Source organism: Ursus americanus, chromosome 21, assembly GCF_024610735.1.
Source record: "Ursus americanus isolate L20-20 chromosome 21, mUrsAme1.1.p, whole genome shotgun sequence".
NCBI lineage: Eukaryota > Metazoa > Chordata > Mammalia > Carnivora > Ursidae > Ursus > Ursus americanus.
The window spans coordinates 19,751,745-19,823,833 of NC_142147.1; positions in this window are offsets into that span (position 1 = coordinate 19,751,745).

Sequence of the window (72,089 nt, forward strand, 5' to 3'; positions counted from 1 at the left end):
TGCTACAGTCTCAGGTAAAATGGCCTTTCACTGAGACTTTGGTAATTCTGAATCTGCAGGAGGAGAAGCTCTACAGAAACATTCTATTTGGTCTATCTTTTTAATTCTGTTGCAGTCTTTCTCCTCATGTGAGAATCTCAAAGGTTAATACAAGGGCTGGCTAAAGATCAATTCCAGATATTTGCAAAAAACTATTGCATGATCTATCTTACATCAACCATGTTTCAAAACAAATGATTCAAGTAAATGCAGATTTTCACCTTTGCCATGTGTTCTTCTTCTTTTTTTTTTTTTTTTTTTTTTTTTTTTCCTTTTAAAGAGACAGAGAGGGAGCAGGGAGGGGAAAGGAAAGAAGGAGGGGGAGAGAGAGAATCTCAAGCAGTGAGAGCTCTACCCCTGGGTTGGATCTCAGGACCCTGAGATCATGACTTGAGCCAAAATCAAGAGTTGGAGGCTTAACCAAATGAGCCAGCCAGGTACCCTGAGTACTTGTAAATATTTTTAAATGCAAACTACAATGTGGGAAAATTAAAAAAAAAAAAAAAATGTTATGTTTTCTGTTGTTCAATTCTTATAGTCAAATAAAATAATAAGAAAAACATAAATATTTGTTGAATTTATTTATTTTTTTTAAAAGGCTATCTGACTTCGATCCATCTGGTATTATTTATACAGAAGAAACTAAATGACAACATTTCCACTACAGCAACTAAAAAAACATCTACATGATTCTTCTAATTACAGCTCTAAATTTTCACAGGTCTACTTCTAATAGATAGATATTAATGTGACTGACCTAACATCAATTTTAGTTTATCTAGCTTTCTTTTTAGAATGACCTACATTTTTTTTTTTCCTCTGTCAAATCCACACACTGAGTTGCCAAAAGAACAATGAGTTAATTTGAAAGCTAAGCATTCATCAAGATTTTTGTTGTTGTTGTTACTGTGTGGTCACTGGGGATCACATAATTCTTTTTTGATGCCCATTACTTACCAAGTATAAAATTAATGCATTAACCAAACATTATAAGGAAGCTTTCCTAAATCAAACACTTAACAGTACGGTTTCTTCCTCTGATTATTAGCCCTTAAACAATGTCTTCCTGTTCACATTGACCTTGCTTTGTGTTCTAAAGCAGGATAGCAATCATAGAAATATTCAGAGGAGGGGCACCTGGGTGGCACAGAGGTTAAGCGTCTGCCTTCGGCTCAGGGCGTGATCCCGGTGTTATGGGATCGAGCCCCGCATCAGGCTCCTCCGCTATGAGCCTGCTTCTTCCTCTCCCACTCCCCCTGCTTGTGTTCCCTCTCTCGCTGGCTGTCTCTATCTCTGTCAAATAAATAAATAAAATCTTAAAAAAAAGAAAAAAAGAAAAAAAGAAATATTCAGAGGAAGTGACTAGATGATATTGCCCTAAAGAAATTTCTTAAAATGTACTTATTTACTTATAATAAGTAAATAAATAATGTACTGATTTACTTACAATAACCAAAATAAGACGTTCATCCTAATGCTATTTCAGAAAGAAAAGAAACCAAAAACCTAAACCCTTACAAAAAGTAAATAAAATTGTAAAGTATATATGCCTGATGAAATATGAGGAAATATGCAAATAGTGGTTTACAAACTTTGTAATAAGGTACAAAGAATAATACTAAAGAAATCCTAACGTACAGGAATCTTGGAAAAACAGTAGGTATTCATTAAAAAAAAAAAAAAAAAAAAAAGGAAAGGAAAGGAAAGTATAAAGACAAAGAAGAAAAGCAGAGCCTAATAGTCATCTCTGTTCTACCATGCCAGTATTTTGGGAAAACTTAGTTTCATGGATTTGTTTTGGCTCCATACACCTAACTGTGAAAATAAAGGCTAACCTGTATCAAGCTTCTTTTGTGATGTACTTATCCTGGGTGAATCACCGAGTTTTTCTCATTTAATATTATGTATTAGTAATTTATGGGTCAGAAAAGTGAAGTTAAGAAATCTCATAACTTGTAAAGGACAACCCTTTAGTAATTAGTGGTGGATGATATAGTAATCCAGTTTATTTTTTCCTCCTGACTGTGTCGCATTCCTAGATATATGAAAAGCTAGAGGTATATATTTCCATCTGTTTTTAACCTGGTCAGATATAAACAAACACATTGCTCCTCATTTGGTCTTCGATGAAAATTCATTATGCACTTTGCATTAATCAGAATTCTGTGATTAGCACATAAAGAAATATACCACAACAGGGACAAAATATAAATAAGTATTAAGGTCCATTAGGTGTAAGGACTCTGAAATTGTTTTTTTGCTTCTCCTAATAGCTGTGTAATATCTTTACCATCTGATTTCAAGATGAGAAAACCGGAAAGGAGCTGTTCATCTAAAATATAAAGCTAGAATTCAGCCTTAGCTTTTGTGATTCCAAGATTTATGAGGACTTCCCACTGTCTTACCATGTTCAAAACATTCACTAATTGAAAAAATATCACTGAAAAATGCCTTTGAAAATGGAAGCCCTAAGTTTGAGGGTCATTCTGGAAAAGGATGGAAAAGAAACTACTTTCTATTAAATTACTACATGCATTTGAACATATCTTTATGAGGCAGTGTTTTCTAAACAGCAAAAGGGTGTTGATACTACTTTCTTGCAAGTTAGATAGATATAGACAGATGATAAAACAGTAGTTGGCCAGCAACCCTTTGACAGTTTTTAAGGCTAGAGTGTGTACTACAATGTGCCACCTGTTTTTGGAATACAATAAAGAAAATACAGATATTGTCTGATCCCTTAGAGAGCTTACACACAATAAATAATATCTATTGTTCCTTGTATCATCTTTAGTTTACTTGTGTTCTAAAAGCAGTTACCATAAATAAATATACAGAAGGAGAATAAAATCTTGTGCTGAAAATGGCTGGTTAAAAGGGCACCATTTCTTCTCTAATTGTTACCCTTCCAACTTTTAACGTAGATTTGTATACTGTAAGCAGATTTAAATGACAGCAAAATGCTAGTAACAAGGGAAGACTCCCATCTAAAGCCTTACAAGTTTGGAGGAATAAACACAATATGCTGTCTTGACTACTGTTGCCAGGAGTATATTGTTCTCATGTTAAATTTCTTTTAGAATACATTGCCTTGCACCTGGGAATATATTTGCCAAGTAATGTAAGCACTCCAACCCAAAGATTGTGCTGTAGAACAAGAACAGCCCTTATTTCTGGCAGATGCAAATGACTGTAAACAAAATGTCCCTGACGTATTATTAGTTGATGTGAAAATGATTCCTGACATGGAAGACTGAGAATGGGAAAAAGTGTTCAGTATATGTGTAGCAGATTTGGGAAAAAAAAAAAAAAGGAAAAATAAACACCTACAACATAGGTCTCCCACATCACAATGAGAAGAGATAACTGTTTTCTTTTAACTCTCTGTTCTGGACAGGGTTAGGACAGAGTGTGGATGGATGAGCATTGTTAATTACTAGATTTGGTCAATTTTGTATGGACACTTTTTGATATTCAGTAAGTTATAGCATCATGGCTAAGACAATAGACTTTTGAATCCATCAAACTTAGGCTGGAATCCCAGCTCCTTGACTGAGAGGAATCCAATTACCTCTCCAAGCCTCAGTTTCCCCAAACTTATCTGGGCAATAAAAATGCCTTTCTCATTAGCATAATCATGAATCAAAAAACACAAAGAACAATATACATAGATTATTAAACTCCATGCCTGACATATAATGAATGATTCATACTTTAATGTTACTAGAGTCAGGTGTTATCTACATCTATGACAATAACTAGAGATGTTCTTTAACCAGGACATAGAGAAGGAACCAAAATCTGACAACAGTCATTTAACTACGTCTTGTCTGGATTTTCAGTTGCATCCCACTTATTTATTTCCAGCATGTTTTACTATGTGAGGGCCTATCTGCTTTGCTCTTTAGTGGTATGTGAGTTAATAAACAGTATAGTGGGTGTCTAGGTGTCTCAGTCAGTTAAGTGTCTACCTTTGGCTCGGGTCATGATCCCAGGATCCTGGGATCGAGTCCCACATCAGGTTCCCTGCTCAGTGAAGAGCCTGCTTCTCCCTCTCCCTTTGCCTGCCCCTCCACCTGCTTGTGCTCTCTCTCTTAAATAAAATCTTTATAGTAAAATAAACAATATAGTATATCTAGATATATATATTAGGTGTATATGGGTATATGTAGTTTTACATGTGTTAATATGCAGTATCTAAAAATCAATATTAAAATTTAATATTTATACTAAAATCTTATAATGTGAATGTCTTCAAGCTCTTTCTTCCACTGATCTTAATTACAAAGTCCTCGAGCTTTTTTCCCCTCTGTACGCTCTAGTCAGTCAGACTAGTGTTTTTCATTGGTCTTTGTGTGTTTTTTTTTTTTTTTAAAGATTTTATTTATTTATTCGACAGAGATAGAGACAGCCAGCGAGAGAGGGAACACAAGCAGGGGGAGTGGGAGAGGAAGAAGCAGGCTCATAGTGGAAGAGCCTGATGTGGGGCTCGATCCCATAACGCCGGGATCACACCCTGAGCCAAAGGCAGATGCTTAACCGCTGTGCCACCCAGGCGCCCCCATTGGTCTTTGTTTTGCTTCATTTTTAGATTGAGTGGTAATCAAGATCATGTTTTTCATCTCAAGGAACTTATATGCTAGGAGGAATGAGGGGGTACAGACAGCACTCATGTAATTGGTAATTGAATAAAATAAAATCAGGGATTCATAGGTTTAACTGGTAATTTAATAAAATAAAATCAGGGATTCATAGGTTTAAGGGATGTCATGGGTTAGAGGATGAGAGGGAGATGTTTTAGTTTGGTTAGTTGGGCATAACTTTAAGAAAGTAATATTTGAAGTGAGGAGGAATCTGTCTTTCTTGGTTGTTCCTTTGGACTTTGGTCATAGGAACTGTGAGATGGAAAAGAAGTGAGAGTAGGAAAAGACATGTATTGGCTGGGGGTTGGGGAGTGTTTACAGAGCCCAAGAACAAACACAGGAAATTGAAGAGTAGCTTTGCTATGCTAGAATAGCTATGATATTATGAGAAAAGAAGGGAAACAAGAAAAAAGAAAATTATTTCAGACCTGTGCCCTTTCATGGCATTTGAGAACTACAAGTAAAATGCATGAACTACGTTGAAATTATGAGTTTTGGTGTTGTTTTTTTTTTTTCTTTCCACAATAGTGACATTGAGTTAGAGGTATGAGACTTGGAGTTGGTTTACTTGATTTAGATAGTAGTAGAGATATTTCCTACCAGGACAGCTCATTTTTCTCAGCTATAAAGTGGGGGAAATGTAGACATGGAACAGTGTTGTCCTGAGCACTGAGTGATTTAATATTTGTGAACTGCTTTAAAAAGCCTTTGACATGTAATAATTACTAATTGTTACCTGTTATTTTCTTACTAGTGTTAAAATATTTTGTATTGATGAATTCTTTCTATAAAATTAATTACTTTCAGTAGATAATGTTTGTAGGAAAAAGCTCTTTCTTGAGTGGAATTCTCCAAAAAATTGTGCCCCAGTTTCACAAAGCTGTTGTAATACCATGCGATATATTGACCCACCAGTTGTACATAATTTGATTACATAAGAATCAACATTTGGTTTATAAGCACAAGCAACCAATAGCTAGTTATTAAGTTAAAGGGAGAAGAGCTAACGTCATAAATGCAAAGCACATAAGGATATCAAGGTAAAACTAAGGATCTGATGGTCGGTATTTTAAAGGAGATTTTTTCCCTTTTAAATAATATAGATTTAAAAAATTATTTATACTTTATAAATCCAAATTACACTTCCTGTAAGTGCTATGGATTGTATTCCTTATAAATTTTTTTAATACTTAGTGTTTTTTAGGCTCCATAAAGAGAAAAGTGGTAAATTCATCGTCCCTATCCTATATGGGTCATAACTTGCCCAGGAAAGGGGGAAAAAAAAACATAATACATGCATAATTAATGGTGTTACCATGTGATGAATGCATTGTAAAGATATGAATAAGGAGTCCTGAGAACACAGAGATAAAAACAATTAATAAAATTTCTCAGAGGGGAAAACATGTGAGTATGGCCTTGAAAGATGAGCCAGGTGAAATTACCCACTGGAGAAGGAAAGGTGTAATCATTCCAGGTAGAAGGTTGAATATGAGCAAAGGCCTGAAAGGATACAGAATTGGGGGGAAGTATTAATGTGGGGAAATGAAAGGAATGACCAAATCTTTAAAGGTCTGTATGGAGCCAGAGTCATTGAAATGTATTCTCTTTGTTTAGGAGCACCATTTTAAGGAAGGGCAGGTTATGAATGTAATCATCTACAATAACAATCATTCTGGACATTCCTGTCTAGGACAGACCAAGCACCCAGACTTCTCCTGGTCAACAATATAATTTTTTGGGGAGAGGGGAGTGAACTCTCCATGGGTATCTACAATATAGACAGCACTCATTTTCAAACATGGATTCTGAACAACCTGAAAATAGAACAAAGAATACATATGGAAACAGTGATATATCCTTGGTTATTATTAGGGAAGGATAAGATCAGAGGATGCAGCATTAGATCTATTAGCTAGATGACCTTGCTACTATATTAACCCAGAATTTGATATGGGGTTACCCGGTCCCAAAGAAGTCTGGGCCAGGGCCACAGGCCTAATCACTAAGAACATGTTTGCCTAAGTAAGATGGCTTGTAGGACTATTAGACACATGTAGGCTTGAACTCAAGAGGAAGAAATGCAACTCAGAGCTGAGGATTCCTATTCTTCACAAATTTACCTGTATGATTGTCACACCAGATTCTCCAAGATAAAGAGTATGAAGGAATGGAGAGCACTTCAGTAGTATCCCAACACTGGAGTTCCCTATACCTGAAAGAAAATAAGATGCAAGGGACAAAACACTCTCCCCACTCCAGGGAGTCTTTGAACCTAGTTAGTTGCTCCAATCCATGTTGTTATTATTACGCTGCACTGATCTTAACTCTGGGTCACTGATCCTCATTTTTCCTCTCCCTCACTTCCAAACAGCACCTCTGTGATAAAAAGCAAGCCAAAGACATTTGGCTGGAGGAGAGCTGAGTTTTGGAAAGAGAATAGTTAGTTTTTGAGTTGCTGCACTTATGAATTAAGACTCCTGGAATGCTGTTCCAATGCAGGCATCAGGCTAAACATGCTGGGTAAAGAAGAATGCACTGTGGTCTTTCTGCAGAAACTCTTTCTGAGTGAAAGCTGCCAGCGAGCATTAGTGGCATCCAAGAGGGAGAGCAACTATGCAACCCGCTGTGCCTTTCACAGAGGGAGATTTTGATGATTCTATTTAAAAAAAAAAAAAAAAAGACTTTCCAACATCATTGACTATGTATTGTTAAAATTTAAAATCTGGTACTATGTTTCTATGTGGACTTTACCATTTCGATGGGCCAGGAGGGTCAAATTATATCATCAATGATGTCTTCATTACATCACCTGGGGAGTGAATCAAATGAAGAACTACTCTTCTTCCTAAATAATTATACCTCTATGTATATCTCATGCTGCCTTTGCAGAGAAAATGGTGTTCTTTTTTAACTTAGCTGCACAATGAACTTGGTGAAATGTGCACAACAAAGAGGTTCCTATTTTGAGCTGCTTTTTAACTAAGAATATTTTATACTACTGCACCTCCATAGTCTTTAACACACTGACATTATGTAAATTAAATATGTTAATCCCTAACTCTATGCAATCTTCTCCCATTTAAACTTTTTTCCCCTTTTGTTACCAGAGAGGCGAAACAAAAAGAAAAAAAAAAAGAAAAAAAAAAAAAAAGATGTAAGAAAAGACTCCTGCCAAAAATAATAGCTATGTTCAATGTTTTCCCTGGTTTCTTATTGTTTAAAATGTACTTTTCCTGCCAAGGTCCCGTTAAAGTGCATTACCTCCACATGGTAATAGACTAATTAAAATATGAATAAATAAAAAAAATATTTCCTATAAACTTTTTTTCACCTTTTCTGGTGAACTTGGAGTTGGAGTTTTTCTGAACTTGGAGTAATCAAGAAGATGTCTCTTACTTTATTGCTTTTTTGCTAGGAAAACTTCTACTCCTACCCCTTCTTCAATATGAACCTAGGACCGGATGGTTCTTCATGGAGTTAAAAAAAATGTCATTCAGGATTAAGAAGACTACATTAGAGTCTTCTCTGTGCAACCTTGTTCTTAGTATCTTTTAACTTCTCTGTGCCATGGTTTTCTTATTTATAAAATGGGTGTAAATTTACTTCATCTCAAAAGGGAATTGTAAAGATAAGATGGCAGTATAGGTCTATCCCTGGTCTACAGGAATTACATCTAGTTTATTTTTATCCTAATCATTTAGCCCAGGTCTGGAGCATAAAGGACTTGAGAAAATGTGCATTACATAGATACAGTTTTGAGGCTTATGGAGTAAGTTAAACATGGAGGCCTGTGACAGCTGATCTGAAATACGGCTTAGAGGAGCTTGGCCAAACTATCCATGTCCTTGAAGTCCTAGGTAAATAAGGGAGAGCAAACAGTAGCCAAGATGTGAGGCAATAAATTGGATTCATGAAAGATAAGCTCATTGCCTAAATGTTGCTAATTGAATTTCATAACTGTTGGGTATTTAATGAGCACCCAAGAGCACACTATAGGCTACACTTAAAAGTAATGCTTAAAATGTCATTACAAATGGGACAGATTACACACTAACTCAAACTTAATGCATCATTAGGGATGTAGAGATTTTGCATTTATCAGTTATCTATAATATCAGCCACTGTGATAGACCCTCTCTTGGAGCATTTTGTTTAACCCTTGTGACTACCAATGGAGGCTAAGTTATACTGTCTTCATTCAACACCTAAGGAAAATGAAAGAGCGGTATTTAAAAGTCAGTTCATGGGGCGCCTGGGTGGCACAGCGGTTAAGCGTCTGCCTTCGGCTAAGGGCGTGATCCCGGTGTTATGGGATCGAGCCCCACATCAGGCTCCTACGCTATGAGCCTGCTTCTTACTCTCCCACTCCCCCTGCTTGTGTTCCCTCTCTCACTGGCTGTCTCTATCTGTGTTAAATAAATAAATAAAAAAATCTTTAAAATAAATAAATAAATAAAAGTCAGTTCATGTACAATGATTTAATTTATGAGTTGTGCCAGTTTTTATGTGTCTAAATATATCAGAGTGTCATTAGTAGGATGGGCAGATAAAGTCATTGATACAAGTGTTATAATAGGTAGGTGATATAATGAAGACAGAGAAGAGTGAAGTGAGCATTGTTTATCAGGATTTCCCTTGGAGGGAAAGACATAGGTCCACAAGCATATGAGGAATTCATATCATGGGGTTTTATAGCTCAGAATGTCTTCAGCAAGCATCTAGAATCTCCTAAATATGGACTAGGCCAGAAAGATAATCTGTTCTTTGGGCCATCTAGCATATCTAATGCCTTTTAGAAAGACAGCACTGACTGACTTTATTCTACAAAGTCTGACCTTTCTTACATGTAGTGTCATTTAGGAACTGAGTTTAATGTCACAAGATCGCAGCTGCATAATTTCACTAAAAAGAACAACTCCCCTTCCAGCAATAAGTATTCCATATCCATTGATACTGTTTGGTGCTTAGGATCCTTTTCTCATCCAAGAAGGGATCTATGGTGCAATTGTAGGATTAAAACAAATGTTTTTCCCAAGGTTACAGGCTTTACTTATGGATTCCTGGAAGAGAAGGGGGAGGAAATAAAGAATGTCAAATCTGGGGTCAGAAATCAAATTTGGCAGCCTTAATCTCAGGACAGCTCTTGGTACCCAAGAAACAAGACCAATCCTTACACCATGCTCCAAATTGGGTTAGGCCTATTTAATGGTCCATATGCCCAATATTCACTCACACATTCACCCAATATTTGAGTGACTACTCTCTTTAGCCACCCTGCCACATAACTGAGATGTATTAATGAATTAAGTACTTGTGGCTCATGCTCTCAAGAAGCTTGCAATCTGTTAGAAGAGATAAGACAATGCTCAAGTAAAGAAATAATTCACTATATAATTACTCATTTTGGTAATTCTATGGTGAAATCAAAAAAGGAGCAGTGACAGAGTAAGAGGGATCTACTTATTTATAGATAACATTTAAAACTCTAAGCTGGGAAAAAAAAAAAAAAAATAACATTTTTGTGAAGGGAACAGGCAGAGTTTCCAGACAGAGAAACTGTAATGTGTAAAAGCCCTATGGTGGGAATTCTACATATTCAGCAAGAAGAAAATCTCTTCTACATGGAAGTTGTTGAGCTTTTTTGCACCAGCCTATTGCCCTTTGTTCTTCTTGTTCTTTTCCTTCTGGGAGGCTATGTTTTTCATCCCTTTCTATCTATTGCTGATATCTATGTCTTTGTCTCTAGCCAAGAGTTCTCCCATGAGTTTCAGACTTTTCCACTGAGCATCTCAAACTAGGTATCTCACAGGTGCCTCAAAGTGGCCATGACCAGAATTAAACTATTTATTTTCTCCTTCAGTCCTCCACCTTGGCCTGCTCCATTTTCCCTGACTGTACCTTCTTTATCATCCTTATGTCTAAATAGCAACCAAAACCCATCAGTTCATTCTCATTTCCCCCCCTATATATTTCCCACCTCCCTATCCTATTGTTCTTTTTTCCCTTAGTCTTCTCTTCCTATCAGCTGTTTCCTCTCTACTTAAGCTTTTCTCATCTTATTCCTCATCTATTATGCTGGCTTTTTATCTGGCGTTCCTTTTAACATCCTCAGAATGATTTTTATAAACCCTAGATCTATCATCTCATACCCATGCTTAAAACTCTAGTGATTTCTCATTGCCACAAAAGAAACTGTGTGTTCTCCTTGAAATAGAAAACCCGTATCTATCTGAAACCAGAATATTTTTCTTGACTGCCCTGCTAATATTCCTCTATTCTTCAATTTATCATTACATTATTATGTTCATTATTTTATACTAAATATCTTCTAGCCATTCAAATAAAGAAGAATGTGCTAACACTCTCTGCCTTTGCACATGATGTGTGGTCAGCATAGAATATAACCTACTTCTCTGTGTGCCAGACATATTTCAGGTCTCTCTTGTCATATGTTGCATTCAGCACTTAGTGGCTACATCTACCATAACAGTTGTCACAGTGGACTCTAATTATGTCTGTTTTCCTTTCTTGGCCATGACTCTTTTGAGTTCAGCCATGACCCCTTCATTATTATATTATTATATCTTCTAATCACCTGAACACATAGCAGGACACTCAGTACAGAGTAAATTCTTCAGTGAATGGGTGCATGAGTTGTCAGTGGACGAAAGTATTTGACAGGAACCACTTGCTTTCATGATTCTGAAGACTTTAAAATGAATGACACATTTGTCTTCACAACAGAGGAATTACAACCTCAAGGTAAACATCAGGTCATCATTAGAACTAGTTGAATTGAGAAGAATGTATCTGAAATCAACAAGCAGAATGCTTTATGCTCAAAGGGCTATTTTGTGGGGGATTTTTTTCCCCAGTCATTTTGATGAGAACAGGGATTGACATTCCCTACCTATTTGAAAAACAGGCGTTGGAGTATCAGACTTCATCGATTATTCAGTAAACTGTCATAGCAACACGGTCACTACCAGAGAGTTCTGGAGGGATACAGAAGCAGAGGAATCTCTGGTCTCTGACTGACTTAATCTTATCATTTAGGCAAAATCATCAGAAGTGCATTATATGTTGAACACACACACACAATTTGCAGCCATCTTTAATCTACCATACTCTGACTTCTATGAAAAGAAAAGCATGTTCTAATTTGTCCCTGTTGGAGGCATACTAATTCCAAGCTGGGTTGGTGACAGGGAGTGAGGGGATTGGGCAAAATGAAAAGAAAGAGAAATTCATATACTAGACCCTCAAGAGCAGTGATTCTCACCCAGGGGTGATTTTGCTCCCCAGGGTATATTTGGTAAAGTCAAGAACACTTGCATGTATCACCAGGTGAGTGCTACTGTCATCTAGTGGGTAGAGGCCAGAGTTCCTGATAAACACACATATTTATATTCATACAATGTACAGGTTGTCCCCCTCAACAAAGAATAATCCAGGCCCAAATGTCAATAGTGCCAAAGTTTAGAAATCCTGCCCTACTGTCAGTGGTATTAATTGATTCTGTGATCTTAAGGCAGTCACTTATAATCTTAGGACCTCATTTAACTCATCTGTGAAAGCAAGAGTTTGGACTAGAAGGTTACTGAATTTTCTTTGTTGTTTGGTCTTATATAAGTCCAGATCCTATTATGGGATAGAAACATGAAGACAATATAAAATAGAGAGCAAAAATTAGAATGAGTAAGGAGATACCAGGGCAGCTCAGTTGGTTAAGTGTCTGACTTTGATTTCAGCTCAGGTCATGATCTCAGCATCATGAAATTAAGTCCCTACTCATGCTCCCTCCCTCCCTCTCTGTCTTTCTCTCTCTCAAAATAAAATAAAATAAAATAAAATAAAATAAAATAAAATAAAAAATAAAATAAAAGTACTCACTCACAGAAAGATAACATCAGAAGACTTTTATACCTAGAAAGGAAGGGAGACTCGGATGATTTGTTGTTTCCAAACTGTCCCTCTCTGGAAACTCAGAGATCCACAAAGGCAGTTATGGCTCTAGGGACTATTTTATAGTTTTCAAAGATTTATTTTTTAAAATATCATTTTAAGTATCATTAAGGGGCAAAACTGAGAAATCACATTTTTCTTCTCTTGTCTTAAATTATATCAATAATTACACAGAGTTTTTCATGCTGAGTAAAAACTTTAGTTGACTATAATATATATGTATATATATGTGCATATATAGGTATATATATGTGTATATATTTATAATGTATATATGCATAATATCACAAACAAAGCATTAAAGCATTAATAAACTTGTTCTGGGCCTACTAACAGGAGTTCAGAATACAGCATTGAATAAGATATAGATAGTCCTGGCTCTCAGATTGAGGGATACAAATAAACAATTACACTTAAAAGGTACATTGGGTGATAAATACATACATAGACAATAAAGAGCAAATGAAAAGATTGGGACACAGAGGGTACTATATGATACATGGTACTATGTGATACATGCATGATGTTTCTAACCAAGTCTTGACTTTAGACAGGAAGATATATCCAAGTTAAAAATGAAAATACAGTACAAGCTAAATAGGCAAAAGTGAACAGAGTATTTTCCAAGCAGAGCTAATAGAAGTACTGAAAGATTAAAAAGAAAAAAAAAAAGGAAGAAGAAAAGGAAAATAAGAGGAACAATATCTTCATAAAAACATTGATGTTAGCTAACTGACACGTGTAAATACAGATGAAGGCTAAAGAGTAAATGCAAGAGGTCCTTGGTGATGCACTCAGACAACACTGACATTGCCTTATTACAGAATAGTAAATCCTAGCATGAGATTTATGCTGCAGTCTGGAGGACCTACTCTAAAAACACTGACTTTCTGGCTCCTCTCCTGATATTTTGATTCAGTAGTATAGGACAGGTCCAGAAAATCTCTTTTTAGCTTCTTTGTTTATAGACCCACATTTGTGAAGGAGGAAAATCCAACCCACTCATTGAAGAGTTTAATTCAAGGACACTGAATGAAATATATTTGTTTAGTATCTCTCAAACAGAATTGCAGAATTAGTGCTAGGATACAGGTGTCCCTCCTTGTAGACTGCTCTACTTTTGACAAGAGTGACCTGAGAACCATTGTGGTACTAGGTATGGGGTGTCCAATACCAAGTTCATCAACAGAAAGTAGAATTTTCAGCTGACTATGAAATGAACTGTCAACCTGACAGTACATCTCTCACTCCACAGTATCGCAATCATCATCCTACCCAACCCTCTGTTCAACATTTAACCCCAGATGCTTGATGGCCCCTCCAGGGCAGGGGTCATTTTAGACTCTATATCATCCAGGGCTTAGTCAAAATGTCAGTTTTTAAAAATATATATATTCCTTCAAGAAAAATGTTTATAATAATTTCTTCTGAATCCTATCTTGTATGTGTGTGTGTGTGTGTGTGTGTGTGTGTGTGTGAGAGAGAGCGAGAGAGAATGTGTTTGTGTATATACATACACACATGTATACATAAACATATGTGCATATACATAAGAAATTTTTATCTCTCTATGGTACAGGGTTAGAGTAGTCTAATAAGCTAGTCAGAGAGAGGCAGGAATTAGAATAGGGCCATTTACATGTAGACTTAAAGAGTTCAGTCACAAATCTCACTGGAAGTACAATGTGGATCACAAGGGAAAAGGGAGAATGTTAAGAATGAAGTGAAACCAGCACAGTCATAAACTATATCCAATAAAGCATGCTGCTTGGGATTCCACTCTGGCCAATGTGAATATCCAAAAGAATCTCACATGTTGAATGCCCCTCCCCCCACAAAAGAGATTCCAAGCAGTGCTGATGGAGGGTTATATTATAATCCAGAGTTGACTGTGTGATGTTAGGCCAAAGATCCTTACATAACCTAGGCCTGTGACAAATGGTCCATTTCCAGGAAATGGAGAGGCCAGGGAAAGCTGGGCATGCTTTCAGAACCTTTGCTAGAACCCTAAGTTTCATCAAGAAACTATATCCTACAGAGCACTGTGGAGTTTTTCCATAAATAGAATCAAAGTGTCTCAACAAATTTTAGAACAATTTTTTTTTAGTTGTGGCAAGTTAAACACGTGGGTTGATAGGTAACTCCCGGGTGCACTAGATGACAGGCTTAAAGGTACCGTGGTAAACTCCAGAGTAAGTCTGACTGAGGAGAGACTTGAAGGTAGGAGAGTTGTATGTGTACAGAGTTCAAATTTGACCTAAACAAAAAGACTATTTTAACGTCTCATTTTCTATGATTGTGTTACACCGTGGGGGTACTAGAATAGGGCTTATTAGTTTCAATTGAAGAGACATATGAAAACATCTGAGATTATAGCAGGCTGTGTTACTTAGGAACACAAAATGTGTTTAGCTCACTAGTGTTCTTAGAACATGTTAAGCATTTTATAATATTCTTAACGAATGCCTTAATCAATAATTAATTGTATTATTGGATAATATTCTTATGCATAATTGAGTGTATATTTGTTTCTGACCCAGTATGAAGGAATTAGGGATTTTTTTTTTCTTTGTATCACCTTCTCATGGTTTTAATTCCATGAGATGTTATGATTTGATCCAATTATAAATTGCCTCTATTCTACACTGAGTACAAGCAAGGCTGGTACATGTTTTTGGCTGTGATTCTCCATTTTCTGTGTCCATTTAAGCATATTCATCCAGTACCAACTTCTCAATCTTCAAGTCTTAGGTGACATCCTCTATCTAGGATTCAAGGTCATTTTTCCTTCTAGGTTCCTCCAGTCCCGCTTCGTATTTCCCAATGTTCTTCACTCTTTCTTGTATTCAATGTATTTGGGACAAAGTTTACATCCAGAGATCCCAGGTTCCTTTTAATCCATTAGATCCTATCCTAAATGTCCCAAACCAATAGGACAGAACTTTTCAGTTTAGCACTGAATGGTGGTGCCTTTAAGTGAGCTAGAAGTTTGGACTGAAATTATTCCCATGGATTAATTACTAAAAATAGAGAGATAAAACTGATAAGGTCACTCAATCCTGTCCCCATCTAAAACACTTTAAAGACTACCCATTACCTTTGGTATATTCTCTTTTTATATGGCCCACAGTGTCCTATAAAGTCTTATCCTTCTCTAGCTCCCCAACTCAGTTTATCTTTTGTCAGCTCTCTCTCTGTATATAGAATATATGAATATTGAATAATACATAAAATTATATTGAATATACAAATATGAATATATTCAATATGTATTCCATTCAATATCTGTGTTTATGTATATGTTGTATATACAATATGTATATATTATTGTATATTCAATATATACACATGTACACATGTGTACATGTATATATACACAATTGTGAATATACAATAACATACATTATATGTATGTACATTACGTATGTGTATATACATGCATATATGTGTATAAACGTACATACATACATGTAATTTATGTTATATAATTTCCTTAGATCTTGGAAACACTGGCCCTCTCTTATTTCCTTGAACTCAGCACAATTCTTGACCTGCAGAACCCCTACACCAACCTCTCCGCTAATTAACTTCCTTCATTCCCAGAGCAGAACTGAAGCAGGAATTCCTTAGGTAGGCCATTCCAGGTCAAATTCACTCAACACAAATTCACTAAGGGTCCACTATGTGCCAGCCACTGTCCTAGCCTTATGGCAGGAAATGAATTGTCCTAATATATAGTTTCATCATTCCTTGTAACTCTCCTAATATCACTTATCACTGGTATAATGTAACTTCTATTAATGTAATACTTTAATACTTATTACCTTACTTGTTATTACTCTCCCTAGAGCCAGGAAGTATGGCTGCTTTTGCTCACTTTTTGAATCAAAGCTCACAGCAATTTGGTACCCAATATTTGTAGAATAAGACAATAAATAAAATTATGACTCCATATCATAAGAGTAAAAGAATAAAAAGGATCTTTGATTTGGACAAGTAAGAAGTATTGTCTCTCCTGATTCATGAGTGAAAAGTTTACCTATTTACCCCTGGTTTAAGCTGAAATGGAAAGTTAAGTCAAAGCACAAAAGTAGGTGTACAGAACACATATCTAGGTACATTCATCACATCTTAGACATGTGCAGAGCCCAGCCAACTTTGATCAGTGACATCCATCAGCCTAAACCTAACATACACTTTGGGCATAAAGAAATCCAAATTTGTTTTCTGCATTGATCAAACTCACCAGCAGATATTCTTCTCTGTATTCAGCCAAATCTTCTGGAAAAACCAAACAGTTCATAATTCTTAAAGACATCATAAGGGAAGACTGGATTGTCTTTGCCTTTCCAAAGCTGCAACTACCTCACAATTATCTTGCAATTTCTTTTCTCTTTTGTAGAAGTGGCAGCATTTATATGTTTTATTTATTTGTTTTTCATTTTATGAATGGAAAGAAGACAGGATGGTTGCTGACACATGGTAGACAGCCAATAATTAGTTGGAAAGGGAGAAGAGTGAGGCATAAGATCGGATCTGGAGTGGAGTTCTCATCTCTGCTGTCAGCACAGCTTTAAGGATTTCTCTCAACTTATTTCTTTACCTGACTTACCCAAACTTAACATATCAATCGCTTTTACAGCTCTAAGTTTGATAATTTTATATAAGCCCTTGGTATTTTTATTTTGAAAACTTTTCAAAAATTTGCCCTCCTGAGAATCAGCATTAAAGGAAAATAGAGGTCTTCTGTGAGTTTGATTTTACACAAGCCATAAACATTTTTTTAGTGTTTAAATTATCCTATTGTTCCACTTTTTCATGGGGTACATTTATTCTAAAGAACTTAGTACGTGTATGTATGTTAACGGTTTTCCTTTGCAAAACAGACAGCAAGGAAGTTAGGAAATTTTGAAATAAAAAAGTCACTTACAGTATCATTAAGTTTATTTCATTTCCCATTCTCATTACTATCACTGTCAAAATAATAGGTTCAATTTGTGTTATGTTCTCATTACAACCTTGAATGAGGCATCAGAATTTTAATGCCTCATATTTTCAAAGAATTAGAAAGCATGCTGTATTACATTGACCTTTTCAATATTCCATATAAATGGATTATCAGAAACCACCTTTGAGAAGATGTGTTTGTACGTCTCCTGCCCTCCCTGCACAGCAACTTCTTCTCCCCCTGAACTGGAGAGGGGAGCAGAAGAAATTGTCCAATCAGGCAGATACAAGTCCTGAGAAGGTTACTATATATATATATATATATATATATATATATATATATATATATATATATATATATATATATATATACATACATACACACACACACACACATTTACACATGCATCTATACATGTGTGTGTATATATATATATATATACACATGCATACACACACACACACACACACATATATATATATATAATATTGAGTATATATACACTTTTTATAATTTAAATATATTGGCATCTTTAACAGTTATATCCTTAAGTTTAGAACCCATTCAAAAGATAATGTTCCACATTGTCAAATTAGGGGAAATTGCTTCTTATTTCCATTTTTAAAATACAGACTGAGGCTGGGATTAAGTTTTAGTAGATTAATTATAATAATTTAGAGAAATAATTCCATTTGAATCTACTAAAATGAGTATCATAAAGGAAAAAAAAAACTATATTATATAAAATTTACTCAGAACTTATTAAGTGCCAGTCAGCCTAAACAATGTACTTTTATTAAAATATCCTATTCTCATTACAACCCAAGGTGTCATTAATATCTGTAGTATATAGATGAGGAAATGAGGCACAGAGAGATTTATCCACTGTTAAGGCCACATAGTTAAAATTATAGTGCCAGAAATAAATTAACTTTAAAAAGAAAAAAAAAAAATCCTACATATACTATGACATCACCATTAAAATTACAGGCTTCTTTCATTTACTTGAAAAACTGCATTTCAAGTTATAATTTTATCATATTGACAACAATTTTGTTATAATTTTATCATGCTATAATTTTAACATACTACTATGATACAACTTTGTCATACTATAATCTTCAATAAGAGAGATGAAGAGAAATTGAAAACCTTTAAAACCTCATGATCAGGGGGTAAATAATAAAATCCATGAGTGAGTAAATCAGCAGTGTTTGCCATAGGATCCTCTGTCCTACTGCAATCGAACTCAGAGCCCAGGATCATTGTTATTGCTATTATTTTACCAATTAGACCACATGTAACATTTTAGATAAACGATACCTAAAATCATAGTAAAACAACGCAATAAAAATCTTAACACCATTTTTTTTTAGTAAGACTAAATATTTGTAATCATCCAATTAGATGTAATTTATAACTTACTGAACTTGTAAAACTTCCTGACTCTTGATTACACATTAAAAAACAGAAGTGGGATGGCTTTTGGCGGGGACAGTTTATACATGTTAAATTGTTTCAAGGGCTTTAGTTCCATATTTAATTAAGAATGTTAACATATCTTATTGGTAAAAATCACTCAAATCAAAATTGCACATTTTAAACAATTGATTCAGTACTTCCTGATTGTAGGTTCCCTAATTAAAACTTTAAACTAAATTGAACTTTCTTCTCTACCTAATACACACATACATACTCTACAGACACCTAAAACAGATTTCCAAATTTATATAGAATTTAAAGACTATAATTTCCTGTATCTTCTTTGTGGATTTTGAGGGCTTAATTGCTATGTTATGGCTGCACTTATCAGAAAGCATTGAAAAGTGTTAATTACTTTGTACTTTCGTTAGTTATGAATGCATGCAAAATTTAACTTTTTCCCTAGAAGCAAATAAAGTTCACATTTATTATGTTACATAAAAGTTACAGAATGATTTAAAATAATTAAGCCAAAGGCAGAGATATTCCAAGTTCCAAACATTTGTGTGGCACATAAAATGAATCTTGGAAAACTCTGTAAAACCATAAAGTCATTTTAATGAGAACAAATCATTGATGGGGCAAAGGAAAAAAATGATAAGTGCGTGCATATGCAGATGTGCATATATGCACACATATTTGTATGTATGTTTTTTGACAAATACGAAAGTTTGGAAAAAATAAATGAATAATAGAAAATAAGCATAGAAAGGACTTTTTAAAATATCAACTGTTCCAACCATTTTCTTAGTACCTGGATCTCGGTACCACATTCTAGTTCTTGAATCTAATGTGAATTATTACCACTAATCTTTGTTAGGAGACTTCTACTGACTGGAACTATTACTTGAGGTGGTTTCATCCAATACTTGATTCAACTATAATTATTTTTTTTTAAATATTTTTTGTCTTTAATTGCACTGTACCACCCAGGTGATATATTTGCTGCAATTCATTAATTAATTCTAGAAATATTTTTGAGCATCTGCTATATAACCAGGATTATTCTATGTGCTGAGTCACAGTGATGAATAAACAGGCAGAAAATCCCTGTCCTCCTAAACTGTGTGTAGGAGTGAGAGGAGGAGATAAGAGGCAATAAAAAATGAGGAGAAAACATTTAGCATGGAAAGGGAATATGCTATGATTAAGACACAACTCTTAGTACTAGAATGACCTTTGCTACATAATAGATGTGAGATCTTGGAGTACTTCTCTCAGTCAAAAGTTATATGCACCATATGACCTAGCACATAGATATGACTGCACTTTGTTTTTACCTCTGCATTCAGCAGTCTGAATTATTGTTTTAATGTTGTGAGGATGGTGGGGGTTGTGGATATGGTAAAGGTAGCAGTTTCCTAAAAGAAAATTGATCAGGCCCATATCCTTCTCTATATGTCAGACAAGTTACAGTCTGTTTGAGGTATCTTAACTCTAAATTTTATCTCTGTTGGCTCTTAAATTGTTCTTTTTATAATTTATTTTCTACTTTGCTCATTGTTTTCAATCTTCTCTGAGAAAACTTCCCTGTATTAATTCATGCTCTCCAATTCCACATGCATATATTGAAAAAAGAAAAAAAAGTAAAGATGTACACTGAAAAGTATATAAAGAGAAAAAATCCACAGAATGTCATTTTTAGGCAAAGTAAAGACTTGATGGTGCCAATGCAATGTAAAAATTATCTTTAAGAACTACATGTAACGTACAGCATTGGTGCCTAGAGTTAGCAATACTGTGTTGTACATTTCCAAGTTGCTAAGAGAGATCTTAAAAGTTTTTAACATAAGGAAAAAAAATGTACTATGTGAGGTGATGGATGTTACCTTATAATAGAAATCATTTTGTAATATGCACATATATCAAATAATTCTATTGTACACTTTGGATTAGTACAATGTTATATGTCCATTACATCTCAATAAAACTGGGAAAAATTAACAACCATTCTTAATTTTAACATTTTAAAGTAAAATAGAAAGAGAAGGAAACAACCTAACTATAATAAGGATAGATTACTGAATACTACAGCAACCATTATACTAAATAGCAAAACACTAAAACCTTATCAGTTCAAACCAGAAACAGGGATACAGTAAGGTTTTAGCAATTGAAATAATAAATTAAAAATGAAATAACTGGCACAGATATTAAAAAATATGTCAAACTATCCCTACACAGTGATGAGTATGGTTTTAAGTATAATAACTAGAGTTTAATAAATGCATGTGGTAAAGTAGTAGATTCTAATACAAGTATACAATGAGTAGATTTTTCTCTCCTCCAGAAAAACATACGCAAAATGAAATGTAAAAATCCATTCCCAATAGCAAAAAAAATATGTAGGGATATGCTTAATAGAAGAAAAGCATAAAACGGATATGAAAAAAGTTATGTAACACGTGGAAAGGCATCTTGAACAGAAAAATTTAATATCATAAAAATGTAAATTCTTCCAAAATTAAAAAAAAAAAAATGTAATGCAGTTCCTGTTAAAATTCCAAAAGGACCAAAATGGTAAAGGGGATTTGGATAAATTTATCTTAAGTTTGTAAAGAAAGCAAGGACTCAAAAAGCAGTGAAGGTATACATATCTGATAATAAGAATATACTACAGAAACTATAATAAAATGTGGGGGAAATAAAGAACTACATTGAGAGAGTAAATATTCTAGCTACATATTAGGAATATTTTTATTAAATTGCCATTTTCTATATTTTGTGTTTATTTTCCCTTTCTCTCTTCCCTTTTGTCATTCTCAATTTTCACTCAGAATTCTTCATGTCTCATTTTAGTGGTATATATTTTAATATATTCTTATGTCCAGTCAAGCACCACGGTTACTTTCCATGAAAAGAGCAAAACCCTAAATCCCAAAGGACAGGGAATTTTACTTTTTCTTCACAGAGGAATAACCTCCTCTAGGTGTTGTAATGCCAAGGTAAGTCAATCAAACTATAATTGACTCTAATTGTGACTCCCACACCTTTTCATCTTTTGGGGAAAAAAAAAAAAGTACCTAAAGTTAAGAAGAGATGAAAAATCATCTATGACTATAAGTATTAGAAAATCTGATCTTCTTATGAAAATATCTGATTCTGAATCAGAAAAAAAAATTATCTTTTCTAAAGCATTAGCCTCACTAACCCAGAGATAATTCCACATCTTAAGCCAATAGATGGGTCCCTTGTATCAGTTTTGACTGTCAACCTGATCTAGGTGACACTGAATTGAGATCTCAATTGTGATCTCCCTGAGAGTAGACTTTGCATTATTTATTACTTTTCACCATCACTTTATCACCATCATCTTAAAATAGGGCCTAGAAGAATATATGATATAAATAAAATTTGAGGAACAAATAAATAGCTTTCTATTGGAGAAATGGCAGTTGCCACCAATGTAACCTATGATTTAAAAAATAAAACAAGATTTAAAACAAATATATTCCCCTTATTATAGTACACATACACACACATGTGTGCAAGAATTTTATGTCTTTATTCTGAGTCTAGACTTTCACTATATATATATATATATATATACACACACACACACACACACACACATACATACACATAAACTAATACAGATTCAGAAGTAGGGTAAAAATTTTTGTGATTATATATAATTTGTAACATCTTTATGATTATATATAACTTATAACATCTGTTATTTGAAAACACATGTCTACTTAAATGGGCACTATCAATTAATACTCTAAACACTTTATATTATCAGTTGGATTCTTATTTGTAAGATAGAGAAATAGGGGGAGAGCATATATAGGATTGCACCAAATTAGCAGAGAGCCAAAGAGGAACTCCCCATAGGGACGTGGCATGTGTGCACTTGGTATGACATAACCTAGAAAGCTATATAATGTCAAAAGACATTTTGCTATTTCCTTTTAAAATCAAATATTTCCTCATAGGATAATTTTCTTCTTCTTTTCCCCCTCCCCTTCCCCCTCCTTATAGACTTCAGCAACAACAGTTTGTTTTAGATCTAGAGATGGCACTTTACTCTATGGAAATAAATGTACTGGAAAGAGCAGATTTTTATTCACAGTGATTTAAGTATTGGCAAATAAGAACAATGAGAAAAGGCAGAAGGAGTGAGGAGTATGAAGCTGTAAGTGGTGAATACTGCTCCATAACAGAATAGCTGTCTACGGGGACATGTTGGTTTGTAACACAGAATGAGGAAGCAATCCCTTGTTCACCATTCTTCCTATGAGTAAGCAGGAAAAGCATCACCAGAGGAAGGATAAGGGAATGGGCCGTTATGTTTTAAGTAAAGAGAGAGTCATTAACATTTAGGGTCTAATGGTGATTCTAATATCTCTATATTTCTTTAAAATGTCTAGACACAAGTGGTTCAGGTATTTCTATTCAGAAGTGATGAGTTCACCATTGAATGTCTTCCATAACTTGAATACGGTGATCTTGCACAAGAATGTCTTTTATGATCTTAGACAAGGATTTAACTGGCTCTAATCATGAGGTATTTTTGATTGTTGAACAAAAAAGGAAACTACAATGTAAACACCTCTCAGCACTTTATTAGAATCAAAATCAGCAGAGATTGTCTACAGGGCAAAGACTACCTAGAAACTCTGCTCTAAAGTTTAGATAAACATTATCTTAAACCTTGGTTTCATGGAACTTGGAAAGGAAGTTGATCACTTCTGAATGCACAGTTGTAAATATCCCTTTGCATAAGCACATTAATGATCAAATATTAGGTTACCCTTTTGTGACATTTTCTGAGTTTTAATTTTTATTTAATTGAAAGTATGTTAGAACTGCTGTAACATGTAGAAGCATGGCTCTGGGAAGGCCACGCACTCTTTCTCCTTAAGTACATATTTATCCAGCAGGCTAACATTTTGAGACAACTATGCCAGCTGTTAACAAGATTTTATAGGTTTAATGTTGACACATGAAAATTATAATTTATGCTTTATCAGTTGTTGACACAGATGATTAGTGAAATTGAAAACAAATCAATTGTGTTTTTTAATTAAAATGATGTACCACAGCATACAATTTAACCACATACTTTCTGCTCCTGATACCATTTTATATTTTATTCCTGGAGTCAGGGACATAATTTCCACCACTTTACTCATAACTGGCCATGATATTTTAAAAATTATACTCACCAGCCACACTGTAATTCCACTAGCACTTATGGGATAAGTTTCACAGTAATTTTGTTATTTCACAAATAACTGAGGCAGGTATTAATATTCACATTTGATAGAGGAGAAATTTATCCTTGTAAAAGTCACCAGCTCATCTATAGTGGACTGGGGTTTGATCCTAGATTCTCCAACTCCAAGTACATTGCTTTCCCACTGTACATAGTCATGCACCTTTTAATAATACGAGGTGTTTTAGTTTGTTTGGGCTGCTGTCACAAAAATACCACTGTCTGGGTGGCTCAAGAACAGATTTATTTCTCATAGTCCTAGAGGCTGGGAATTCTAGGTTCGAGCTGCCAGCAGCTTCAGTTCATGAGAACCTGCTTCCTGGTTAATAGATGGCCACCTTCTCACTGTAACCTCACATGGCAAAAAAGGATGAAGGAGCTTCCTGAGGCCTCTTCTATAAGGGTGCTAATCTAATTCCTGAGGTCTCTACTCTCATGACCTAATAACCTCCCAAAGACCCGCCCCCTCCAAATACCATTATATTGGCAATTACCTTTCAACATATAAATTTGGAGGGAACATAACCATTCAGTTTATTGCAGTGTGAGAGTGTGTGTGTGTGTGTGTGTGTGTGTGTGTGTGTGTGTGTGTGTGTGTGTTTCCAGGGAACTCCAGTGGACCTGCACATGTATCTTTGAATCACATGCACCTTGACTAACGGAGATATAATGTTGCTAGATAAGTATGTGTCTGCATTTCAGTAATGAAGGGAACATTACAGCTCAACATTTACATTCAATGGTTCAATTTATTCAGTATTTTTTTTCTTCCAGTATGAGTTTCTTGTTGATTCTGTGGATGGTCAGCTTAATCAGTGAAAATAATGTTTCAGACAAACATTGAATATTGGATCATATTTGTCTGACTCTGTTCCAGATGCAACAGTAGATTCTGTCTTTAACCAATATTAAACCTCTTAGAATTATAGGCCTTGTAAAAATATGAGAAGAGAGATTTTTCTAACAGGTCAACCCAAGGGTGAAGCTCAATAGAAGAAAGGAAGTCACAACAATTATTGATTTCTAACTACACCAGTCCAGAGAAGCTGGTCACTAGAAGTACTTTTGTGCAGGTTCTCTCTCAACTATCCACTCATGCCCAGCATGACTTTTCCCTTCACCTGTTATTTTAAATTCTTGTTTTTACTTTGTATACTTTAATCTATCTGAAATACTATATATTTAATATTACATATGGCATATTCTTTATTTTATGCCATTCTATCCATTATAATATATACTCCTTATTTTTACCCTATTTTGTATTCTGTTCTCACTCCAAAATCTAGAACAGTGCCAGTTATACAACACATGCTTGTAACTATTTGTTGAAGTGATTTGTTGCACAAAAGGACAAAACATTTTTCTTGCATTGAGAAGTATTATAGATGGTAAGACTTTTAAATTGCCTTATTCTAAATTTTGAATACTGCTGATGAAGTGTCCATAGCACCACCACCAATTCGCATTTCATAAATTTAAAGCCACAGGTCAGAACTGCTTTTCTTTCATCTATTTTCACCCTCAAATATGTTGAAGAAACTGTCAAAGGCAGTTCAAAAGGAGGAGAGAAATAGCCTGGTGAGGTTGTGAATAAAATTTTCTTCATTCATGTTATCTCTTTTATTAAAAAGGTCTCCCAAGCTTGGACCCATGAGCCAGGCTTAATTAAAGTTATTTGATTTTAGCTTAGAATATGAATTGCCCCTTCTCATTCTGAGGTGGAATCTACCACAGACAGCAGAAGTTGAAATCTGGGGCTCTGTCTTCCACAGATTTGTCCCTTTGTCCTCAAATGAATCACTTTAATTAAAATAACTTAGTGACCTTTGTCTTGCTCTCTCAGCTAGAATTTTCTCCAAGCCTCAGATTTGCCCTTGGATAGTTAAAAATATTGCACAGAGAAACTCCTTTTATTTCCTCTAGAAATATCTTTCCCTGTAAACATCTTTTCTTTTTATTATGACTGGATATTTTAGTTGATGTCTTTGATTGATAAAGATTAACACCACAAACAAATTTAATATACTTCAAGCCAGGGCAATAGCAATATTCTTCAATATTTGGTTCTTTCTGGGATGAACACAATGCTTAAGGCTTAGTAAGACTCAAATAAACTTGGTAAATGAAACAAGCAATGAATTTTATGACTGATTATTTACAAGATTGAGGAGAATTTGAAATCATTACCATGTACTGAAGCTACTTTAAAAATAAACATTTTTTTTTGTATTATAAGACATGAATTTTGCTCAAAATAATAATGAAGTTTAGTGAGGACTCATTAACACTCATTTTATAAAAATTATTTATTGAATCATATAATGTGCCAACCAGTGTATCTGGTGTGCAAAAGAGCAGTGAACAAACCAATTCATCCTCTCTATTTAGCAATTACATATGCTCATGGGAGAAATAGACTTTAATTTGAAAATTACATGTATAACAAAATATTTATATTTATGTTAAGCTATGTGAAAAAAAATAGAGTTTTATAACAAGGGAGCCCAACCTAAATGAAGGTGGTGGGGATTAATGGGGAAATACTCTCTGTGGAAGGAACATGTGATATGAAGAATTAGTTTTGTCACAATGAACAGGAAAGGGGAAAATACTGTAGACAGAGGAAATAGCAGGTGTGAAATACTTGAGAGATGGCCTGTTTGAAGAATGAGGAGCAGTAAGAAAAGTAGGAGATAAGAAGGAGTTTCTGAGGTCATTTGAAAATTCTGAATTTAGTTGTAAAACAAATGGTGAAGGATGAACTAATATTGTTTTTATATTTAAGTGATTCCATTTTCTGTATGCAGTACTGAACCTAAAAGGGACAAGAACAACAGTGAGGCTACTGGATATAAGGTTCCTGCAACAGCCCATGTGATGGTAACATGAGCTTTGAGGGTTTAAAAACTAGCTGGAGGTCTAAAGTGCCTAAAAAGACTTGGCTCATATGTGGGTACTTTGCTAGAGACGACAGCTTTAAGGACATCAAAATTGAAGTGAGGATTAAGTGTTCTGTTTTGAATGTGTTAAGTTTGGCATTGTTGTAAGAAATCCAAGGGCAGATGCCAACTAGACATTTTTATATTTACACACCCACATAGATATAGTCACACATGGGTCTGTGGCTGACATGAGGGATCCATACTGGAGATAATAGTTGAGAATTAACAGCTGATAAATAATATGTTATAGCAAAGAAGACTGATAACTTACAGGCAAAGGGTGGAAGGAAATTCATGGACATGTAATATGGAAACCAAAGACAGCAAGTTTTAGTAAAAGGTAACCCAGTTGTATGAAATGATGTTTGGAACTAGGGATGGGAGTAGATATCACCAATATTATCTTCATTTTATAAATAACAGGGGATTCAGGAAGAGCAAATAGCATGCCAAAAATTATACACAGTGATGGGGTCAAGATTCCAAATCAAGGCACTTTTTTTTTTTTTTTTAAAACTGTAAATGTTCATCTTACTACATCATAGTATCATGATAACTTGGATAGTAATATAAGGTAATTGAACTTAATTGCTTGTGTAGACAGAATAAAATAACCAGAGCCTGGTCTCTGCAAGATAAGTGGACAGATGCATTCTTATTAGAAGGTGGCATTAAAGTCTAGCCTGCCTTAAACTGGCCACCTTCTTTTGACCAATCTGAAATTGTTATGGCAATTCCAAAGGCTTGGCTCTGGAATTTCTTCTGTATTTGTCATTAAGCTGCTTTGTAATATTGAAAGAGAGTCAATCTGGAAGAGTAAACTAGTGGAATAATAAAGAATCATTACACTATAGTTCTTCACAGAAAAATAACCTTCACAGTTTTGGCCTTTGACCATTCTACATAGAAAAACCACATCTCTGAATCTCTCTTTCCCATTATCCTGCTACATTTGCATAAAATACATACATCTTTGTTTATTTGTCTACTGCCTTCCTTGCTCGCTAATAAGCCCGAGGAAGGTTAGAATGTTGAGCTGTTGTTCATTCTTTATTCATAGCATTCAGAAGAAAGTCTACACATATTGTTCACTCAATAAATAATTATAGAAAAAATGGTTAAATGGATTATTGAGATAAACAAACTCCAGAAGTGACCCACGAGCTGTTCATTTGTAAAAACCTGAAAGGGTCTGAATACCAGTGTAACGTGAATAGTTATAATTGGTCATATGAATGTCTGTGTATATCAGTCTGGTGCTTAGAAAAAAGACATTATAAGGCAGGAGATGGGGGGGGAGATGGACTGTCACTCTTTATTGAGAGATATCCAAAGGAGATAACCAGTGGATACATGGAATGTGAGTATTTCAAGAAAAAGAATAAAGTCTGGGTAGCAAGGATAGGTAAAGGCTGAAAAAAATAAGCACTGAGATAATACATCTCCTTTTCACCTCCCTCTTAGGTGTAAGTATTTTCATTGGATATCATAGGAAGTCTCATTTTTGAAAATCTCCCATTCTTCCCTATTCCTAGTCTGTACCATTCTACTAAAAATGAAAAGGAATGAGAACATGTCAGAAAATTTTATGTATATTAGGGTACAGCCCCAAGTAGTAGGATTTCAAAAAGCACTAATCTGTCACATGCACATGGGTAGCCTTCAAACTGATTTTTTTCCAAATACGTGATTGTTTCTTTAACATATTAAAGATACATTTTACACCTTCTCAGTTTTACAAATTATTATTCAATTTATGTCTGTGAATTGAGGGACTGAATTTGGAATCGGTTGTCCAAACTTCCTCAGGGAATTAAAAATTATCTTTAATATAAAAAGCATATTTCATTTTCTGTCTTGTAGTTAAAAATACCCAACAAATAAAGCACTATCGGAAGCAGCTAAAATTCTTGACATATCACACAGGCTTTTACTAAAGAAAGGAAATTAATCTCACCTTATTTTGTACAGAAAAAAATCCTTGTTTGTATATGTTCTAGGAAAAAATTCTCCCTCTCTCTCCATATATATAGTTTCCATGTATTCTTGAATACAGTTTGTGCCATGAATCATTGCCTAAAATGTCTCTTAGTAAGTCCTACAAAGGTTAAAGAAGTTTACAGATGCAAATGATCTTTAATATTATTAAATATATATGTATGTGCACGAATATATGCATTTAATATATATGTATGTGTATATGTATAAATACACATGTGTGTGCATGTATATGTGTATAAATACATGTGTGTGTATATATGTACATGTGTACGTGTATATAGAAAGTAGTGATTAAACCACTGTGTTTCCATGTGACTGGCTTTTACACTTCCTCTAAAGCAAGATTTCTCAACCACAGCACTACTGATACTTGGAACCAGATTTGTTACAGAAGCTGTCCTATTTACATTAGGAATTTACCATCACCCCCGCCCTCTACCTAATAGATACCAGTTGCACCCATCCCCTGAAATGATAACCAAAAATATTTCCAGACATTGCCAAATACCCCTGGGGGCAAAATCACTCCAGGTTGAGAAACATGCTCTAGAACAGTGTTTCTCAAAATGTTTTCTCAGAGCCCCACTGACCGAAAGTGTTTGTTTCAATGTGAAGGTCTCTGGACCCTCTCATATCTTATTGAATCAAGATCTTTAAGGAGGAGGTTCTGGGAATCTGAATTTTTCACAAGCACACTTGATGAGACTGAGGAAATTGTAAGAAGTTTCATATGCAAATGCACCCTGAGATAACCACAAAATGAAACTCCGTCCTGAGACAGAGTAAAGACAGTGATTCTATGAGGTTAGCATACATTTTTCCAACTTGCAGATGCATAAAGTGAAAAAATATTTGCAACTAAAAGGCATGTTTTCTTAGATTTGCAATAGATAATATTTTGTTCCATGAAAATTAGACTGCTAGTTAAAATACTAATATTCTGTCACAAATTATTTTTGTAGTTCTGGGCATGTCTTAGTGCCTAACATGGGAGTTAGTGAGCAGTACACGTTAGTCTTGTCTTTTTCCTTCCCATCCCTTTAAAGCATTTCATTTAAAAAAAAAAAAAAAAAAAGGAAACAGAAATACCTTGCCTATTTCACAAAAAAAGAAAATTAAAGGGAGATTGTATTAATGCCTTGATAAATACAAATGTTACAAATGTGAATGGGGCAGAACTTGGGCGCCTGGGTGGCGCAGTCATTAAGCGTCTGCTCAGGGCGTGATCCCGGCATTCTCGGATTGAGCCCCACATCAGGCTCCCTGCTCCACTGGGAGCCCGCTTCTTCCTCTCCCACTCCCCTTGCTTGTGTTCCCTCTCTCGCTGGCTGTCTCTCTCTGTGTCAAATAAATGAATAAAATCTTAAAAAAAAAAAAAAAAAAGAAGAAGAAGAAGAATGGGGCAGAATTATTTTCCATATGATATTATGAGTGTTTTTTTTAACAAATTCCTGTTTTTCCTCTTATGTGCTGCCTTCACACATAGTCCAGCTGTGGCATATGGTCAATTCTTGATTATCTGTGAATGGATTAGCTGTCTTGCAGATTATCCACGTGCACTGGGAGCTGACTCATTATCTACCAGAACAGCTGCTAACACATCTGTCTTCTCCCGCTCACGATGGGATTCCCAGAGAGGCTTTCCCCTTCTACCAACCAGCTCATACAGCTCTGTGAATTTGTGCCTCCTCTGAAATAATCAGCCTGATGGAGTCTCCAGCCTAAGGGTTTGTGAGCAAAAGAAGAGGAAAGGAAGTAAGACATCAGACATATTTCTAAATTCCCTCCCTCTTCATGGAGAAGCCCATGGAAATTGGCCTCCTTCCTACTACACAAAAGGGTAATTTTTGTTTGATGAATTGTGTTTCCCTATCTGTACAGATATTGCTATGTGAATAGAAGAGGGGAAAATACAGTCATAGATTTCAGAAAAATCTCCAAAAGAAAAATGTATACTTTATATAATCCACTGCCGTAACTTTAAAACATGTCTATAAATTCTTTGACACTCCTCCCGTTAAAAGGTGGGCTTTTAACCCTTCCTTTTGATTCTGACTGACCTTAGTCAACAGTCAACTGAGGAGTATGGCAGACATGACATTATGTAACTTCTAAGTGTACGTCATAAAAATGACGCCGCTCCTGCCTGATTTTCTAGAAGACTCAGAAGAGAGAAACAAACCACCATGGAATCATTATGACTGCTCTGAGGCACTATACTGTGAGGAAGCTCTAACTAGCCCATGCTGAGATTCACACGGAGAATACCTGAGACTACATAAAAAGACAGATAAACCAGCTAGCCAGCCCCCATCGACTCTAATTGCTTACTGTCCCACCTTCAGCCCCCATCTAACTGCACCACATTAGCAACCCCCTAACTGGAACCACCAGCCAACCCTCCCCAAATTCCCAAAAGAAATGAAAGATGGTCATATTGTTATAAACCACTGAGTTTGGAGCTAACTTGTGTAGCAATAAATGGCTGATTCATCCCCTAATGCGTCAACTTGCAACTTCTCATTATTGTTGTTTAAGAATCAGACTCCTCTCTGACAGGAAATGTGTGTAAATGCCCAGAAGCATAGGCACCTCTCATTTAATTAACAAGCATATGTTACCTCAGACACTTTTCTAAGCAAGGGTGATTTGTAGTATAACACACATAGTTCTACACTTCTGGAATAGATAGAGTACAGGAGGAACAGGCATATTAGGTGCAAATAAAATAAGAAAAACACAAAAGTGAAAAATACTAATGCAGAGAAAATAAAATATGTGATAAGGTCATATACCAGGGAAACAGGACTGTCTGGTTGGGAGTAGGAAGGGTGGTGACTTTATTCCCTAACTGTACAATGCAATATCCTGACATCTCTGGGATATCTCTGACTATCTCAAAGCTCAGCCACAGGATAGAACATGAGATGTGGTTAGACATAAAATCCATTATGTAAATTGTGAAATCTTCAAGGTTCCATGTCCTCTGGAATCTTAGATTTTAAACAAAAGTTTAACCAATTAGGAAATGAAAACTAACAATGGAAAGACAAGAATAAACCCTTTTTTTCAGACTAAATTTGGACCCCAGGCTTCAACAATTTGATGATTGCTTTGCCTCAGGATAGTGACGAAAATAGTCATTGACTTATTGGCACTTTTGTACCATCTGTGCTCATGTTTCTTCTCATGAGTGCCTGGCAGCAAGAGCTTATTTTATTTGATAAATAATAAATTCAATGAACCTCTAGTATTCTAAACACTGTGAGAGAAAGCAAAATAAGAAAAAAAAAAAAAAAGACAAGGCTTCACCCTTCATAAATTTATACTACAGAAATATATAGACTATTGCCCAAAAGACCTATTTAGGTATTCTGTAGGAGTTTATTAAACATCTATTTAGGGACCTATTACCAGATGCTAGTTGCTGTAAGAGATAGCAAATAAGCATCAGATTCTGTCACTGCTGTCAGAATAAATCTTTTTTTTTTTCTTATTGAAAGGATTAAGATAGCTTATCACATAATTTCCTTCCGGTTTTCTTTCCCATTACAAAGTAGCCATGTTTCAGCAGAAGTTGAACTTTTACTCATACTAGTTTATCTTCGGATTTTTAAAATTATCCCCGTAAAAACACTTTTCCCCTTTTTAACATTCCTAATAATAGTAAAGATGATTTACATTAATAAACTTCAGTAACCTTTATAGGACTTACTAAGCATCAGTAACCTTTATGGGGCTTAACAGGCAGCCTTTTAGGTAATAGTTAATGACACAAATTCTGGATTCAAGAATGTATGGGAACTAACTCTGTGATCTGTCATTTGGACCATGTGTACATTTTTAAATCTCTCTGTTCTTAAATGTCATCACCTGTAAAGTGGGACTAGTAATTAATGTTTAAGGAATAAAATGAAAGCATTCAGCGCAATGTATTGCATATACTGAGCACTCAGTAATATGTTACCATAAAATTACAGTGATTTTATTTTATTTGGCTTTCAAAACACCTCCTTCAGACACATAAATACAGTTTTCTTATCATCATTTTATGGAAGATGGAAGTTAACAGATTATATCATCCGCTTATGGCCACATAGTAAATTGAATAGTTGGTATTCAATTCCCAATATTCTAATTCCATATTCAGATGTAATTTTATAATTACTGGAATTTATTATTTTTTTCCTGGAGATTTCACATCTGTCTCATTTATTGCTAATAACTAGAAATATTTTAGGAAAAAATTCTTTTTCTCTTTTCCTATTCCTCACCTCCATAAAATAAAGTGTATCAACTCTAGTTTCAAAATTTATTCTGATCTACCCACTATTTCCCATCTACACTACTAGACATCACCTGGTCCAAGCTGTTATCATGTCACAACTGGACATCAGCAAGAGTCAACTCATGTCTCACATTGGTGCCCTTTCCCCACCTCTCCAAGTAAAACAATACAAATCCCTTATTGTGTCCTAGAAAAGTGGACACAGTGTTACTCTGACTTCTATTCCTCTTCATCTCAACACCCTATCCCTTTTGCCCAAGCCAGTAGACCTCAGACTCATTGGTCTTCTTTCTAGTGCCAGCTTAATGCTTTCCTTATTAGTCCAAAGTGCTCTTTCCTTACATCCCCGGTTTTCCCATGACTGTATTCTACTTGTAATTCAGAAATAAACTCAAAATCATCTCAAGTGTGAAACTACTCCTGTCCCTGACCACACAATCTAGATTATCTCCCCCAACTTCTATTTTACTTTCTATGTAACACATACCACTCTATAAGATTATCTGATTTGATTGTGTATTTAATTGTTTATTTTTTTCTGTCTTTCTGCCCTAGAATATAAGTTCTAAAAAATTCATCCACCTTGTTTGTTACTGATGTGCAACCTGTAGAACAACACGATATATATATATATATATATATATATATATATATATATATATATATATATATATATATACTTTGCAGGATATATATCATATATATATATATATATATATATATATATATATATATGATATATATTTATCCTGCAAAGTTGATACTTCCATGGAACAAGATATCCATTTAAGTGACTCTCATAATAGAGACAGAAGTAGAGACAAAAAAGTCATTAGCATACTAATATTAGTAAAGAGTACTATTTGCAACAATAGCAATAGTAACAATGCACTGAATGTTAACAATTACCCAATGTCATTTAGGATAACTTAACATATGTCCCATCATGTGATCCTTACAACAAAGCTTGAAGCAGATGTTACCATGACTGTTCTACAGACAAAAACAAAAAACAACAAAAAACAAAACAACAACAACAAAAACCTGTGGCTCGGAAAAGCTGCATCTTTTCTGCCACCAAGTGATAGAGACAATATTTGAATCCAGGTTTATCTGCTTCTAAAGAGTGTTTTCTCAGTGCTTTCTTCTCAACGCTGGCTTGTTATTTTTCAATTATAGTTATTTTTTTCTAATTCCATGAGAAGGATAAGAAAACTGCTGCACCATCCACTGCAATGTATCTGCTTTTGAAACTGGTAGAAATGGTACTTCCTGGATCAAGCCTGCCACCAAAGTCCTTATTATCCTTATAGTTTTATAGTCCAGTACAGTCACAGAAAGATTTAGGTTTTATTTTGCTACAAGTCTTCATCTTAGGGAATACAAAGACAAACTGAAAGCAAATGTCTCAACCCGTGATCATTCCACACCAGAAAACTCTGCTGGGAACAGAGAGAGATGAGCATAGGGTCCATTGAGGGGATTGTGTCAGTGTTTCCCACTGAGCAGGATGAATGAAAGGGGCCTTCAAGGTTGAACACCCATAACTGGGGTCAGAACACTGGATTTAGTACTATTTTCCATTCACTGAAAGGCCCTCTCCTATGGTTTCTTTTCATTTTCAGCTTCTTGTATTTTAAACATTGAGTGAAATGCAAATGTGACATTTAAACTTTCAGAGGGACTTTGAAAATGAACAGCTATGTGTAGAGAGTATTTGGTATGGACTGGTAGGGTAGTGAGGAGAGAAAAGGTTATTACATCCAAAGGAAATTTAACTGAAGAAGAGGTAGGGAAAAAGGTGGGGGGGCGGAGACCAAGTCATTCATGTAAATGGGAATAGAAGGACTATAGAAGGGTAATGAATATAAACCTACTCCCTCCTCCAATTGTTGGGAAAAAAATCACAATCTGGGAAAGTCTAAAAATTTTATCTTACCCAAGGAAATATAGATGGTCTCTCCTCCTGGGTTGATCGATGAAACGGAGAGGGTTTGTCAGGGGTGGGGAGCAGAATCTCAATCTCCTCTTAAAACATTATTTTAATTTTCTGCTACTAGTTCAAGAGGTTTTTTAAAATATTGCATTTTTATGGACAGAGGAAAATTTGATGCATATCAGTGACAATTATACAAGGCAAATATATGTATACATTTATATTTCTAGAAAATAAATGTGAACTTTCTAATGTGATGGAAGAGAATTGTATGAAACAAAATAGTAGGCAAAGAGTTGCATTACATAGTTGGGCCAGAGAATATGTGGCAATAAAGTAGCTGAAATAGTAAATAAAATCTGTGACGGTGGTGAGTCAAGAAAAGTCCAATGATTGATTCAATAACCATTGTGGAAGATATTTCACAATGAACAGAAGTCAGGTAAATGGGAAGCCAGGATTATCCAGTCTAGGGGGTGTTTCTGTGGGTAGAAGTCCAAGCAAATGGTCAAAACTGCATGTTAATCTGTACCTAACTGAGGGGGTAAAAAGCCACTCAGAAAAAAAAAAAAAAAAAAAAAAAGATGCTTCTCAGACACTCACCCTCTCAGAATTCTTATGGAGCACCCATATTTGACCATTACCTGCATATGAACCTTAATGATCTGCTAGAATCCTAGCATAGGCTCTCTTGTTTACCTTCTCTCTTTCCCTCTTCCTCTCTTTCCTCCTCTCCCCTTTACCTCCCTTCCCCACCTTAATTAAAGTGAAGACTGTGCTGGTTGGGTAGATTGGGGCAAGAGTTATTGGGGGTGGTAGGAAGAGGCAGCTAGGCTAATGTAAGAACATACTTTTCAAGAGGTCAACTTCTTTTTGAAAATTTCTGCGTTTTTGTTCATGATCCTTAAGTAGCTCTGAGGCAGGAAGACTCATTATAGTTACAATTGAGAAAATTAGTGGAGGTTTGAAGATCAAATGTCACACATATACATTGCAACAGTCTTCCTTGGTATGGGAGGCATTCTGCCTTTCCCACAAATTAAATTGCAGTAAGAACAGAATCAGAAAAGGACCAGCCCTGGGGCCCCTGGGTGGCTCAGTTGGGCTTCCACCTCCATGGGGACTCTGCTTGTCCCTCTCCCTCCACCCTTCCTCCCACTCGTGCTCTTTAATAAATAAATAAAAATCTTTAAAAAAATAAAAGAATCAGCCCTGTTCTTTATCAATAGCTCAGAAGATGCTGTCAATGATAGTCTGCAAACATCTGGGAATGATACATCCTGGCTGCAACATGACCCAGATGTCTTTACATAAATACCCCTGGATCATGAACTGCTCGAGAATCAGGTCCTTGGCTAACTCACTGCATATCCCATTAGAGAATGGAATCTCAGGTCACAGAATATCTAACACTCTTGGAATGCTTGTGGCTGTTGGTCCAACTGTTTTTGTTGGGACTTTCTATTCAAAATGGCACAGCCAAGCCTCAAAGTCATTGATAAAGTCTTTGATACTATTGCCCAGTCAAAAGTATGATGTTTCTCTTCTGGGAAAGATACATATAAGTCTATTATCTCATTGTACCACAATTAACATCTTACAAGTCAATGCCATTTTTTTTCCTTGAGAGAAAAATGAAGTCAAATAACAAGTAGGGCCCTTGCCAAATTCTGTCCTTTACAACAATGAGTCATGTTAGCCTAATCATTCGGGTATATCCATAGTTCAGCCTTGGGCCCATTATTTTATAAGAAAACGGAAATCAACAGTGGTTAACACATGACTGTCCCAGTTTTTTTGTTTTGTTTTTGTTTTTGTTATTTATTTTTTAGGTCAGAGACTTGCTTTACTCATTTGCTATATAACCTCAGATGAGTCACTTCTCAGTTTATTTCCTTGTAAAATGCATTAATGATTATTTTTATATTTCATGGAATGGTTATAAGGATGATAAATAAGAGTAAGGTATAAATATAAATTATTGCCAAAATAAGCATTTTCACTCTTGCAGGTCAAACTGCCAGGTGTTCAAAACTACCCTGGCTACGATGAGAGCATTTCTGTGTTAGAGCAGTCCCACAATGCCCATAATCTCACTGTATTCTTTTGCTTTTTTGTGATTTTAAGTTTCCACTGGGTTCTTCTCTAATTAGCCTCTCACTCTCTGATCAGTCTCCTCCATCTTACATCCCTGAATATCAGAAAAGTAATGATCACCAGCCTCAATTTTAAGAAATCACCACTGATAAGCTATCCACTCGTATCCTCATAGGATAATTTTTCTTACCTTCTAGACTCAAAATCCTTGTCTCCACACTTCTATGCTATATCCACCTCTGATCCCTTTAATTCAATAATTTCACAGATTGATTTCTCCCTGTCTCTGGATTATTTTTCTAGTTTCTCTTCCCTGACTCTGAGGTCCTCATTCATTTTGGCAATAACAGTTATATTCCAGCCACAGACTCTATAGAAGTCCATCCAGGAAAAATCAAACTCCAGCCACTCAAAAATAGGGGAGGCAGAATGTTGTCTTTTATTTCCTTGCTCCTAGGTATGTTCATTCAGGCTTCCTTACTTAACTAGTATAGTTGTATGATCATAGGAAAGTTAATTAATCTCTTTGAGTCTCAGTTTCCTCATGTCTAAAATATAAATAATAATAGAAGCTATAATAGTTATGGCATAAACTGTATTAGAGAATGCATGTGAGTGCATAGTACTTGGGATAGCATCTAACTTATTGCAAATAAGCAATATACCTTGGCTGCCATTATTATTAGTAACATCATTATTATCTCATTCATTATTCATTTTAACCTACCTCATTTTTAGTTCATGACTTTTAGTCTTTTACCTGGCTACTTACTTTCAGCCACACAAGCAAAATAGCAAAAAGGCTAATTCCTCCTGATACCCCAGTGCTTGGGTTCAGTTGTTTCAGATCTATTTAGAGAATGCTAATGACCCCTACCTCTGAAAGAGTTGCTAGACTGGTGATAGAGATGGTCACTCTTTCCTTCATATGAGGGGAGCTCCAGTAATTTCACATTTACTACCTCTTTGTATACCTCATTCACTACTTTGCATGAGTGGAGAATTTACTTAATCTGATTGATGCACATAGAAGAGGAAATGGGACATACGTAGCCTAGTCACTTTAGCCATATACCTCCTGAAAGTTATTTCAGTCCTTATCACATACGTCACACCCTTTTTCCTTCTGTGCCCTGCTAAAATTTCTACACTAAAGCCTTCACACAGGGACATGGGAAATTTTAGATCACTTCTTGTGACTAGGTGGGTTGACCTGGCTGCTTCGGAGTTTCAATACTAGGAAGTCGACTTTCTGGCAATGTTTAATATGTAATTGGTATTTTGGCTCTATATGAGTTTGATATGGCTGCCATAATAAAATGCCACACTGGGTGGCTTAAACAACTACATTTTATTTTCTCACAGTTCTGGAGGCTACAAGTCAAAGATCAAGGTGTTGGAAGGTTTGGTTTTTCTTGGGCCCTCTCTCCTTGGCCTACCTTATCCCTATGACCCCACATGGCCTTTTCTCTGAGAATGCATATTCCTGGTATCTCTTTCTCTTCTTAAAAGGGCACCAGTCCTTTTGAGTTAGGGTCCTACTCTTATGACCTCATTTAACTTTAAACAGTGCTTTAAAGGCTCTATCTCCAAATACAGTCATATTCTAAAGTGCTGAAGGTTAAGGCTTCAACATACGAATTTGGCAGGGACGCAATTCAGTTCCTAATGGATTACCATTTGCTTTTTCTCAGTTGTTTTCAAATATTATGTTTCGATAAGATGAATCATTTTGAAGACTTTAGCAGTCTTGGGCAGTATTTATCAACCCTATTTTCATTACCCAAGTAAGGGTCCCTGCTTTGGCCCTAGGGAGGACCATCGGACCTCCTAATATCTAAGATGTTTTGGCTCTAAGAATCAATTTTTGTCCTCTTGGGGCTGGTCCTCTAAAATAAAGAGTTAAAACAGAAAGCAGGAACAGATCCAATCACCAAACAGTTAATATGACTCATTCCACAGCTCCTCAGCCCCTTCCAAAGCAGTACTCTGAGCTCTTAGCTCCACAGAATAGGACTGTCCACATTCATGGAACATAAAAAGGGGTATCTTCTATTGGGCAGAGCCCTCAACTAAATAAGTAAAGGCACATTTCTTTTTCTTTTCTTTTCTTTTTTTAAGATTTTTATTTATTTATTTGACAGAGAGAGAGACAACCAGTGAGAGAGAGAACACAAGCAGGGGGAGTGGGAGAGGAAGAAGCAGGCTCCCAGCAGAGAAGCCCGATGCAGGGCTCAATCCCAAGACCCTGGGTTCACCCCCTGAGCTGAAGGCAGACATTTAACGACTGAGCCACCCAGGTGCCCCAAAAGGCACATTTCTACCTTTATGTCCATACTACGTCACCACATGTAAAAGGTATATTTGGGGTTGATTATCTGACTTAAAATACAGACTAGGTGGCTTACATAAAATTTCACTTTGTAAGGCCTGGGTGAATAAGATGCTTCAAAGTAACTTTGAATTATCCTACAAAGTAGCTGAAAGTAAGGCATAAGGTCTCATGGACTCTCCATTGGGACTGGGAGCCTCTATGAATTAGACCATCACGAACAGACAAAACAAAAAGAGCTTCCAAATATGAGCCCCAAATCAAAAGATAAGAATATCTAATTATTGATACTGACATGTTATTGGGTTGCTTCTCACCTGGACAACTCCAAAGAACACTTCTGAGTAAGTACATGCAGTACTTATTAAGTATAAGCTAACAATACTCCTGACATTAACAGATAAGCATAACAACAAAAACAACAGATCAACAACAACAAAACTTTGTCAGACATGGAGCCAAGAATAATCTCATTTAATACACCACCACTAGGATATAGATGCTATCATCACACTCATTCTGCAGAGGAATTCCAATGAGGCTTAACAAGGTAGGTAACTTATTCAATGTCAAATCTACGTCTATCTGATTACAGAGTCTGAGTATTTCACCACAAACTACTCTGGCTGCCACTTGCTCTTAACTCCTGGGTAAAGATAATAAAACTAATCTTCACAGTGCCAACACCATTCTTTCCTCTTATATTTTGTCTTTTTATACTGCAAGAGGGATATCTCTGAGAGTTGCCTTCCATGTACATCCTCATATAAGAAGAAAAGAAACACACCATTTGGAGAATTATGACCAGAGGCAGAGCTGCAGCAATGTAAGCTGTATCTATAAAATTGTACCCTCAGAATGTACACCCCTCTGAAGTAGGTTCCATAGGTAATGATTTCTACCTTACAAATGAGGACACCAAGGACTAGAGACTTCAGTGTTTTATCCAAGGTCATATATCCAAATAGAAGGATCAAAAAAAAAAAAAAAAAAATCACTTCTGAATCAAGTTTGCTGCTAGAGTCCCTACATTACATTGTTCCTATGAAGGGAAATATTCTTCTCTTCTCCTCCACTGTATTCCCCCTCCTGCCCCTGACATCACCTCCCTACATCCTCTCCAACACTGTGGTTTTGAAGTTTCTAAGTCATTTGGAGGAAATCAGCTTCTCCAGCATCCAGGCACTCTTGTGCTAAAGCAGTCTGCAGTACATAAAGCACAGAGAGGATTTACATCTTTGACCCTCTTCCAACAGATATTACTTATCTGGAACTGCCAGCAGAGTCTCATCTATGTGATGTGCGTGACAGTGAGGAATAGCTTTTTGCTGCACTGCCCAGCTTCCATGGGTAAAATACATACATACATACATACATACATACATACATACAGGAGTTATTGTTTGAGGGAAATGAATATTCAGGGACATCTCTGGGAAATATTGGCAAGGGAGTTGAGGTGGGAGTCCTAATATCAAGGGTCATAAAAATGACCCCCAATTCACTGACCCCTTGCAAAGATGTGGAGATTTGTCAAGGAAGCAAAAAAATCATGAGAGATAGATTATTCAGCCTATCTTGAGACTTCCTGTATGCCAGATCTTTCCCAGTAAAGCTGTTCTTGAATTACACATTATGTGAGAAAAGTTTGTTTATAACTTGGTCCTTTAAAACTTGGAATCAATTGTGTCTTATAAACTGTAATGAGTACGGTGGCTATACATCTTACTAGTAACTTGCATATATCAGACAGTCAAAAATTATCATTCTTAATTGTAGTTCCTATTACAGGTATACATATCTATCATTTTTTTTTTTTTTTTTTTTTGGTCTCCACAGCACAGCGTGTTAGAGGACATGTCTGCATTTTATAGTATACCTGTGGTACAATAAAATCTTGTTTTACATTTACTTTTATATTCTTAGCACAGAGTAGAAAATATTAATTAATGGACCTATTTTCAAACAAATTCATAGGGATATCTAGAAATAACCAGATTTAATAATTAAAATTACTAAATGTGAAAGAGCTGGTTGATTTAGAACTGGTTGAATTGAGGTCAAAAATGTCTTCACAATTTTGATAATATGTTTAAATAAGGTCCTCTCAGTTTATTGCAATATTTGCCTATCAGCAATAAAAAATGTTTTAAAATTATACCAAAAGGTCAATTATACCAATGCCAGTTTAATATCATTGGATCATGCGCAGAAGAGATTATTTTGTACTTTTCATTTTAATAGAATGACTGACCTCTGACTCCTGTCTTATTTAAGCTTAGTATATCTACAGAGTGAGATATAAAGTGGAACTGAACTCGGGATTCAACCCTGGTAAGGAACATTAGTTCAAAATCCTACTTTGATGTATATGAAAATGTGTTAAAAAATAAAACACATTTGATAGGCACAAACATATTTTTTCAACATAAGCATAAGCATAGTGTCAAGTACTAACATAATATAAACTATTTTGAGGGTTTTAGTCACAGCACATATGTACTTTTTTTTCTTTCCTTCTACTCCAACATCAAATGCTAGCAGAAGATCCACTTTAGAATAAATCAAGGGAATTTGGGTATACTGCTCATTGCAAAATATATGTATTCTTAAAATGTTCAATGTAAATGTATCCCATATATTATTTTTCATTCTAAATGCAGATAGTAAGCTCATGCACATGGTTTTATCCTTAGGTCAACTCCTCACAAGTGGCTATAAGAGATGCAAGCGTTCCAGATCTCATCATTCAAAGAGCAGAGGGTTTCAGTGAAAAAGCAAGTGAAGTTATTTTCCAGCAGCACTAGTCAGCATTGCTCCATATTAGGGATGTGTATCCATCCATGAACCTGTGTAGAATTGACAATGAGATCAATTCCAAACAAGCTGCACGACTGAGGGTAGGGTCGGTCCCTTAAAATTAACTATAGGTGGCACTGCTAAAAGAAGAGGAAACTAAATAAGGCAAAGCAGCCAACATTTGCCTACCACAAGCTAACATCTGAGTCTCCAATTGTCTAGCCAGGGTGTTTGCATTTTTTTTTTTTTTTTTTTTAACAGAGAGAGAGTGAGCAAGAGGGGGGAGGGGCCTAGAGAGAAGGAGAGAGAGAGAAGCTTAAGCAGGCTCTACACCCAACGCAGGGCTCAATCTCACAACCCCGAGATCATGACCTGAGCTTAAATCAAAAATTGGTTGCTTAACTAACCAACTGGGCCACCCAGGTACCTCCCAGGTATTTACATTTTTTTTTTAAAGATTTTATTTATGTGTTTGACAGAGATAGAGACAGCCAGCAAGAGAGGGAACACAAGCAGGGGGAGTGGGAGAGGAAGAAGCAGGCTCCCATTGGAGGAGCCCGATGTGGGGCTCGATCCCATAACACCGGGATCACGCCCTGAGCCGAAGGCAGCCGCTTAACCGCTGTGCCACCCAGGCGCCCCCAGGTATTTGCATTTTTATACAAATCTTCCAGGCAAGAAACTTTAAGAACCATTCTTCATATACAATCCCTGCACCTCTAGAAACAATTTAAATATTGAGATCAGCATTTGAGCTAGGAGACTAAGTGTTAGTGGTCATCATCCAATCTATTCACCGAGGGCGTGAACAGAACAAGATGACAAAGGAAGGGAAAATTCACTCTTTCTACCTGACCCTTGAGCCAGGATGCTCGTCTTCTATCCGTGGAGTAGGACTTGCACCATCTGCTGGTAGGTGCTCAGGTTTTTGGACTCACAGGAGAACTAAACCAGCAGTTTTCCTGGATCTCTAGCAGCAGACAAAGGATCATGGGATTTCACAGCCTCCATAATCACGTAAGTTAATTCTTCATAAAAAATATATAAATAAATATATTTATTATTTATTTTATAAATGTATAAATATAATAAATGTAATGTAAATGGCAATGTAATGCAATGCAATAAATAAATGTAACAATGTAATACACATAAACATTTGAGAAATATTTATATGTATAAATATACATGAAACAGAAAGTGAGATTCATTCTCTATTGCTTCTGTTTTTCTGAACAATCCTAATATATTGCCCTTGTTATAAGAATACTGTGGAGGTGTCCAGGTGGCTCAGTCGGTTAAGTGTCTACTTTGGCTCAGTTCATGATCTCAGGGTCCTAGGATCAAGCCCTATGCTGGGCTTCACCCTCAGTGGGGAGTTTGTTTCCCCTTCTCCTTCTCCCTCTGTCCCTCCCCCTGATGAGGGAGCAGAAGCCTAACGGGACAAAGCAGAAGCTGACACCCTGCAACCTTCCGCTCTTCCTACATCTTGGGTGGGATATGTGTGACCTTTCTCCAGGAAGCTCCCAACTATCTTAATGTTAACACCGTGCTAGAGGGAAAAACAACCTTAACTTCACAATGGCAAGGCCTCCAGTGTCCTGTAAGTCTTTAGCATATGAAAGTTCTTTTGAAAACCTCCCTGTTCCTTACTTCCCCCCTCACAACCCAGTGCAGCAGCTCTTTCTGCCCATGGGTCCTCTCCCTGTGCTTTAAATAAAACAACCCTTTGCACCAAAGATGTCTCAAGAATTCATTCTTGGTTGTTGGCTCTGGACTTCACCCCATCAAATCTCACCTATATTCTAAAACCACATTACCCCCACTCATGTGCCTGCACACTCTCTCTCAAATAGATGAATAAAATCTTAAAAAAAATACTCTGACTACTGAGTTTTAATTGATTTCTACAAAACTTATTTTCTTTCTTTCCCATGAGCTCCCCATAGTGCTTGTTATGGCTGTGAGATTCTGCCCTATCTCCCTCATCCAAGTTTTCTGTGTCTGCTGCTGTGTTTGCTCATGTAGAATTTTCCTCAGATGCAACAACCACGACCTGCTCCATCTTCTGTCCCTTGATGAGTTGGCTATGTTTGTCCATGATGGAAAAGAAAGGGAAATTTATTTTATTTTATTAAATATTTATTTATTTATTTATTTGAGAGAGAGAGAGAGAGCACGTGAGCACGAGCAGGGGGAAGGAAAAGAGGGAGAGGGAGAACTCTCTGCTGACCAGGGAGCCTGACATCAGGCACAATCCCAGGACCCCGAGGTCGTGACCTGAGCCGAAAGTAGACACTTAACTGACTGAGCCACCCAGGCGCCCCAGAAAGGGAAGTTTAAAATGACTTTGGACAAGGAAATTGCTAGCTGCTTCAAAAATATTCTAAAAAAAATGGATCTTCCAATGAGCCTGAATACAGTTCAAATGCAACTTCTGGCAATACTCTTGAACACCCTCCAGAAAAGACAACACAGAACTAGATCAACACATTACTCTTCTGTTATGTTAAATTTCACCATGTGGATTCTTCTTGCTCTTTCAAATGGTTTCTCCAAGTCCATCTCCTTCTACATATACTATTGATGTAGTGCTTGAAATATTGCTGGTATAGTACAGGCCCTAGGATTGTTAAGTTAAATTAGGCGGGGTCTCACAGACCACTATATAGCCAGAATTACAAACAGGAATAGATAAATCAGCAGGTTATTATTGTGTTACAGAGTAAAAGTATCCAATTGCAACCTCAAGAACTGACAACTATGTTCATAGAGAAGACAAAGATTTAAAGAAAAGTAAGGATTTAGCAAGCATAAAGACATTATGTACTTATGAAACAGTATGTACTGAGGCAAAGAGATGTGGAAATACATGATGTTTATAGTGAAGAGCATGTTTCTCAAATATTTTAGAGGAAGGCAAGTGATAATGGGGATGTTTCAATGGGAGAATTAAAAGCCAGAAGGAATATTTAATAGACCAAGATACGGACCATATATATCCATTGAAAATTTTTAGGCAGGGGTGACATCAGATATGTAATGTTATGAACATAATTCCAGCATGTATGACAGACTAAGGAGGTTAAAACTGAAGGATCCGAAGAAGAGTAAATACAATAATTGCTCAACAATAATTCTCAACAATTCAATCAAAATTTGTGAGACCTGAAGAAAAACATGTCAGGAGAGCTGTCATGAGAATTCAAACATGTGAGAAAAAATATTTAGGGCTTGGTAGCTGATTGGATGGAATGGTGAAGAAAAAGATAGGGGTTGAGGATGGCTCCTGGCTTCAAAAGTAAGTGATCAGAGAAAAAGTAAAGCCAATTAGCCATATTTTATCCTCTTAATTTCTATGAGATATTCATGTTGGAAACATTTAGTAATTATTAATAGCACAGATTCACAGACTAGTGAATACCACAAAGACTATGCTCCCTTACCAAATGAAAATGTTGAAAAATTCCTGTGGTTCTACCACTTTTCACTTGGACAGTCAAAGTTCTCAGAAGCATATTGTAGAGGTTCTTCTACCTTATGTATATGTTTCTCATAAGGCTCCTTCTGAATTAATTATCTATGTCATCTCAATGATCCACAGAACTTTATATTTAGTGACTGTAACAGTGTAGTTACCAGAGAGACATCTTCTGCATAGTTATACATCAAAGGACAAATAGCTGGGGTTCCCTTAGTTTTTCCACTAAGGAAACGCTACAGATAGATGAAAAGGAAGGAGGGAGGGCAGTGCTGCATTTTGATTGATGCTTTTTGATTATTTATTATGGAAATTGGGAAATGTCTAATGTTATCAGCTTCAGACTGACTCCTCAAAGGTATTTTGGTTTCTAGGTTTGATAGTCCCTCACTCTGGTAATGCACACCATATTTCATCTTTACTTGCTTAGCACTAAAATTTGATAGTGATATAAAGACTTGTGAGAACAACATTTTCAGTCATTGCATTTTAGAAATAAGGGGCAATAGGACTCAGAAATAAGTTGATTTTCCCAAGGTCACACAAGAGAATATTTTAAATAAAGAGAATAATTGGACAAGTAGGAGTCAGGTCTAGGGTTTTGCCTTCTATTTGGGGGGGGGGAGTAGGGAGCAATAATGAGTCAGAGGGACATTTGCGTCTGGGATATTAAGCATCAGCCATGGGGTGTGTACTCACTGGAAAAGTTCAGAAAAGATGGATTTTAAGGACCAGGAAAGAAATCCTTATCAGAAATACTTTTCTCCAGAAAGGAGTAAGGTATAACCATGACTTAAGGCTGACAAATTGATTCTTGGAGACCAGTTCATTCAACATACAGATAGTGTATGTGAGCTTGTCCAAGAAAGTGACATGGAAAGGTCTAACAAACCAAAGGAAGAATCCGTAATAGAGGGGTAGTTTAAAAGAAAACTCAAGGCTGGTGGAATGCTGGATACCTTGCCTGTGTCCCTATTCTTGGAGTGATCCCATGAGCATACTAAAGTTCTGAATTATGTGGTCTTATAATAGAAGACTGGTGAGGCCCAGCCATAGTCATAAAGGTTTCTGTTTAGTACCACTTAACTGAGAACTTCTCTATGTTACTTCTATATAATGGAATAAGGGGTGGGAATGGAAGAGGCATATAACTGAAGTATATATTAACATCTTCTTTATACTTTCTATTTTATCCAGCTCCCAAAATAATAGTTTTATTGAGTTTCTGTTGTCTGATCCAGTTATCTACATCAAAACTAGTTCTCTAAGAAAGGGAATCTCAAAATACCTGAACACAAATTGTCAGGATCATCAAAATGCCCTGGACCCCTGTCATTTCTTCAACAAATTGTGTGTTATGTGTATATCTTTCTGGCTGTAGCTCAGAAGATACATAAAAGATGGTGATAAAGTTAATGGTTTCTTCAGGTTCCATGGTTGTGGTACATAAGAACAATTTGAGACTTCAATTTATCAAATAATTTATTTCCAGGTTGCTATCCCCTAGAAACTAATTGAAATCATGTGCTTTTTCTACTTAAAGATTAGCTCTGACAGTGCTTCTAAAAATGAAAAGCCAGAAGTAGCACTCTGTTCCTTGCTGTGTTCTGTTAGCTGAGCTATGACTCCAGAGTGATCTTCTCTAATGATTGTAGGTTTAGTGAAGAGCATATCTTACAAATAAGACAAAGTTTCAAATAACTTTCAGCTTGGCTGCCTTGAATTACACTAACTAAGGTATTCTCTATTTCAGTTCATCATTGGGGTTTCAGAAGAGATTGCAGGGACCCCTCTGACTCAAAAAGCAACACAAACATTTGACACTCACCCATGAGTTTTCTGGCACTCAGTGAACTTGCCAATTTCCCCTCAGAGTGTGTTAATAAACCAGAAAAGAATGGCAAAGAAAAAGCTTAAGCTTGAAATCATGTGCATTTATTTTCTATCACTGCTTAATAAATCGCCACAAAGTTAGAGGCTTAAAACACATTTATTACTGTGTGGCAGTTCTTCCTGAAAAAGGTAAGCATTGAAAGAACTTCCAAAAGACCCAGAAAGTCTAGTCTTAGTTACATACTCAAAAGAAATGAAAACAGATATTCAATCAAATACATGTACACACATATTAGCACTATTCACAACAGCCAGAAAAATGGAAACAACTCAAATGACCATTGATGGATGAATGGATAAAATATATATCCATACAAAAGGATGTTATTCAGTGACAGAAAGAAATGAAGTACTGATACATGCTACAGTGTAGGTGAACCTCAAAAGGAAGCCAGACAAAAAGGTCACATAGTGCATGGTTCCATTTATATGAAATACCGATAACAGGTAAATCTATAAGGTGAAGCAGATTTGTAGTTGCTAAGGGCTTTAGGAAGTGGGGAGTAGAATGACTGCTTACTTACTGGGTACCAGGTTTCCTTTTGGGTGATGAAAATCTTTGTAAATAGTAAGTGGTAATTGTTGCACAAAATGGTGAATATACTAAATGTCACTGAATTGCATGCTTTAAAATGGGTTAACATTATGCTACATAAAATTTACCTCAATTAAAAAGTGATTTAAAAAAAAAAAAAACACACATACACTTATTTTCTTAGAGTTTCCATGACTAGGGAGTCCTGGCACATTTTAGCTGGGTCCTCTACCCAGATCTCACAAGGCTGCAGTTAAGGTATTGGTTGGGCTGCATTCTGATTAGAGGCTTGACTGGGAAAGGATAGTTTTTCCATCTCCCTTAGTTCGCAGAATTCATTTCCTTGCGCTGTACAAAATGGTACCTTTCTTCTTCAGAGCAAGTATGAAACTCTCTGATCCAATCTTAGCCACCTGACTTCATTGCATTATACTTCTGAGGTTCTGCACTGTGACTCAAGCTCCCCCCTGTAGTCTACCCAGGCATTTGTATTCATCTTTAAAATACTGATATTCTCCATGCAGGTTGTGGCTCATATATCTGTGTCCTTAAGACAATCAATCACTACTTTTAAGTAGTGATTAAGTACTTAAGCACTTAAGTACTAAGTACTTAAGTACTACCCATCATAACAAATTATAATTATTTGTCTAGAACATGCCTTCCCATATAAAATGCTAACTTCTTATCAAGAAGATAACATAACTTCTTCAAATGCTGAATAGATGGCACTCTTTTATAGGACTAACCTGATTAGATGAGACCTCCCAGAATGATTTCCCTTTTGATTAATTCAAAATCAAATGCTTTAGGAACCTAATTGTATCTGAAAAGTCCCTTCCCCTTTGGCAAGTGACAGGTTCTGCTTGCACTCAAGGAGAGGGTAATACAAGGTTGTGACTCACTCAGAGTGAGTTTGTTTGCTAACATACTTAGAGTATGTTTGTTTGCTACTGACTGAATGCTTGTGTTCTCCAAAATTGTCAAAAGGTGACATCTAATCTCCAGTTAAGATATTTAATGGTGGTGGTGTCTTTGGGAGGTGATCACCTAATAAGGGTTGAGCCCTCATGAATGGGATTAGTCCCTTACAAATGTGATACCAAAAAGCTCCCTTGTCCTTCCACCATGTTAGGACACGACAAGAAGACTGTCATCTATAAACCAGAAAGGAAGATCTCACCATCTTCCCATCCTCCAGAACTGTGAGGATCAAGTTCTATCGTCTATAAGCTACTCAGTCTATGTTATTGCTGTAGCAGCAGCCCAAATAAACTAAGACATGTTCTGTTATACTATCTTTCAATTTGTAAACTAATACATACCCTTAGGTCTATCACAGGAATTCAATGAGACAAAGCCAGTGCAACGTTGGTATAGTAAAGGCTTAATAAATATTAGGTGCCATAATAATTATTTACCTCATTTATCATGTCAATTATCATTACTTAATTCTTCCTAAAATCAATTTATTTTACTTCCAATAAAGTAAATCAGGCTGGAAAAAAATCCTAATCATGAGTACTATATTTTGCAGTTGAATAATAGAGACCCAGCACCCCTGAATCCAATGCTTCAAAATATATTTTGAGAGAGAAAATAGCATCCTAGCCCCACAAAGTAATGATAGATGGGCTGATAAGGAGACGCATGGAGTCTTCTGAGCATGTGTACGCATACAGTGCATCTTAGGGCTTTATCGGAGCCATTTTTTACCTGAATAATGGTGGTAACCAAATCAATGGAAGTTGACAGTGTTGTTGGATGCTGCTGCCTAATGGGTGCCTCCCCCTAAGGGCCTCGGTGAGCTCTTCCAGATTATTCTTCCAGAGCCTTGTGTGATTTCTTGCCTCTGAATAACTGCAGAATTTCTTCATTGTCATAATAGGCGTATTCTAGATTTTCATGCAGCAGTGCTGGAACCGTAGGAGCAGGCTAATGAGGAAGTGGATCTGCCCATTTTATGCAGGAAGTGCTGTGATGAGGCTGGATATGTATGGTCTCTAGAAACAAACCTGGATCCTATTATTTCTTTTATCATCATCGAGCTGTGTGGCTGGACAATTACACACCTAGCTAAACCCTGGCTTCTTCATCTGCCAAATAAAAATAGCCATTCTAAATTTTAGTATTGATTAAAGCATTACTTTGTATAAAATACTTTTGATTACCGGTAGGCATTCTTGCTGTTATTGCTATTGTTATTATTATTAGTGTTATGAACTATCTAACACAGAACCTGACATGTATGTGGCCTAAGGTCAATAATGATCTCATTTATACAAAGGCCTTAATATTCAAAGCTTAGATAAAGCAAAGGGATTGTATAATGTTAGCTTTCCTGAAAGCCAAGTTTGCCTTTAGACTCAAACTAAGTGGGTCAGCATCCCTGCTAATACTTGTGTGACCTGGAGCCTGCCACAAACTACTTACGCCAGTTGCATCATCTGTAAAATAATGGTAAATCACAGGGCTGCCATGAGCATTGGACAAAGTGAGCTGATGGATTTCTTATCCAATGCACAGTACATATTAAGTGCTCAGGTGGGGTAAGATACTAGAGAAAAATAATAAGGGGGGGGGGAATTTAGCTTCATTCCTCTGACTCCATAATCCAAAATCTTAGTATATAACTTTACATAATAAACTTTGGAGGCTCTGCGACTCCACTACTCAAGCTTGTCCTCTGTAATCCACCGAGAAAATCTGTATTTATCCTGATGTTTTCCATGCAGATTGTGGCTCATATGTCTAAGCTCCCAGGGCAACCAATTGTCACTTCTACTTAAATACTATATGTTACACTGAACTATAATTATCTGTGTAGAATCTTCCTTTCCACTGAAAATGCTAAGTTCCTGAAAAGTTAACCTTTAGTCTTCTTCATATGTTGAACAGCTAGCACAGACTTCAACCAGCAGTAGATGCTTAAATAATCTAAACCGTAAAATTAATGAAAGAATACATGAGTGAATGTACTAAATAAATAAATAAATAAATAAATAAATAAATAAATAAATAAATAAATAAATGCACCCTGACATTATTTTGCAGTTACCTTTGCCACGTAAGCATCTGGTAAATGAGAAATATAATTCTCATCTGCACACAGCAGATCTCTTTAAAATTATTTGAATGATGGCTGACATGATTCTCTGTCCTCAAACCTCTTTTCTAGAATTTCAGTTCAACAGATAAATTTATTTCAAATATTCCTACAAAATTCTTTCCAGAGATATTCATAATCAACCCAAATAAATTCAGCCAAAACAAACAAAAAATGTAAAAAAGAACAGAAATGGTACAATAGGTGAAGGGGATTAAGAGCACATTTATCATGATGAGCACTGAGAAATGTATGGAATTGTTGAATCATCATATTGTATACCTGAAGTTAATATATGGTATATTTGTATATAATATACATAATAATGTATGTTAATCATACTTGAATAATTTTTTTAAAAAGTAAAAAAATAAATATAAACAAGTAAATAAAATAGCAATTAAAATATATTTTAAAAAGAACAGACGTGTTTCCTAAGTTGTTTTTCTACTTTATTTATGTATATATTATTATTCAGTTACTTTGTTTACAAAAATTCTAACTCTTGTTCCATGCTTTTTTATTATTTTAAAATAAACAAGTTTGCTACTCTGTTTGCACTCTCCTCAGAACTTTCTAGATAATCCTTTTAAGATACCTATAAAAGCACTTCCTAAGACCTGATCCACACCGGAAAGGAAATAAGGAGGCAGCCAATGTGACTTAGAAACAAGGGGGTATGTGGAAAATATCCTGGATGCAGGGGCAGGGGGTGGGAGAGGGAGAAACAAGGTAAATGTCTGATTGGAATCCAACTAATGATGGCAGTTCAAATGAGTGAACTTTGATGACTGGTAAGAAATTAGGTAGGTCCTAGAGAAGAACTAAGAAGAGAAAAGGAAGAAATAAACATGCAAAAAAACAAGAGTTTGAGGAAGAAAATGGAGAAGTGTAACTTCTTATTCACTTACTGTTTATGAGGCATCATTCTAGCGTTTAGATATTGAATACACACAAATGAACGTCTAAATAGCATGACTCCATCTACGCACTGCCTCATAATTTATGTCCCACAATAGGTAATTACCCCAACTGAAACAACCTTGGTATGTTTTCTCTATATTTTAAAAATGCTTTTACTGTTCCCCTCTACATTGACTGGTATTCCCTGTGTTCATTGTTTCATTCTTACTCAGCCATATTTCCTTATAGTTAAAATTTGAACTCGGGTATCACATCTCCCAGAAAATCTTGCCTGTCCAATCCCCTGTTTATGTCCAGTGTCCTATACTACGTATCTTTATGCTGCCTTAATAACCTCTGGTTCTGTTTTGTTGCACTTACTTGATCGAGTGATCTTTACAGTCACCAATGAATGATAGCTAAACAAATAAAAGTTGGACAAACGGTCCCATTTTAACTGTCACAGAAAACCTGTAAGTAGGTGTTATCCTTTGAATCTTACACACGATAACTTGTCAAATACCTAGTATCAGCGTCAGCTCCAGGATTCAAAGCCATGTCTATCATACTTAGAGTCCACACTCTTGTCACTCAGCAACATTATAATACTTTAATTAAAATATAACCTCAGAAAAGAGAAAATGGATGTTGCTTGGAAAGAGTTATACCAAAAAACAATATGCACCTGACAAAGAAAATCAGAATAACTTCTGCATTCTTGATGAGAAAAAGCAAAAGAAAGGAAATAAACATTTCTGATTGATCAGAGAAGTGAAAATACATTCTGTGCAATGAAATCTGTGTTCTTTATACATGCCAGAAAGACATTTCAGGGAAAAAAAAAATAATCCACCCAAAGTGTTATAAAGCCTTTCTTGTGCTCCTATTAATAGAACTCGTAGATGAAAGAAAAAGAGCAATGGTTTTGGATCCAGGCAAAATGAATCCATTTGTCAGCCCTGATGAACACGGCAAAACTGGTATTTTTAACAGCGTGAACTTAGCTATGTTACTTAAACTCTCCAGGCTTAGTTTCCACATCTGAAAATTGGACATCATGATATTAAGGTCATAGAACTTTTATAAGTTGTAAATTAGATCATATAAAACATCGATTCCAGTAACTGCCACATACTAAATACTCAGTTAGACATGATGATAATGATCATAATGATACTTAAGTCAGGTCTTAACTCCGTGAGCTACAATGTCCTTAGGTTAATATGTTTTGAACAATCAAATGATTATAGGGAAGACCCTAAATGATGATGAACTCATTTTAAGGCATAATGTGCATACGCAGGATGAAATTCTTATGAACAGTACTCAGGCTTATTTCTGTTTTTGTTAAGAAAGCCAGTGAGCCAGGAAGGCTTCATTTCTATCTTGACTTATCAACACTTTCTTTCCATGAAAAGGGAAATGCAAACACACAGGATGAAACCAAAATGAAAATATGGAACTAATTTATTACCATTATTAGATAGACACAGTTTTGTTCTCCACACTCTAGCATGACTCTTCTCTGGAATTAAGCAGCTGTCCTAATTGTAGCCCTAAACAGAAAGTTCTCCTTCCTTCTACACCCAAATCATACTGGCAAATAGCTACTTAAAATCTCATGAAATATCACTGTACATATGAATATAAGAGTAGAGGTAAAGGGTCAACAGGGTGGCTCAGTCAGCTAGGTGTCTGCCTTGGTCTTAGGTCATGATCTCAGGGTCCTGGGATCCAGCCCTTTGTTGGGCTCCCTGCTTAGCAGGGAGTCTGCTTCTTCTTCCTCTGCCCCTTCCCCTCCTTTCTCTCCTCCCACTCATGCTCTTTCTCTCTCAAATAAATAAAATCTTAAAAAAAAAAAAAAAGTATAGAGGTAAAGCAAAGCTAACTCTTCTTGATGTTACACCCATTTGGTTTACCTTCTTATTGATCCTCCTAACACGTGGCCCAAAAGTTGAATTCTCTGAGAAGCAAATGCTGAGACAAAGTAGGGGTCCAAAGGGTTTACTGGGGAGCCACCCTGAGGAAGCATGATTGGGAAAGAGGTGCCATCAGATTGCAAGGTGGAACCGGCAAAGTCTCTTGCAACCCAAAGAAAAAAATCTGGACCAAAGATTACCATCAGAGGAATCCCATATTGAATGGAAATAGTCAGACTTTTTATCACTGCCTTGCTCAATAATTGGATAGAAGATACATGAGGGAGTGTGATCTAGGGAAGAAAATACTGAAACAGACCCTCACAATGCTATTAGGTGAAGACTGTCAGCTTCCACACTCCATGCAAATGGACAGTAAGTCTTTTCTTGAAGAAGAATCTGAGTATCTCAACACTAGTAATGACCCAGTCTACCACTTACATAATACAATTCCAGATCTCAAAATTGACACCTGTTCTTCCGGTGGAAAAACTAGCTAATTAAGGGAAGAAATTTTGTTTTTTCTCTTCATCTCTTAAAATGATGACCATGATAATGATGATCAGTCCATTTCAAAGCACCTTCATTTGCTCTAAACTTTGTGCATCTGCCAGAGGAACTCACTGTATATTTTTTTTAAATAATGATAAGATAAAATAAATTTAAAAAAAGAAATTTAATTATTGTATGTTTAGAAGCTGAAAATTAATAAGAAAGCAATGATCACAGCATTAATCCTACTCTGACACAATTTTTGAGGTCATTCTTGAGATGGATATTCTAAGGATTAGTAAGTATGAGGAAATGAATGAAAAGTTATAGTATACTAGATATTTTAAAATAACAAATTCAAATATTCAGTGAATACAAACTACTCCAATTAAGTTGTACATTTAATCATCTTTTTACTTTTTTTAGAATAAAATATTTAAGCTTCTTTCCTAAAAAAAAAAAAAAAAAAAAAAAAAAGCAATTTTCCTCAGAAACCCACTGAAGCCTGAGGAGACCACTCAGTCATGAATTCTACTAGACAGTGAGACAAATAGCCCAACATAGTTTCATTTAATCAACTAAGCCCATTTGAGAAATGTGGGGTTGGGATCCTAAGTCAAGTTGGAGATTACACATGTCAGCAGAGTTAATGGCCTTTCTCTTTTGAGAAATTGCCATGGGGACAGAATTATATTTAAACTTGTAGTTGGGTTAAGTAAGAAAGACTTTAATTTAGCATATTCCATATTACCCAAGTGCACATTGGAATAATCAATTTATTGATCAACATTTTATTGAGCATCTATTATATATATCAGGTAGCAGGCTAGACTTAGGGCTCTCAGGGAAGTGTCAATAAATTAAAAGAATTAAGTGCCAGGATATGACTCATGTGACTCACTAATCAGTTAGCTAAGGCTCATTTACTCTCACTGCATAAAAGCTTTCCAATAAAATGCCCATGAAAGGAAGAGTGACTCAAATTTACAATAACACTGAGAGATATGCAAATTATTCAAATATATTTGAAGGAACTACCATGAGTTTCAGTGTGGAAAGATACAAATGAGAAGAAATCAGAGACTGAACAGATCCATGGCACACCAACCAGAAAACCCATCAATAAACTAATACCCTCCACCTAGCCAACACACACACACACACACACACACACACACACACACACACACTCTGCTCCCTTCCTTCTGCTTCATTATGGAAATTACTAAGCTAAATTCTGGGGGTGGAAGAGGAGTAAAGGTTGGGTGCTGCATCCTGAAATATGACGTCAGGTATATTTTGCAAATAGAGAGGGAGGAACAGGTATTGGAACAGATGTCGGAATTTTATTTTCTTATACATTCTTCAAGATAGAAAAGAACCGTGAATGATTTTCACTTATAAAGGAAAAAGAAAACCAAAACTCCTCCATTCATTCATAAATTCTATCAGGCAGAGATGTCAAGGGACACACAAGGCTATTGCTAGCCACACATCACCAATTAGAAGGACCAGAGCAAATTATTACTGAAGACCTGAAGCCCAACAAAGCCTCACATGACTTTGCCATGGAAATCTACACAAGATACCCTATAACTGAACATTTGACAAGTACATTCTAAAGACCCAGATGTTTATAAGTGAAACATAAGAGGGAGAAACATACCCTTAACTCAGTGAACAAACAACTGTGCAAGTTAAACACACATAAACAACGTTCTATTTATAAAGAGAGACATAGCTTAAAAAACAATAATTTTCCAAATAATAAAAAAGTTGAACTTCATTAGAAATTATGGAATTGCAAAATAAGAGATTTTGCACCCAGCACATAGACAAATACATATATTTTAAAGACAATAATTGTGCCTTCTTGAAGCCATTGTTCTCACAGAGCAGGAGTTTGAGGTCTTAAGGAACAGTAGATAACCCTTAAGAGGTAAAGATATGTTATATACACCACAGAGAGGCAACAGCATCTGAAAGGGGACTGAATTTTGAAAAAAAATGACATTTTCTAAAACAAAGCAACATAGGTCATAATGCTGAGAGTTGGGGCTGTGTGGCGGTGGTGGCGGTAAGGAAAGAAGTGAGCCAGGTAAACAGAAAGTGGCGTTGGAATTAAGGTTGCAGAGTTTGGATCTATCCTACAAGCGAAGGGGAACCACTAGAACCCTGGGCATTATTTTCTTGAAGTTCGGGTCAAACAGGTTTCTTTCAAATCTTGCCAGTGTGGCCTATATACAGAAATGGAAATCGAGGAGACCATGGTCAAGAGAGGTAATGGGATATACTCAAGGCCGTGCAGTGAGTTACTGATTTTATTGCCAAGGTTAAATGCATAGTATGCATTGCTACAATATGCATAATTATCTTTGAAAAGAGCTATTTCTGCCTACAAAGGCATCTGAAACAGTGCAAAAGTCTGTGGGTTTTTTTGGTATTTTATGCAAATGTATTTTTCTTTCTTTTCTCAATCTGTTCCCATCTGTCCTTTTTAAGAATACTCTGCAAAAAAATAAATAAATAAAGGCGGGGGGGGGGGAGGAAGAACAAGCACCTGGTCATTTATATCAATTATTGAGTAACACTCAGAATAACACTCAGAATGGGTTGTTTTCTACACATTTTGCAGTTATACTGTTTATCAATACTGAGTTCCTCACACATGCTCACTATGCAAAAATAAGCATTAAAGAAGTGGATCCAGCTAGAGTCTGAGACCTACAGAAACTATAGCTAGGTGGCACAGACTTGACCCTGAGAATGTAGGCTATGACAGATGGCAAAGCCTTCTCAGCTAAACACCTCTGCTAAGGTAGGCTCTGCAGCTGCGAGAGTCTGAGACCTATAGAAACTGCAGCCAGGTGGCACAGACTTGACCCTGAGAACCCAGGCCATGACAGACACAAAGCTTTCTCAGCTAAACACCCCTGCTAAGGTAGGCTCTGAAGCTCATTGATGTTTATAACTATGTATGTAGTAAAAACTGCATAGTTACTGAAGACTGGGTTAGAATTAGACCTTTCACATAGGGATGAGATAAGCCTTATATGACACAATATATGTAAAATGCCCTGCCTAGTACCTGGAAGAGGGTAGATGGCTAATAAATGTTTCCTTTCATCATTTAGAATTACTCCTTTACCCTTAGTCCCTTAAACTATGAGCTCCTTATGGGCAGGGCATTCATCTCTATCCGTGAGCTCATCACTTTACACCTTATCATTTACATTGTAATATGCTTCTTCTCAATATAACACTTTTTCTGCCTCAATTCTTTAATCTGTCAAGTCATGATGGAAAAAAAAAATTTCTCCTAGGCTTGAATTGCAGATTTCATATGATTATCTGTCAGGTGTGTGAAACACTCATAGCAAAGATTCAATAAATGTTGACCACTATATATAATACTCTAATACAGGTGCAATTTAGCACCAGAGTCAAGCACATGTTCTTAGGAGCTATACTATTAATACTAGCTGTGTAACTTTGGACAAATTATTTTAACGCTTCTGCCTCCATTCCCTGAAAAAAGGGGTTGATAATAGTACCTATCTGATAGGATTGCTGAGCTTATTAGTTAACATAAGTAAAGCACTTAGAATAATATCTGACATATAGTAAACACTGCTATTTAATGTCTGCCAATATAATAACCCTCCCTTCAGAGATGCATAAATGAGATATCAAAAGACAAACAACCCATTCTTGTCACCCCTATTGTTTCAGATGCTACAATGCAGGGGAAGAGGGGCATTTCTTTAGAGCTGGCTGCTCCAATCACCAGCTGTTCCTCTGTTAGAAAGATCTCTGGTGCAACTGCGAGGAACACATGATAACCCCAGAAGATGTTTGCCTTCTGCTGCCTCGGGCTTTTGCAACAATTCAAATCTTGCCTCTGCTTTCCCTTCCTCTTTTCCTTGTCAGCTGTCGCCTTTGGAGTCCAGGCTGAAGCCAACGTCAGTCACTTTAGCAAACTTGAGTGCTGCTGTGGGCTGTTCTTTGAACCCCTTCCAGCAAGCTCATGGTGTTCATCTGTGCGGAGAGAAGTAGTCTGCTGAAAGAATTCTCAGCACTTCAGGGCTTCCAAGCATTTCCCCGGTGTCTTTGTGCATCTCTATTTCAAATTTGTATGTCAGAAAGTTGACATTGTCTGCACAGAGAGTAAAATGTTACTTTTGGTGTGTCATGTTTCTTTAAAGGTAAAGTATTTCAAATCTTGGCACAGGGTATTTTGTCTCAGTGATACCAAAGTAGGTTTAATCCTGGTGTGTTTTTGTTTGTTTGCTTGTTTGTTTCTTTGTTTTGGCAAGACTCATCAGTATTTTCACTCTGAGAAATGTCTTAGCATTTTTCATGTCTTCAGGGAGACACACTCTCAGGTCTAGACTCTGCAGTTATGGATATGGACTGGTTATTTTAGGACTTATTGATTCATAAATTCAAAAATATTTATTCAATGCCAAATGTGGGTCAAATACTTTGTTTCTGTGCATCATTGCATCCCCCACTCTTACAGGTATTATCCATGCTCTCAAAGAGCCTACATTTCAATGGGGATAAACACAAATCAATACGGTCACAAACAACTGTGTAAGTATAAAATTAGATAAGCTAATGGACAGAAGGAACATGAACTATGAAAGCAGCAAATAAGCTCTCCTAAGCATAAGGATCATAGGAAAGACACCTCAAAGAAGTTATATTTGCACAGAAATCTGAAAACTGAGTATTAATTCACAACAGGAAAGAGAAAGTGCTCCAGGGAGAAAAGATGGATGTATAAATGTGTAAAGGCACAGTTACTGGAAGGAGCATGGTCTGTTTCAGGATCTAAAAGGTTAGTGAAAGAGAACCAAAAATGCATCTATGGAATTGACCATCACTGAGATCAAGGTTGATGCAAGGAGCCTGCCTTACTTTCCCTAATCTAGGCTAACAGAAATGACACTTTACTTCCTGTTAGGTTACCAGTTTATGCTGTGAATTCTTTAAGCAATTGAATGTTTGTGGGAGAAGAGGAGGGATTCATAAAATCATGCAAATCTTCCTACATTATTTACCTCTGTACCTCCAATTCTCCCCACCCACTACCTCCACTCTACAATAAACTGCTGCTGGCCCCGTATTCCTAAAACATATTTTATGCTATTTTCTGGATGAATGGATGCTATTTGTATTCTTATGGTGATGCTAAATTATTTCTAGTTTGGCCCCAACCAACCTTTCTTATTCTCTTGTGGTGGGGGTAGGAGAACTTTGCTTGAAATAGCTGCATTCCTTTTCCTAAAATATTCCATTTGCTGCTGACCCATGGATCTTAGGTCACAGCCCTTTATGTTTTCTTCATTCTCATTTCAGACCCTAGGTTACTATAATATAACAAAACCCCTACTGTTGCAGGAATAATAGCAAAAAGTCATTGGTCATTCTTCCAGATTGCTTAAATATTTAATTTTATATTCATACTATTTTGTTCCCATTAAATACAAGTTATTCAAATACAAGGGTCACATATTTCATTTTTTATTGGCCACAGTACCTTGTCTCACTTTTGTTGTTGTTGTTTTTCTGTTTGGAAATAAGCTGGCTAAAAATGGGGAAATTAGGGGCACCTGAGTGGCACAGCGGTCAAATGTCTGCCTTTGGCTCAGGGCGTGATCCCGGCGTTATGGGATCGAGCCCCGCATCAGGCTTCTCTGCTATGAGCCTGCTTCTTCCTCTCCCACTCCCCCTGCTTATGTTCCCTCTCTCGCTGGCTGTCTCTATCTCTGTCAAATAAATAAATAAAATCTTTTAAAAAAATGGGGAAATTAAAAAGGTCCCTGTCCTAAAAGACATGAATATTGAGAAAGTATACATCTTTAAGAGATTACGGGCAAGGTAATAAGACACTTAAAAACTCTCTATATAGTGTGTTTTCAAAAATCTAGCCCCAACTCAGTTACTAAACGTAATACATTAAAAATCATAATCTTTGAGGATTATAATCTTCCCCAGTGTCATAAGCTTTAGTTCTTGGTCATGCTTGGTCAAGGTGCAGTGCTCCCTGGAGCACTGAACAATAGATTCAACACAGCTTTTTAGAGATTTCATGGGAGGGGAATGAACACACCACACACAGAAAGTACTCATTCCATTATCTTAAACCAACCACATGCACCATTTTAATAAAGTACTTTTGACATGCAGAAGCTTAAGCAGAATCTACTTATATTTGGACTCTAGTGATCAAACTAGAAAATGAAGTATAATACTCCATTTCTACCTCCATATTTTAGACATAGACCAGGATATTTCCAACAGGTGACACTATTCTTGGAATATAAACTGCCTCAGTATTAGCAGAAGCTTTTTCTGAAGTAATCCTGATTACTTCCAGTTCCCTCGATATCTTATTGAAGTTCCCCACCAGGCCCCACTTTCATCATTTAGAGTCAAAGGACATTCAGTGCAAAAATATTTGTGAGTGCACGTGGATATATGTTCACAGCTCTTCTAACTATCATTAATATGGTGAGAAGGAAAGGTAGAATCATAGTCAGCTCAGGCTGCTATAACAAAATACCAAAGACTAGGTGGCTTAAGCAGCAGCAACGCATTTTCTCAGTTATGGAGGTTAGAAGGCCAAGATCAAGGTGTCAGCCTTGTCAGTTTCTAGTGAGAGCTCTCTTTATGGCTTGTAGATAGCAACCTTCTTGCTGGATCCTCAAATGACAGGGAAAGAGAAGGGGAATGAGTTCATTGTTGTTTTTCCTTATAGGGACACTAATTCCATCATGGGGCTCCACTCTCACAGCCTCATCTAAACTTAATTATTTCCCAACGGCCCTATATCCAAATACCATTACATGGGGAGTTAGGACTTCAACACAAGTTTGTGGGATGCCATTCAGTCCATCACAAGTAAGAATTAGGTCAGTTCCCATTTTCAGTAGATTGAATAATTATAATCTTTGGACAACTACTTTATTACTAGAAACTCCATTGAACTTTATCCCTATAATGTTTTCATTTGTATTCAGAAACTATTTTGGACTTTATGTTAATCCACAGAAAACTGTCAGTACACTAGATCTCCAGCCTGCAACCGTTGGTCAACAAATGGATATCTGATTCCTTCTTCCTGAATTTCACCTTATACAAGACCTCTGGGCTTTTATCATACTTACTATAATATGACATCTGAACACATTTCACTGAAATAGAATTGATCATATATTATTTGCTAAAAGTTACATTTGCATTGCCTAATACTTACATTTAATCCATCTTAATAACCGTAATTAGTAAAAAGAAAAAAATTACCAAATATAGGGTATAAAAAATATCAGCACTAGACCTATTCAGATAGGTGAGCGTTTTCAAGATCATTTTATCCCATGACACTTGTCCTCAGCAGGAGCTCAGTGCATGTTTGCTGATGGATGTATATCATATGACAACACCAGAGCTGATTGAAAACTGGCTCATTCCAAAGACAGCAGGGGACAATAGCAGGGGGTGAGGTGTAGGAACTATCAGCTCACTTTTGATATGCTACACTTTAAGGTGATTTTCTCCCTCACTGAATTGCCTGCTTCTTCAAACAAATTCACTAATCTCTTAAAATGAGCTGGTATAGACCATATCCTAAAACGACACTGATATACTTAATAAATATCAGTAGAATGAATACATGTACTGATATACTTAATAAATGTTGGTAGAATAAATGCATAAATGAAATTTCAGTGCTCTCCCCTTGTCCACTACCCAACACGTAAAAAGCAGTAACAATAGCAATGCTATTAGCATTTTTTTCAATTTTTTTTTTCCTCAGAAACAGATACAGGATGTATCTTCTCTAGCTATAACATGGTATTGGGCATTGGTGTCTATGAAAGGAAGAGTTTTTTTTTTTTTTTTTTTTTTTTTAAGATTTTATTTATTTATTTGACAGAGATAGAGACAGCCAGTGAGAGAGGGAACACAAGCAGGGGGAGTGGGAGAGGAAGAGCAGGCTCCCAGCAGAGGAGCCTGATGTGGGGCTCGATCCCATAACGCCGGGATCACGCCCTGAGCCGAAGGCAGACGCTTAACCGCTGTGCCACCCAGGTGCCCCTGAAAGGAAGAGTTAAATGAACAGTATAAACTAAAATTCTATTTAAATATTTATTTAAGGGGCGCCTGGGTGGCTCAGTCAGTTAAGCATCTGCCTTCAGCTCAGGCCATGATCCCAGTGTCTTAGGATTCAGCCTGTGTCAGGGTTACCTGTTTATGGGGGAATTTGCTTCTCCCTCCCTCTGCCCCACCCCCTGCTCTTGGTTGCTTGTGCTCTCTCTGTCCCTCTCTCTCTCTCAAATAAATAAAATCTTAAAAAAATAAATAAATATTTAAAAGCCAAATCATTAGCTAGTTAAAATAATAGTGTGTGATCCCAGCTGCTGATATGAATTAAGAAATTAGTATACATGCTCATGTATTCCAGTAACATTTAATGAACTTCTGTTCTATACAGGGATCTCTGCTTGGCTCCTAGATTTTAAAGACAACCTACAGACCTGGCCCACAAGATGCCATAATCTAGCTGGGAAGATAAATATCCAAACACATGCATTATAATACATATTTCTGTAATCCATTGTATGTGTGTGTGTGTGTATATATATATATATATGTATATATATACACACACACACACATACATACATACACAAGTGGTCTGTGAATCTAAAGAAAAAAACAATAGGAAAAAAAAAAAAAAAAGCAATAGAATACTGGAATGATCAACCAGGGAAACCAATTCAAATTCAACTGATGAATCAGTTCTAATGCTAATGATGGAAAGAGACTGTTAGGTGAAGTCTTTCACAAATATTTACACTTTAAAGTCTTTACTGTCATAAAACCCATTATGTTCAATTTATAATTCTAAATTTTTTGAAATAATACTAGACAAATGAGCTTAAAAAAAAATGTAGGTTCAAACATAACCCTCATCTAGCTCGCCCTAATATAAACATCTTACTTAGTCATAGCATAATTATCAAAATCAGAAGGCGAACATTGATACAATTATATGAATATATAGATATCACTATTTTGCCATAGGATACATGACCCATGTTCATCTTCTCAGTCTAATCCCTTCTCAAGTCAGGTGTTTTGACAGAATTTATCAGGAAATAGAAGATTCTATTGTGCTAGAATTTCTAGGTATAGAATGGCAATCTTGGAAATCCTAGAGAAGACAGAGAAATACAGAGAGATTCTTTTTTTTTTTTTTTAATTTTATTTATTTGAGAGACAGAGAGCATGAGAGGGGGGAGCATCAGAGGGAGAAGTAGACTACCTGCTGAGCAGGGAGCCTGATGTGGGACTCCATCCCCGGACTCCAGGATTATGACCCGAGCAGAAGGCAGTCGCTTAACCAACTGAGCACCCAGGTGCCCAATATAGAGAGATTCTTAATATTAGCATATTACAGCAGTGACTGATAAAGATTTATCCCTGAATGCTTATAGTAGTAAACAAATCACCTTTTTATTTAGACTAGAGTTTGATGTTCTGTCACATGCTGAATAAAAAATACAGGTGTATGTGACTGATAGATATACACAAATGACTTCTTTCAGATAAGAGCATGTTGTTATATGTGTATATATAATTGCTTACATAATCGCCCTTGCAAACAAAGCTCTACATAAATTATAGGAGATGAATCTGGATCTTGAGTATGCTAACTTGGCACAACCTAAGTTTTCTCTCTTTTTTTAAGATTTTATTTATTTATTTATTTATTTGACAGGGAAAGAGAGTTGGGGGAGAGCACAAGCAGGAGGAGTGGCAGGCAGAGAGAGAGGGAGAAGCAGACTCCCTGCTGAGCAAGGAGCCTGATGTGGGGCTAGATCCCAGGACCCTGGGATCATGACCTGAGCAGAAGGCAGATGCTTAACTGACTGAGCCACCCAGATGCCCCCCTCTTTTCATAAAGATATTTGTTTATTTGAGAGAAGAGAGAGAGACAGAATGAGAGAGCACAAGGGGGAGGGGGAGCAGAGGGAGAGGGAGAAGCAGGCTCCTACCTGGGCAGGGAGCCTGACATGGGACTCAATCCTAGGACCCTGAGTCAAGACCTAACCTGAAAGCAGACGCTTAACAAACTGAGCCATCCAGGCACCCCCTAAGTTTTCTCTCATGAGGAAAATCAAATCTACCTTACTGATTGAGACAGTGTGCCAAAGCACCCAGCACCAAAGCCTAGAGGATATACTAGATACTGTGCCAGGTCATCAGTGAATGACAATGCTCCTTTCTTCCATAAAATTCAGGGGGCATTCTCACTGTTGTTACCCTAAGATCATCCATTGAGAACAAGAGCCAAGAGAGGCAGAAGGAATTATATTGACTCTTCATGAATTCCTCAACTGCCCTACTCACTCACTCCTTTGGTGGAAATGGTGACTTGTAGTATGCTGGGGGATTGAAATTCTCCCTTTATATTCAGAATTTAGACAAGAAGTTTGATATAAAAACTGTCACGATTATTTTCCTGTTCTCATCTTTGAAAGTTGCAGCCAGGCTGGGAGTGTGTTTGCCAAGTTTTGCGCCTGGAGGAAAATTGTGTGGCTGATTTATAAATACATTGATGGATCCAGCTGGAACTGTCTCTTGTAATTTAATATGCAAAGAAATAATCTGAGTCATAGATGGAGACAAGCAGCTCCTTTCAGATAAGAGCGCTCTAAGTTTGGTTCTACAGAAGATTTTCAAAAGGTTTCTTCCAGAGAAGAACAAGAGATGGTCACAGAGCAAGTGGGGTCAAACTTTGTCCTTTAAAATAGCATTCAATTGACTATCCCATTCTTTGGTCCAAACATAAGCAAAGGGGCTTATGCCACCTGAATTCTTTCTTAATAGGCTTAAATCAAAGGACAGTCTATAAAATGTTTGCCAATGTTGAAAAGAAGATGGATTTTAGTTGCTGAGAAGTACAGTTTTTTTATATTCCTTTAAGTCAAATAATATGTATGTGTACTCACTATGAATAAGATAACATGCTACAGAGTGGAAGGAAAGAGAGGTTAAGAATTGCAATTGCACCCTGCCCTCAGTATAATGTTGAAGTCATAATTTAATCCATATGCATTTGAAATAGCTCTTAAGACATAATGATACCTTTATTTTTGAAGTTTATATGATAATGCTATTATTATGTCAATAGTAGCATTAATAATTTAATATTTAATAACAATGCTTTTATTAGTGTTTTCTTAATAAGAATTTAAACCATTTAAAACATATGCACACTGTTTTAACTATTGTTTATAACGAATCACTCCCAAGACTTAGTGGCTACAAATAGCAATTTGTTATTTATCTTGATTATGTAGGGTGGCTAAGAGATTTTCCACTGGTTTCACCAGGATTCATTCTTGTATTCCATGTATCTGAAGGACTGGCTGTTCTAGAAGGTTCTAGATACTCTTTCCTATGTCTGGTAATTGGCGGTGGTGCTCCTGAGGCATTTACATTCTCCTTCATGTGGTCTCTCACCTTCCAGTTGGTTGGACCAGCTTCCTCACATGGCAATCTCAGAGCAGCGCTCCAAGAGGGTACAAAGAGAAGTTCCACATCTTCTTAAGGCTCAGCCTCATAGGCAGCCAAATTTCTCTTTCATCATTTTCTATCACTCAGAGCAAGTCCTGAGGTCAAGCTGGGTTCAAAAGGTAGTAAATGATACATGGTAAACATGAGAAAGCTGAGGCTCAGAAAGGTTAAGAAATTAAATAGTAAATGGTAGAACGAAAATCCAAACCCATAGGTACTCCCAGGGCCAATGGTTGTGAGTTTTTTCACAGTGGCTCCTTGTGTGTTCCATTTGTGAAGCACTTTTACCTCCTGTGAGATAGTTGCTGTGGGTATTTTATCATTACAAAGTAAAAGTCCAGAGAAATTTGAGATTTTGTCAGAGGAAAGTTAGTAAGTAGGAGTACCATACAGAATATTGAATTTTCCCACATTCCCTCATATTTCAATGATGTCATCCATCCATCCATCCACCGGTCCATCCGTCTGTCCGTCCGTCCGTCCTTATTGCTCTGTGGAGACTGCATTGTCAAGGCATCAGACTCAATGAAGGAGGGAAATTAGGAGACTGTTGTGATGATGATGACAATGATGATGATGATGATGATGGTGATGATCAGGGTCTAGAAATGGAAATAAGTGGACTGGCTTGGCATATCACTTTGAGATAAAACTGTGAGAGACCAGAACTTTGTCCTCAGATCCATTCTTCAAGCTTGTACTGCTCTGCTTCTCATTGAGAGACTATCCCAGCAGGCATATCTCTAAGGCTTCATGGTCATCTGGATTCTCAACCAATGGGAGGCACAAGTGAGACATCCCAAAGGAAAGAAACAGAGCAGATGGTGTTTTATGTGATCCCTGTCAGCCTCCCAGCTCCATCCTCAGAGGCTGCTGTGTATCTTCCAGGGCTTCATCCCTGCTGGATGATCCCTGTTTTCTCCTACCAGCCTAAGCATGGTAGTACCTTTCTGTGTTCCTAGGTTGCCAATGGATTCTTTTCTTTGGCTTTCTGCTTATCTATCACCAATCCCATCAATTCCTGGTCAAATTCCCTTTCCTCTAAGTAAACATAACTGTTATTATTTTCCTGCTTAGATCATAGACTGATAGAGACTCCCTTTGAGTTTTCTGAAAGAAGAGAAGAATAGGGGAGGCACCATTTCAGTCCTGAATAAGTAGGTGGCTTGAGGTTCCTCTTAATAAGATTTGGAATCTGGCATGAGTGTGTAGTTGCTAATTTTCATTCTTTAAGATTCGGTTTAAATATCAACCCTCAAAAACCTTTGCCTTGAACTCTTTATGTAAAAGAGATCTTCTGGCTTGGCCCCATGCTTTTGATTTTTTATATCATTTAGCACTAAGTGAATTAATTTTATTTTTAAACTTTCTGCATAAAAATGTAAGCTCCATGGTAGCAATGCCATGACCCTCTTGTTCTTTATCATATTCCAAGTATATCACACATTAAATGATAGATTATAGTGTTTATAGAAGGATAAATGAAGAAGGAAGCAAAGAAAGAAAGGAAGGTAAGCAGGGAGGAAAGCTAGAAAGGAAGGGAGACAGGAAAGAAGTAAGACAAGAACTTTGAACTACCTCTAACCATGTCTATCCCCACCATTGACACTCAAACTCTATGCAAACAAAGAGAACTGCCTAGCACCAATGACAGAAATGAGCTGAGTCCTTCTCCCTCTTGAAAATATAATTGATGTCAAGAACTAGCCTGTATTTCTCATTGTACCCGCCCTGGCTTATTCTAATTCTTTTCTCCACCCTCCAAGAGACGGCTTTACCACTTTGTTAAGTCTTAAATGACAATATATTTCCAAGGATGTGCCTTCCCCTATGTCTGTCATTGTTTCACCTACATATCTTGTTTAATATGTGTATGCCTGATGAGAAAACTTTAAAAGTCTGACATTTGAATTTTTCTCTCTATATAAGACTCTAGTTAGGGGACAGGCCCTTGGGAATTAAACACAGGTTCATTCCACCTCTGTGAGTTACTAGCTTGTTAATTCAATGTTTTTTGTTTTTTTTTTTCCCTCCCTGAGCATAAATCTTCACATTTGAAAGTAAAAGATAATTATCTAATGATAATTACAATATCTGAAACATAAAATACGTTAAATCAACATTTGTTGATGGAAAGAATGAAAACCTGTCTTTGTTTCTCTGAAATTTAGGAAATTTTACATGGGTACAAAATAATAACACGGCCCCTGTTCCACAGAGGTACTCATCAAACATTATTTCACCAGACCTCTAAATGCTAATTGATACTAGATTATCAGACTTCAAATCAGGCCTATTCTGCTCAGCCATAATGAACATTAATGGCTAGGGAAATCCCAAAGGACTGCTTTATGCCATTTTCATTTCACTGAAATATTTATTACAGTCTACCAATTTCTCCCTGGTTCATATTCACCTAACTGCCAGACAGTACCCTTAACTCTGCATTTCTAAACCTCCACTCATCTCCTACCACAAAGCACTTGATTTCCTTCTAAATTCTTGTATTTCCAGCTTATAAACCATATTACAGACATGGAGTCACCCCCCTCTGACCATGTCCAATTGATTCTTTCACAAAAATCTCTAAATACCCAATTTTTTTCCTGTCTTTACTACCTATGTCTTAGTTCTAGTCCATATTGTATTACTCTTCAATTACTTTGTCTTAATAGACTGCTTTTCACCTCACTTGAGAATCCCCATTTCCTATATATTTCATTATTTATGTTGCTACTTGAGTGATTTTTTTTTTAAGAGGCTATTAATTTGAGAGAGAGAGAGGGACGAGCAGAGGGAGAGGGAGAAGCAGACTCCCTGCTGAGCAGGGAGCCCACCACGGGGCTCAATCCCAGGACCCTGGGTTCGTGACCTGAGCCTAAGGCAGATGCTTAACCGATGGAGCCACCCAGGCGCCCCAGTTGATTTTTCCTTTTAAAACACCACATAAATAGATTAAAAAAAAAAAAAATGAAAATCCTACCTGGTCATTATCCTTCTCAGTTTCCTTACCTAGGTCCTCATAGGAAAAAGCCCAGCCATCTAACCATAATATACATAATCTTCACAATCTAGCCCCTACCTACGTCCTTGGCTTTGTCATTAAGGTGACTAATACACATTTATTATTAAGATTTATTTTTTTTATTATTTTAAAAATATTTTATTTATTCATTTGAGAGAGAAAGAGCAAGCATGAGTAGGGTGAAGGGCAGAGGGAGAGGGAGAAGCAGATTCCCCCCCCCCCCCCCCCCCCAGCAAGGAACCTGATACAGGGCTTGATCCCAGGACCCTGGAATCATGACCTGAGCCAAAGGCAGATGCTTAACCAACTGAGCCACCCAGGCATCCCCCAATATTTTATTTTTTAAGAGCACTTTTAGATTCACAGCAAAATTGAGAGGAAGGTACAGAGATTTTCCATATTACTCCTACCCTCACTCATGCAAACCTTCCCTTATGTCAACATCCCCCACCAAAGTAGTATGTTTGTTACAAGTGATCAGCCTACTTTGACATATCACAGTCATCCCAAGTCCATAGTTTACATTAGAGCCCACTCATTATGTCATATGTTCTATAGTTTGGACAAATGTATAATGACATATAACTGCCTTTATAGTATAGAGAGTAGTTTCATTACCCTAAAAATACTCCGTGCTCTGCCTATTCATCCCTCCTTACCTCCCTATCCCTGGTACACCCAGACCTTAATCTTCCCAAAGTTTTGCCTTTTACAGCACGTCATAGAGTTGGAATCATACAAACTGGCTTCTTTCACTTAGATATATTCCTTTAAGTTTCCTTCATGTCTTTTCATGGCCTGATAGCTCATTTATTTTAGTTTTGTGGGGTTTTTTTTGTTTGTTTTTTGTTTGTTTTTGTGGGTTTTTTTTGTTTTTTTTTAGTTTTGCATGGTAATTCTTTAGGGAGAAATTCATGCTATACAGTAAGGGTGCAATGATTTCACTTCCTTTGAAACTGGTGACGAAGGACTTTGAAAGTACTGATCTGGTGAACTTGATATATGAAAAAACCCTCAAAATTAAAAATGTTTTCCTTAAAAAATGCACAACTGAGAAAAGGACTTTTGAACAGGGAACAAAAATAAAACTTAGCAGAGAAAGAAAAAAATAATATACCACAAAACACATGCACTCAGCAATCATACCAGCAGTATCACTGTCCTTGGCATTTTGCTTCCCCACCAACAGCCTCTAAGAATAAACAATAAGAAGAACAGCTTGTTCATCTCTTCATATGCTGCCCCAAACATATGTTATCAAAACTTTCCCTTTTTAAAAATATCATTAAAAGCATTAAAGATAAATCAGGCCTTTATGGGTTTAATTATTCAGTATATTGCATTTTAATTATTTATTAATATTCTGTCTTTGACAAACATTTCCAGAGAATTGGGGAGGTTATAATAAAAAGATTAATTGACTCCATTAATATTCCAGAACAAGCTTAGTTTATGCATCAACTGGGCAAAGCACATCTATCTTCTCTGAAGAGAACCCAAGACTAGCTTTGTAACCTTGGGAAAACTATATGACATCTTTAAGCCTTCATTTCCTCATCAGTGAAACAGAGATAGGAATAATGTCTTTAACATGAGATTCATATAAGAATTAATGGAATGAAGTATATCAAAGAGGTGGCGAAATGCCTTAAACATGAAGTGTTCAATAAATATTTATCAATATCCAGTGTTATTTCCAATTATAAAGATAAGTTACCACATATTTTTATATTGATGGAAAGGGTCTGGGAATGCCCTGGGAGGGTGGAGATATTTGAACTGCCTTTTGGAGGATAACGTAATATGCTCCAAGTGAATAAGGCACTCCAGGGACTGGGAACAGCATCAGCACAAAGCTATATTTAAATCCTCTCTCTTCTGTGATTGACTTACTGTCAGGCACCACCCAAAACTACATTCTATAATTTTATGAATTAGGAAAATTCAAAGCAATAATTAGAACACAGAAGATGCTGTTGGAATTTCCCACCAGGGTATAAAAATCTAATCACCCCAAACAAGGCATTACACACATACATACATAGTCTTAAGAGCAAAGTAGATTTTCAAGAAGGGCCCTCAAATGTGATCATGTTCCAAGTTCTTAAGAGATAGCAAGAAGGATAATAATCTCTGCCACCTTGGATAAGCCTTTGATATTCTTAAATTTAGAAGGGAGAAATCTCTGAATCTAGGACAAATTATCAACAGTAGTATTGGTTGCGCCACTTTTTGTTGATCATCTACTGTCTGTCAGTTTCCCCAGAGTGACTAAGATCAACACTCCACAGATAAAGGAAAATAGATAAATAACATCTGCAGAATGTTTATTTTTTTAATAAGTACCACAGAGATCACTTTATAGGCATCATCTTATTTTAGCTTCACAACAGGTCTGTGAGAATGATAGTATAAACATGTTTGAGGAAAAGAAAACAAGG